General features: G+C 45.1%; 2 protein-coding genes across 2 annotated transcripts; one reads left to right on the forward strand and one right to left on the reverse strand.

The window, feature by feature from the left end:
* Positions 1-3,947: 3,947 nt before the first annotated feature.
* LOC123104991 (protein SPIRRIG) lies at positions 3,948-20,754 on the reverse strand. Its single transcript, XM_044526949.1, has 19 exons — positions 20,219-20,754; positions 18,948-19,017; positions 18,768-18,853; positions 18,510-18,645; positions 18,365-18,421; positions 17,393-17,566; positions 16,857-17,048; positions 16,707-16,772; positions 16,217-16,331; positions 14,950-16,082; positions 14,052-14,754; positions 13,859-13,961; positions 12,679-13,769; positions 10,935-12,585; positions 7,843-10,860; positions 7,053-7,361; positions 6,616-6,922; positions 6,356-6,502; positions 3,948-5,680 (listed from the first exon to the last, which is right to left on the reverse strand). Exons 1-19 carry the CDS (start codon positions 20,416-20,418, stop codon positions 4,514-4,516), a joined length of 10,725 nt encoding a protein of 3,574 aa, XP_044382884.1. The 5' UTR covers positions 20,419-20,754; the 3' UTR covers positions 3,948-4,513.
* A 20,488-nt stretch (positions 20,755-41,242) lies between these two features.
* On the forward strand, positions 41,243-44,578 carry LOC123104992 (cadmium/zinc-transporting ATPase HMA3). The gene is made up of 6 exons (XM_044526950.1): positions 41,243-41,787; positions 41,921-42,276; positions 42,374-42,629; positions 42,705-43,170; positions 43,242-43,447; positions 43,529-44,578. The coding sequence occupies exons 1-6, from the start codon at positions 41,544-41,546 to the stop codon at positions 44,449-44,451; spliced, it is 2,451 nt and encodes an 816-aa protein (XP_044382885.1). The 5' UTR covers positions 41,243-41,543; the 3' UTR covers positions 44,452-44,578.
* Positions 44,579-72,089: the final 27,511 nt, after the last annotated feature.

Raw genomic sequence — 72,089 nt, forward strand, 5'->3', positions numbered from 1 at the left:
TGTCAAACGTTCATAACGTCTGCATATGCTCCTGCAATAGGTCTGTCGCCTAGCGGTGCATCAAGGACATAATTCTTCTATGCAGCAATGGGGATAATCCTCAGATCACGGGACCCAGACCACATCATTGCTACTATCATCTTTCAACTTAGTTTTCTCTAGGAACATATCAAGAACATAGGGGAGCTATAACGCGAGCTATTGATCTACAACATAGATATGCAAAAACTATCACGATTAAGTTCATGATAAATTTAAGTTCAATTAATCATATTACTTAAGAACTCCCACTTAGATAGATATCCCTCTAGTCATCTAAATGATCACGTGATCCATATCAACTAACCATGTCCGATCATCACGTGAGATGGAGTAGTTTTCAATGGTGAACATCTCTATGTTGATCATATCTACTATATGATTCACGTTCGACCTTTCGGTCTTAGTGTTCCAAGGCCATATTTGCATATGCTAGGCTCGTCAAGTTTAACCCGAGTATTCTGCACGTGCAAAACTGGCTTGCACCCGTTGTATGTGAACGTAGAGCTCATCACACTTGATCATCACGTGGTGTCTCGGCACGACGAACTGTAGCAACGGTGCATACTCAGGGAGAACACTTATACCTTGAAATTGAGTGAGGGATCATCTTATAATGCTACCGCCGTACTAAGCAAAATAAGATGCATAAAAGATAAACATCACATGCAATCAAAATATGTGACATGATATGGCCATCATCATCTTGTGCCTTTGATCTCCATCTCCAAAGCACTGTCATGATCTCCATCGTCACCGGCTTGACACCTTGATCTCCATCGTAGCGTCGTTGTTGTCTCGCCAACTATTGCTTCTACGACTATCGCTACCGCATAGTAATAAAGTAAAGCAATTACATGGCGATTGCATTTCATACAATAAAGCATGCAATTTCAAAAAATCCTACGATCATGCAAGATCTATCTAGGAGATGCATAGCAACGAGAGGGGGAGAGTGTGTCCATGTACTCTCGTAGACCGAAAGCGGAAGCGTTAGGTTAACACGGTTGATGTAGTCGAACGTCTTCACGATACAACCGATCTAGTACCAAACGTACGGCACCTCCGAGTTTAGCACACGTTTAGCTCGATGACGTCCCTCGAACTCTTGATCCAACAGAGGGTCGAGGGAGAGTTCCGTCAGCACGACGGCGTGGTGATGATGATGGTTATGTGATCCGCGCAGGGCTTTGCCTAAGCACTATGACGCTATGACCGGAGGAGTAAACTGTGGAGGGAGGCACCGCACACGGCTAAGAGAACAATTAATGTGCTATGGGGTGCCCCCTGCCCTCGTATATAAAGGAGAGGAGGAGGCGCCCGGCCAGGTGGGGCACGCCATGGGGGGGAGTCCTACTAGGACTCCACTCCTAGTAGTAGGGTTCGCCCCCCCCCCCCCCCTTCCTTTCTTCACCGGAGGGGAAAAGCAAGGAGGAGGAGAGGGAGAGGGAAAGGGGGGCACGCGTCCACCCCTTGCGGCCCTCCTCTCTCTCCACTAAGGCCCATCTAGGCCCAATACTTCCCCGGGGGGTTCCGGTAACCCCTCGGTACTCCGGTAAAATAACCGAACCACTCGAAACCATTCCGATGTATGAATACTACCTTCCAATACATGAATCTTTACCTCTCAACCATTTCGAGACTCCTCGTCATGTCCGTGATCTCATCTGGGACTCTGAACAAACTTCGTTCACCAAAAACACATAACTCATAATACAAATCGTCATTGAACGTTAAGCGTGCGGACCCTACGGGTTCGAGAACTATGTAGACATGACCGAGACACATCTCCGATCAATAACCAATAGCGGAACCTGGATGCTCATATTGGTTCCTACATATTCTACGAAGATCTTTATCGGTCAAACCGCAATAACAACATATGTTATTCCCTTTGTCATGGGTATGTTACTTGCCCGAGATTCGATCGTCGGTATCTCCATACCTGGTTCAATCTCATTACCGGCAAGTCTCTTTACTCATTTCGTAATGCATCATCCTGTAACTAACTCATTAGTCACATTGCTTGCAAGGCTTATTATGATGTGCATTACCGAGAGGGCCCAGAGATACCTCTCCGATACTCGAAGTGACAAATCCTAATCTCGATCTATGCCAACCCAAAAAACACCTTCGGAGATACCTGTAGATCATCTTTATAATCACTCAATTACGTTGTGACGTTTGATAGCACATAAGGCATTCCTCCGGTATCCGGGAGTTGCATAATCTCATAGTCAAAGGAATATGTATAAGTCATGAAGAAAGCAATAGCAACAAAAATTAACAATCATTATGCTAAGCTAACGGATGGGTCTTGTCCATCACATCATTCTCCTAATGATGTGATCCCATGCATCAAATGACAACACATGTCCATGGCTAGGAAACTTAACCATCTTTGATTAACGAGCTAGTCTAGTAGAGGCTTACTAGGGACACTGTGTTTTGTCTATGTATCCACACATGTATCAAGTTTCCAGTTAATACAATTCTAGCATGAATAATAAACATTTATCATGATATAAGGAAATAATAACTTTATTATTGCCTCTAGGGCATATTTCCTTTCACTTTGTTGACAATTGGCGTCTGGTCGTCGAGTATGATGTTCAGATCTTGACTCGAGGTCGGAGAACATGGGCCATGCCTTCGTATTGAACCACGACTGACTCGAGGGTTAGGACGGGCACATTAGCACGCTCCTCGATCTGGTCTGACACCCGGCCCGAGAAGGCAAGCTCGTCGAGCGAATCTGTGGCATGCTCCAGGTTACCAAATCTGACAATCTGACCTGGGACAAAGTTTTCGATCTGGCCAAGGTGGCCGGTCGAATCAGCAAAGAGAGTGATGTTGCCAAAGACAAAGATCTGTCCCAGGAAAAAGGTTAATCCATAACCAACCTGATCGTCGATCTAGAGGCAGGATCGAACCGTTTTGACTACTCAGAGGGACCTACATGGGCCATTAATGATGGAGTCAAATCCAGCAGATCTCGGGTAGGGGGTCCCGAGTTGGTAGCCTTGGCACGATGGTAACACAGACGCATGATTTTACCCAAGTTCGGTCTCTCTCAAAGAGATAATGCCCACCTCCTACTAGGATTGTACTAATTTTCAGGGAGTACAAGTTACAGGTTGATCTACCGCGAGATATATGGGTGTGTCAGCGTGTCCTGTACGAGTGCTACTAGATATCGGGGTGTACATAGATCGGTTACATCTAGGTTAATCGTGGCGTGAAGTCTTCGGAAGTTTCCATCTTGGCGCTCCTAGGCCCGGCAAACGAGGCACACTGGTAAATCATCTAGGAGGTCCTCGGCCCGGCTCACCTAACCGGAAGACGACGTGGTAAGCACCCCCTAGTCTAGGATACGATCACTCGAGGAGAGGAACATTGCTATGGAAGCTTCCAAGGAGCAAAAGATGTACGTCGAGGCACACGACTTGGATCCCAATGCGGCGAAGTTTGTTCACTGACTTCCATGCTAGTACTTGCATTTGTTTACAACTATTTGATTGCATGATTACAACGAAGGCAGGACAAGGCTGGACATTTGGTGCCCGTCCCGTCCGGACATTTGATGACTTTGGTTGGATGGCCTCTGCTCGACCGGATGTCTACGGACACATCTAGACGTGTTTGCGACATTTGGATTTCCGTCCTCTTCTAATTAAATCAAAACACAAATTTTAAGGCAGATCGAATGAACGGGTTAGGAGTTTCGGTAACCAATTGTGCAATTGATTCTATGTTGGCGTCCCTCTATAGGTGTATATAGACTGTTGTATGACAAACATGCGACGAGATAGTAGGCTTTTGCCATCAAACGGGACTCGCATAGATAGAGCGAACAAAATCTCACTGCTTGCATGTATGTATGTGCAATGAACTCAACTCTGGCAGAGTGAACAGAAGGGTGCTCAAATTACACCCACTAAATGAATGAACAACACCACTTCTGAGGGGTCAAGTTGAAACAGCAAAAAGGAACCTAACACCCCCTTTCCTTTCCCTTACATCCATCCCCCGAAACAAAACCATAGACAGTACAACATCACACCATCGTTCCACCACAACCACTACCACCACCACCAAAGCATCTATACACACTTTACAAAACACTGGCCTCTCTACCTCACATGAAACTCTTTCTCCTGACCAAAACAAAACCAAGAGCAGGAGGTGGAGCCAGCACATAATGCACAGTATAAGAAGATTCTATTGTCAGCACAACGACGCCTCCATTGTCTCATCCACTTCTTCCCCATTTCAAATGTGTTTCTGTTGTTTGCCTGTCCTCCGATGCCGAATGGCCTGGGCGTCAAGACGGGTCCTCATGCAGCACGTTTCTGCGAGCCAAGGTCAACCATGTGCTCTTGGTTGTCAACACGGGCAGATGCTTGTCAGATTACCAGATATACTTTAAATCAATGTCTTTGATATGTGCAGGTGAATCCTGATTTCTCTATCGCTATGAGCCCTTAAAGCTGTCATCTTTCAGTGACCAAGAAAACAAATGACCATTGGCATCCCCGCTCAGAAGCTGCTTCAGGTCGGGCGGTATACAAAGGGCAGTCACCGGGTGCTTGTGTGATTTGAGAACCTTTTGAAGAATTAGCCTGTATTCCAGCGTCTGGACATCCAGACCCGGCCCTCCATAGGTGGTTGTTGGGGATTTGTTTTTGTTGTTTGCTGCCTCATCAGACGTGCAGTGCACCATCTTCCATACCTTCACAGCACCACTTTGATGGCCTGTCACATACCAGTTTGTATCCTGCCAGTCTGAGTGTGTGGTGCTTGCCACAGATAAGATGAGATCAGAAGGAAGCTGAGAGGTGTTCACCACAGCAAGACAGTCTCCGTTGACGCTCCAAACGGCAAAAAGAACACCAGCACCAGTCAGAATCTCACCATTGAGGTTGTTCACATGTAATGCAGACACTGACGCTGGGAACCTAGGCAGCTGCTTCACAAAGACCAGGCCTGTCAGGTCCCACAATATGACGGAACAATCGTCAGAGCCTGAGACTATTAACGAGTAAGGCTGGCTGACATAGATGCATGTTATTTTGGCAGTGTGAGCACACAGGGCTTTCTCCATCCTCAGGAGACGACGAATGCCATCCTTCACAAATCTCCATACTGCAACTACTCCGTCATCACCACCTGTGGTGAGAATGTTGCCATCATGGCTCACTCCAGTGCACTGAATTTGACTACCACCATGAAGGTTCTCATGTGTTGATTGAAGTCTATCCTGATCATATGTCAATATTCTCAAGCTGCGGTCAGGAAATCCCCATGAGATGTACTCACTGTAAGCAACTGGCTTGAGCAAGCTGTTTGATGCGGCAATTAGGATCTTGTCATTGTAGGTCACGATCTGGGACACTGATGATGCTGTCTTGCGGATCTCTTGGTGTGTGAGATAGGTGCTGTACCGTAGAGGATGAGGAGGAATTTTCCTGTCAGTCCGTCGCTGTGGATGGGCTTTTTGGAATAACTGTTTGGGGGTCTGGCCAAAGTGATTGATCTGTGCCAGTATTGAAGCCTTCATGGTAGGATCTGATACTGCATCTATGTCAACATTGCCTTCATATGTATAGTGATAGAAAACATTGACGGCATCTTCAGCTGCCTGCCATACACAAAAGAAAATAGCCATTACAAATGCAACCAATGAATAAAAGCGGAAGTTACAAAGTGAAATATGGAAGACCGTTAACATTAATACTCCTTTTGCTTCACTATATACTTCACTCTGTTTGATACTACAATACTGTCCACAAATATATACAAATAGTTCTACACAACAGAAATAAATGATCAAAACTACTCCCTCCGTTCTGAATTACTTGTAGCAGGTATGGATGTATCTAGATGTATTTTAGTTCTAGATACATCCATTTCTGCGACGAGTAATTTGGAACGGAGGGAGTACATCTCAGGGAGCATGAAAAACACAAACCTATATCCAAATAATTCCATCGTAAAAACAATATACTTGATTTAATCACAAACATGTATGCGCTATCATAATGACCAAATGGCAGCTCCTTTAATCACAAACATGTACTCCCTCCGTTCCAAATTACTTGTCTTGGATTTGTCTAGATACGGATGTATCTAGACTCATTTTAGTGCTAGATACCTCCGTATCTAGACAAATCTAAGACAAGTAATTTGGAACAGAGGGAGTATGTGCTATCGTAAAAACAATATACTTGATTTAATCACAAACATGTATGGAGTATGTGCTATCACAAGGACTAGGGGAAAGATAAAAGTTACAGGAGCTTGAGATGCTATATACCTTTCCTCTCTGCTTATATCCAAAAATAAGATCAATCCAATGATGCAGATTCTCAGATACATAGTCTGATTCCAGAGCTTCCCGGTGTTTTCTAATAAATTCTCTGGTGCTACCTTTCGCCCAAGGTGGCAAAACAACATCACCGACCTGAGAACATTATTTCACAAAGTTTAGATGCTTGGCTCAAAAAGCTGAGCCTTGGTTAGAGTATCAGCATTACACCCAGCGCAAAGAGTAGTGAACTTCTGTCAAAGTAATACCTTCTCTCCTGATTGTTTCTCCCCCAAGTCCAGATTAAACCGGTTCTCCAAAAACTCGGGCAGATAATAGAACTCAGGAATGAGCTCTTTCACATCTGATGTGTTGCTCTTACCAGCAGCGCTTGTCCATGTATCCTTCACACTATTGAACAACCTGTCTGCATGGTCGAATTGTCCACCCTGCAGTTTCTGGTTTTCCATGCTGAATGGAGGCAGCCTTAGAAGATAGAAAAGAACAATCCCAGCACTTGAATAATGGGAACCATAATGGAACTTTGGTACATCAGGGTCATCCCAGCTATCATATCTGAAAGTAACGGAAGAGGTTAGTCAGTTGATGTTAGATGTTGGGAAGCACTGAAGACAGTAGAGATTTTTCATCAACTGAAAAAGAAAAGAACAAAGAGGTATTCCTGATAAGTGTTAGATGAACAAACCTCTTACGGAATTCCTCTTCTCCTCCCTCTGTTTGACATCCCATTGGCTTATCAAGCTTACGGAAGCTCTGTGGGTTACTCAGATCTAAGTTATCGCTTTCGTAATCTGCAAGAACCCATGGAAATACTGGGTACTGTGTAAGGTCGCTATAGCCCCGACCGGCAAGTGTATTTAGATGCATGAGATACTGGAAGTTGGTAATTTCTCCACTTTGCCATCTTTTGGAAAAAGATTTCGCCATAACTTTGAAAAGGCGGCTCCCCTCGCCACTATCCTGCTTTGAGGAAGCTGATATTGTTGTGTCCAACCTGTGGAAAGCCATGTTTATTATCAAGTTTCTTTACTCGAGCATCCTAACATAAGTAAAGGTGACAAGTGAAAACATTAAAATGCCAAATCCTACAAGCTCAGATCGTTCATAAAAGATGAAGATAAAATCCTTTCACTGCCTCCTGAGCTAGTAATTACAAGAGACCATTCAGGAAGAAACATTGATAGCAAACAGCTCTAGTTAAACACAGGAACCGGGCAAGATCTGCCTAATAAGAACTCAGATTTCATAAATTTACATGTATTTGCAGTTGACTGGCTGGTTTTGACCGACTGCACCCACTTCTCAGAAAACACTAATTTCAGACAATACTGAAACATGAACCTACTATGCTAGCCAATGAAAGACACAAACCAGTTATACTAGTAAGAACTAAGAAATGATAGAATCTTAACATTAAGCAAGTGTGCATAGAATTAACTCAACGTATATAACTGCAAAGGATTAAGAATACAAACATGCTATTCCGTGGGAGGTTCATGGCAATCAGAGTTCTGAAAACTTCCTCCCTCTCTTTTTTGTGGAAAACTAGAAGCTCGTTACACCCATCCATGCTGAAAATCTTGATTGCAACAGGTCGAAGCTGATAGTCACGTTTCAGGAGCTCATGGACACTATCAAGCTTCCACATATGCCATGGATGAGGCAGGGTGCTGCTATTGCAAAGATTTTCCTTACCCCAAGCACCTCCATTGTATGCCCATGCTCTACCACCAAGTGAGTCCTTTGCAGTTGCACCCCATGGTAAAGGTGATTTCTGCTGGGAATCAATGCTTCCCATTATATCCTTTTTCACACCTAAAGCCTGATCAATGACAGAAAGCTCATCTTGATCGGCCTTTTCACAAATGCAGTTGGAATCGTCGATGTAGAAGTTCTCAATAATGTATAAGCAAAGCTCCCCAATAAGAAATATACCATCGTGCTTGTCAAGACCAGCAACACGTTCACAATTGTACTTATGCCTGATCTTTTCAGAAGGTTCCATATAAGGCCTGATAAGATACTCTCCGTTGTCAAGCAACTCCTTATCTGATTTATCCTCTGAGGTTCTCGTATCAGTACCTTTAACTGAAGGTGGTTGTCTTGGTGAATATAACTCAGATTTACCTTGGACACTCTCTGACATGTGATAAGAAAAGGAACTTGATTTTGCTCCGAAATCATTTGCAGAGTGAAGACTCTGTTCATTGATGCTGCTTTTATCATCAGTCCAGCCAATTGGAGGTGACGCTGTGCTTCCTCCTTTGAATATGTCATCATCCTCTTTGAAAGATGCAAAATCAGCAGCATCAAGTTCCCTCTGCTCAGTATCATAGGTCAAAAGATTCAAGCCCGACATTGTATCTGACCCAGATGTCATCATGTCTCCATCCTCTTTCTTGGCTCTAGTAACATCATCAAACCCCAGGCTGCTGGTTAGAACATTCTGAATAGTATCTATCTTAAATTTGGAGTTCTCAAGTTTCTTCCGCATTCTATATGGTCCTTCAACAGCACATAACTGCCATGCAGGTTCTGTGGATACTTGACAAATGGGGAAAATACCTCTTTCATGTACAAGCTGTTGAATTTGGCTCTGCCACTCACTTTCTCCATGCAATATCCATCCATATTTGTCTTGACGAATTGCCCTCAGCTCTGTGGACATCACATCACGAACCAAATCAAGATTATACCTCCGTTCATTTATCTGCTCCCAGTGTCTGGCATCTAGCTTTACAATTTCGCGTGATTTCCGTCCCATCTCCTTCTTGCGCCTGACTTCCATGCCTTTTATTCTCACCCCAGGAAATTTTGCTGAGCCAGTAATGTACTGAACCCACATTATTAGAGCACACTGGTCTAACACTTTACTAATTGTTTGCTGAGAATTCTCGAGCCACTCAAAAAACACGGATGTACTCCCAGTCAGCAATTTGTCAAGCCCTCCATGCAGAATGTCTGTTTGTTGCCCCTGGTTAGGCTTACAAACAAGCAGGTCCTCGAGAGATGGGCGTCGATGCACTACCAGGTACTTAAGTAAATCCACCGCAAAGTCTTGCGCAGTTAATCTCTTGTCACGAAGAAGTGCCATCAGATTGATGCAGAAACAACACATTAGATCATTATCAACATTGCTTGGGCATAGAATCAGTCTCTTGTTGGCAATCAAAAGCTGAAGAATGGTACAAATATCGACAGAATACTCTTCTTGGGGAGGTTTTGAAGCTAAATTTCTCCCTGTTTCTGTTAGGAAAGCCAGATTTGCCAGCAGTTCATCCTCCCCAAGATTCTTAAGGAATGTTGGCAGGAAACAGTACATTATCAGACGGTTTGTGTTCTTCAATATGGCATGGATGTAGGGGTCGAGTTGCCTGGTTCCTCGAGCAATGGATAAAATACCTTTACCTGAAGGTACTGCATCTTCAATACGGCCATCTTGATTGGCAAGCTGCAACATGGACAACAAGAACTCTAGCGTTCGCAGTACACCGACTGGGGTTGGAAAGCAGCCAATGTATACACGGTCAACAATCAGCCAGCAAAGTGGTTCCAAGTTGACAGACCAGCGACTCTTGTCGAGTTTCTTCTCATCTTCTTCATCATCGAGTAAGAGTTTTCTTTCAAGGAAGTTCATCAGTCTGCTTAGACACAAGCCTTGAAAAACCAAAGCAGAATCAACGTCTACAAACAAAGGCACAGACTCGAGAACGCTTTCAATAAATAGTGTTGCTTTGAGCTGCTCTGATATAATATCAGCAAGGATTTGAGCAATGAAATCAAGAACAGCAGTAGCTCCTGCAGAGCAAGGGCCACCCCCATAACCTACATCATCTATGTCAAGCAGAAGCTTCGAACTGATCGGGAAAAATGTATTCACTGCAGGCGATCCCTGAATGCTTGTCTTTAGATCAGGAGATGAATCGAGGTCCATTGCAGATATAGTTGAAGACATGGATGGAGAGGCCGTTAGGTGTCTACCATCAGTATATGATCCTGAGCTACCAGCCCAAGAAGTGAATGGGGCCATGGGAGACGCAGTAGGGGTGTTTGCTGGTTTATGAGTCGATCTCTCAGACAAAACAGGGGATCCAATGTTAATCACAGATACTGAGCTGGGTGAATCAGCTAGTTGGTGAGAATCGGCAATGCCATTTGATCTCACAGCTGATAACGGTCCTTTATCATGAGCATTCTGAAACACTTGGCTTGCTTCTCCATTTAAAAACTTGGTGCTGAGCTCCTCACTGAGAGAAATGTCTGCTTTTACTTCACCATTATCAGAAGAGTTCTGCATGTCGGTACTTCCTGAGCTAGTGCTTTTTTGCTCCTGAGGAAAACTTGCAGCACTCAAAGTTTTGGCAGATTGTTCCTGATTCTGTGGCAAACATGGAAAGGTATCTTTTGAACTTCCATTGTCATCATCATTCATGTTCTTCTCATCTATTGCAGCAGTTGTTAGATCTTTTGCCATCTTCAACGCACAATCAGACCTGCAGAACAAAAGTAAGGGTCAGTTTGAACATCTAGAACACCAGGTAACTTGATATATGCACATCATACAAACCTTGCACAAGAGAAATATAGATCAATACAGCTTTCTAGGAATTCATGTCGCCTGCAAACAGCAGAGAATGGTGGGCACGTTTTTGCCAAATCAACCATGAACCGCAATATTGAAGTAGCAACAGCAGGTGCTGCTGCTTCACCAGCCATTAACCTTGCTGCATATGTCTTATGCATCAGAGCTTCTCCTTGAAGATCTCCTCCCATGTCTGATGTTGCCTCCAGAAGATCAGCAACCAAGGTGCCATTAAGGTGTGAAAGATTGTTATTCTGATGTGCAAGCATAGACTTCATAATAAATGAATCAAATGTAGCTTTCGCCATTGCGATAACAGTATCCAATAGATCCACAAACTTCAGTTCTCCATAGTTTCCATCACTAGGCATGAGAGCATGGAAATCAAGCATGCGGACCTCCGGAACTCGAGGATAAACAGGCTTCCCAAAAATCAAACAGAAGATTATATAATATATTTCAGGAGAATCATAAAAGCTTGGAAGCACATGATTCAACCCTTGGAAACCACCACTTGTACGGAATTTCAGAGCAAATGTAGCAGATGATGTAAGGCAAACTCCTAATAGAGTGGTGATCCATCTCATACTTGTCGGATGCACAGCTTCATCAAGGAAATATGTGACCAATCTAGATGAAACAACTTTATGCCATTGCTCCAGCAACTCTTCAGCGTTTATGGTTACTTGTAGATCAATGAGCATTTCAAGTAACATGTTCCTCACAATAATATGCTTTCCCATAGCCTCCCGGACAATCTGACGGTTTGGGCTAAGTTCTGGAGGATCAAATGTCATGATTATGAATCTTACAACAAGCTCCAACTCGGAAGCTAGAAAACCATCCTCCAAGATGACACCAAGCAGCACAACTAGCTTCTCCAGCACAGGAATTTCAACATCCCCACGCTGTAAAGTAACAAGAAGATGCTGCACAAGATTAATTCGACGCAATATTGTCAGGTTGTGGTTCCTAAACCAATGCATTGATACCATCCTCTCAAGAAACCCAAGAAGAGTTATTTGTACTGATATAGGAGCAGCAACCCATATAGTCCAGTCCAAGAGAACATGTTCAACCATATCAGCATTTGACAAAACTATGAACTCAGAAGTCTCACCAGCTAAGTCAGCATTTTCAAGCTCAGACAGATGGCTGAATGAATCTTTTTGAGCTGAAAAATCATCTAGATCTCCATGTGATCCACCAGAAGACAGATCATCGCCAAACTTAGGTAGGCTGAGATCATCAAGACTGGCATCTGGGGAGATACCAGATGCATAGCTTGATGTTCGGTTTATATTTGATTTCTGTGGCTCAGGAAACGAAGCCTCACAGGCAGCGATGCGGAAGAAGATATCAAGAGATTGCATATCGAATAATGACATTCTCCTGTGCAGAAAAAGTGCGAGAAGATGATAGCCCCTCAAGGCCTGCATGTCTTTCACATTTTGATGGCCCTGCTGAAGAGATAATGCAAGCAATTCCAGTGCCATATGCAGCATATCCTTAGTTTCAGCAGCCTCAACAAGAGCAAGCACAACAGGCATTCCTCCAACAGTTTGAACAGTGTCACCAATTGTGCATTGATTACACACATAAACATCACCACTTAGACGTCCGTATCGTGGTATACCTGTCAATATGAAGAGCTAATTAAATCTTGACATACTCCAACCAATCAAGAAAGACAAAACATAAATCAAATAACTGGAAGAAGTTCACGCACCTCCTATAGGGGATGCAGCAGCAGAAGTTGGATCAACAAGGTTAAGCAAGGAAAGAGTCCCAGATGCTCGAAAAGCATCTGATGATGTTCCATCAAATGCAAATATTAGCTTCCTCCCACACAATTGCATTGAGAGATTTCTTAATCTTTCCATATCCCATACAATTCCACTGCTCTCAAGTCTAGAACTCACTTGTTTCGCTGAACTATCTATCCGCTGGCTGCTTGAAGGTGCAGTTACTTCCACTTCAAGTGAATCAAGAATCGCCATTACCTCCCCACCACAGGCCCGGTTAGGTACAAATCTCAGAAGATCAGTGTCCTGGAACAATCCCCGGTAACCTTGTCCAAGAATATACATGAAACAAATGCTCCCTGGTGTCAAGACTTCCTCGAAAAGGTAACAACAGCGGAGCTGCCATGATAAATCAGAAACTTTGCCATGGGTAGCAGATGTACCAAGTGTTACTTGCAATGATTTACCAAATGGGGATGGCGAGTATCCAAGCTTGCCAGTATGCCTCAGCTTTCCGTCAAGGTAAATGCTTGCCACACTTGCTTGGAAAAGGCCAGCTAATGCATTTGGTTTGCTATGAACAACTGCAAGATGATGCCATTTTCCCTCCACCATTTCAATGCCAGGAAATGACAGTGAACTTGAATTGCTTGTTGCTATAGTAAAAACACCATTGTCATGAAGATAAAGTTCTGCATACAAAGTGTTGGCGTCATCCACTGCACCCACAGAAAAGATGCGCAAAACTTGTGCACTCCTTTTACCAGAAGCCCCTTTTGATGGTTTTTCTGTTTCCTTGGAATGGCTTCTAAATAAGTTTCTAAACTGGAACCAACAAACAAAAGAGTATCCAGAAACAGGTGGCCATGTCCTTTCCCCTAATGAAACCTGAATGGATGCGTGGCCAGCTTTACTCATGTCCATCTCAATGAAAGGGGCTAGAGAAATATCTCCTTGTCTGACATCTTCCATTTGAATTAGCTTCTCCATCATATTAACAAAAAGATGACCTGAACGCTTCACTTTCAGCTGAAGTATATACCTCACAAGAAGTCTTAGTTCGGAAGAAGACAACCTGACCAAAAAATTACATGTAAGACAAAATCAAAGGACAAGAGCTAGTGCGATGAGATCAGCAATGGAATTTCATGGAATATAACTGACCTATAGGCACCTAGCACTTCAACAATCCTCAAAGCATGATTGAGAATAGGAGAGGAACCCTCCAAAAATGGGTTGATTGTCTCGAGTAGAAGACCAACACATCCTGTATAACAAAAAGGGGAACAGAAACATAAGGGACTCTTCTCAACATGATCACAAGAAAAGAAAGGGTAACAAGAACTTTCGTCCATACCAACAGAAGTTAAATTCTCCTGGTTGAAGGGACCAGCATTTGCTAGTTTCTCGATGAATTTCAGCAACTCAAGTTGAACTTTAGGCGTAAACATTAGCAAGGAGCGGATCAATACGACAACTGCACTAGCATTATAAACACGTTCCACATCAAGCTTTGAAAGTCCAAACGAGATTGCAGACAAGAAACATGGCTCGTCCTCTGAGGTTTCAGATGAGATGCTCTCTACCTGCAGGTTGCTGGTAGGAGGAAGAACAATCTCAAGTGCAAGCTCAAGCATAAGTAAGATAACTTGCTTTTCGCAATCCACGCAAAGCAACCCAGAATCAGAGAGAAGATCATAGAAAGTGTGTGACGACAGAACTGTATGCAGCCTTATCCTATTAACAGCATTGTTGCATACAGCAGCTGCCATAGCGCGCATTAGAAAACCAAAGATCTTCATGTGAGTAAACAATGATGGTTCATTCTCCTCATTTTCACCTTCATTCTGGAAACTATGAAGCGTTGTAAGTAGAAGAGAAAATCCAGTGGCTTCTCCAAAAATTCTTTGTGCTGAATTGTTTGCTCCAAGAATGCGCCATAAAGCTCCTAATGTATCACACTTTGCATCATTGTCAAGCTTGTGCTGAGAACCCAGTGAGGTTGATACCATCCCACTCTTCAAGATCTCAATCAGTAATCCTATTTCTTCAGGATGAGCCTGAAAAAGAGCAAGGTTTACATATGTTAAAGAAATCACAGTTCACCTGCCATGCTTATGAAGTTCACTTATTTAGCACAACTACCAACAGGTCATATGGCAAGCATAGGCCCAAAAAAGTTAGGACCGTAAAGTATGATAATTCCAGATGAAAAATGAGTTATTTTCATGGGAGAATAAGGTAAGAACACAAACCTGAAGAGAATCTTCAATTATCAAGCATGACAGTAGTCGTAGCACACCAGACCTGTGGCTTTCTGATACTAAGAAAGGAAGAATGGTGTTGACTCCATTGGAAGATCGGAAAGACTGCTGGTTAGTCTCAGCTCTCTTCAGCAAATAAAAAAGGCAATCCCAGGCAACATTAAGTGTCCCTTCATCATCAAACATGGGAAATTTCGTGGAACCAGAAGCCATCAACTTCGGTGAAAGAATGGAGTCTTCGTTGTCCACAGTTTTCTGAATATCATCTGTGTCAGACCTAATCTCCGGAGAGTAAAAGATCTTGCTCTGCTGCTCATCTCCAGAGAAAAGCTTGTTTTGTTTCAAGTCATCTAACAATGCCCCAAGAACACCCACTTCCCTGAGAACTTTCTTGTACTGCTGATCAAAGGACAGGAGCTTTACGAAGAAAGAAAGCACAGTATGCTTAAGACTGGTAGAAATTGGTTGTTGCAGTAAGCAACAGAGTGATAACAACTCCTGCTCTGGAATACAATTTACAACAGTGACTGCATACTCTAAAATTTTTAAGATGACCTCTTGAAGTGCTGCAGGGAAACCGCCCATGTTTAGGATAAAAAGAGGAACAGTTCGCAGTTGCTGACATAGCTTGTAGTTTTCGAGATGGCTCGAGAAAATCTTGAACATTCTATTGAGAACTTCAGCTTGTACTTCTAAGTTGTCTGCCTTCAGAAAAATGTCCTGTAACATCTGAATGGCTTCAAGATCTTTTACCTTGGGACTGCTCATCTCCAAAATGTCATCTGCAAACTTGTCAGCAGATGGGGTTCGGCTTCTGCTGTGACCTGTTCCCTTCCCATGAGAAGATTGCATACTTTTACCAACAAAATCTTCAGAGGGACCAGTTTGCGACAAATTTACAAGAACATCAAGCAACCTGGACAGCTGAGGTGAAAGGTCACATGAGAATGTATCTTCTTCTAATCTGCGGGAAGCATCCGACCTACTCTCTTCAGATACTATCTTGGGCAAGGATTGGTGAACCTGATTTTTGTGTAAGCTGCATAGTGTGAGTGCAAACTGGACAAGGAACTGGTAACCATGAGCATTGTGTATGTCTTCCCTGAGCCTAATGGATCCAGCCTCTGCAAGTTAGACGGAACATCATAATATTAGCGTTCAAGACTGAACATTTAATACATAAGCAATGAAAATTTTGAACCAAACCATCTCTTCTTGGAAGAAATGCATATGAATGGCAAAAGATCTAGTGATTTACCAGGCCTATAAGAGAGTTCAACACATTCCAGTAACAAATCCACAATGCCGATGGTATAAGCAGCATCACCACTTTGAGATTTGAAATCTTTCACGGCCATAAGGAGTACTTTAATCTAAAAGGCAAAATTAACAATGGGTCAATAAAATTAATTAGCAATATTTGTAAAAGAACAAAATGTTACAGTCACACACACACCCCAAAAAGTAATTGTCTAAATGTGCTCTTCAGACTTATATCATTTGCCATGAAATATCAGCAAAAACAGCAGGTTACAGCCAGTGATATATACTAATGAACTAAAACCACGACAAGTATTATAGGACGGAGGGAGTAGTTTAAATCAAGACTAGATGACTGAGGATGCATTTTTACATGGTGTTTGGTGCCAAGGAGACATTTTACCTACCAAATAAAACAACCACCAACAAGAGAACAACAAAACTGAAATACTTTTCCATCCACAGTAAAGAGATAAAAAAATAAGTACCAACTGATGCTTCCTTATGTACTTCGCAGAAGTCCCATTGTCATTTGCAAGAAGAAGACTGAGAACCTGTTTGGTTATTAACTTAAATATTTAGTAACTTGTGATCTGACAGGAATATCCATAGATAAACGCTGTATCATATCAACCTACCTGCATCGCATGCCGATGAAGCTGAATTGTGTGAAGAGGAATGAGACCCTCCTTGAACTGAGAAAACACAGATACAGAACCATTTGCAACCATGTGGAAAAGAAGCTGTAGAGCGTCATCTTCAATTAAACTTGGTGCAGCAGATGAATGGCTCGCTAGTGCCTTCATTATATGCACTACACTTGCCTCGATCTGCATAGAAAAAAAACAAGAAATAAGGTCAAAACCAAAATTGGCCATGACAAAGTAAAGAATAGGATAAACATATAACGTATTTGAACATAAGGCAGAAGACTTGTACTCCCTTTTAGAGATTCACTCATTTTGCTCCGTATGTAGTCAGTATTGGAATCTCTAAAAGGCTTATATTTAGGAACGGAGGGAGTAGTTAATAAGATGGACATTGAAGAGGACAATATACAAAGTGCAACCAGAAATAGGTTAATAAGCTAAAATTTTGCCTCAATGTATGTCAACAACTATCGAATCTTGCAAAGGAAGTCCTCTTTCTATGAGAAACAGAAGAGCAGTGTTACCTCGAGCCGCCGAGATTGCAAAGGACCCCAATCTTTATTCTTCCCACTTGCTGATCCTTCTCCACCAACAGGTGAGGTTTTTTTGCAGGATTCATCAGAACTCAATAGGGAATTGAGGATATATATAAGGCAGCACAGAATACCAGAATCCAACAAAGGCTGCTTATCAATAGTCTGTAACCAAGAAATTAAACATGAAATGCATGTTACTCTGAAAAGTTGGTGAATGTTGTTTCATCTTGGATTTCAAATATCAGAAATCAGTTGTGCAAGACCCTATCCTTGCTAAGTTTACTTTAATCAGAAAGTGCACGCCTCTTCCTTCTTCATACTATGCACTACAGAAGTTGAAAGTGGAAGCATAGAAAACAAAAAATGATGTATGCCACACTAATCTACCCGATTGCACATCGCAACACAATATAACACCAAACATTAGCAATATTAGTTACCTATATGATCCCTTCAAAACATCCACTGGCAAATACTAGAAGAAAAACCCATTGGCAAAATAAAGAAGCGGCTATACAGTACAATAATAACTAGAACTGTTTTGATAAGGTTTGCAATAACAAAGAAATGCTCTCTTTACTAGGATGTTTAGAATTACTTTAAACCTCCAGATAGCGTGGACGTGCATTGACAGAGCAGGCAAAGTAACAATAGATTATACTAGTGAAAACAGCATTGCAAATGGAAATAAACACACTATTAGCAACTACCTACTTAGCAATATAAAGTTAAAATGACTTGATGTAACATGTTGGGTTATAATCTTGTGGCTTATATATCAACGAACAAGCATTTATTGCAATGAAATTTGGACCACCTAACATTACTATTAAAACCTTACACAGAATGTTTTACCATGACTGTGAAAACTAAACATCAGATGAACACACGATGGCAGAAAAAATAAAACATAAATGGAAATTAGTATCGCAAGATGTTAAGAAGGGCAACTGGACAAACCTCTGTCACAAGAACTTCAACTGCATATAACAAGTTTGAACCCGGACATATGCCAAGCTGGATCATGGAAAGAAGTTATCAGACAGTGTATGGTTAGCTGAAGTTTGGAAATTGCGCCATACAAATAGACACAATAAGGACAAACCTCTGTGATCTCAGAAAAGAAGCCGATAACATCATCAACATGCAAGGATCTTCCTTTGCTGTGGATTCTTAGTTTCTCCACATCTGTGACAAAAGCCCTTCCAATAACAAAAGCAAAAACATGTGCTTCTACTAACCTGTATCAATTATGAGACAAGCTATTAACAAAAAGATATGCGGGAAGATGTTTCACATAGAGAATAACGACAAAGCAATGCAATAACAGTATCTGAGAGAGTGAAAGTACGGGGAGTCATACTTTGTAACTAATTGAGCTACACTAAACTGCTGCTTCACTAGCCTACAGAAGACATCTACTGCCAAATTTAAGGCCCTTTCTTTCTCCTGCACAGGAAAAATCATAAGACAATTGTTAGACTAAGAACCAAATAGAAAAAGGTTATTGGCTTACAGTGACAAAATGAAAGCATCAAGATACCTTTTCAGAGCTGGAAGAGCGGAATTCTTCCCAGAACCTCCTGAAGTCTGACACCAGTTCATTTTTTCCCCTGCAAGTGCAAGAGGAAGAATATTAAGAACGACAGTGTAAAGGGTAAACCATGTAACCTCTGGAGAAGAATTTCATCATTCACTTCAAATAGCAGAATCAAATGCCTCAGCCCTCAACAATATTTGAAATGAAGGACTGCAATGTTTCTTTCATTGTTTTAAGGTAGAATTCATGCATCAGAATCATACAATGTGTGAGTGTGGGCTGTGTGGCAGTATGCATCCACACGCCTGTTACCTGCAAAGGTTTAAAGTAAATCTAACGGGTAAAAGAGAGAACTACTGTATAAGGTCTACGCTTTGCACATAGTAAATGATCAGACTATTCATCCCATGACAATAGATGATCTAGTGGTGATTCAGATAAGGAATAAGACTGGCAGGAACTCATTAGTACTGAAAGTGCGAAAATAATTCTTCTTTCTTGGTAGCTTACGGGTGTTGAACAGATAATAGAACAATGGCAAAGGGAACAACTACAGCAAAAGTCCGTTTGCAGACCAAGAAATTGCGCATATAGAAAGAGCACATAACCGTAACAAGACAATCCTAGCAATGAACACTCAAACCTAACAGGTAACTTCACGCAGTAACACGGGTTGTAGCAAAAAGTTGAATCGCATGTTAAGAGTGATACACACCATCTTAATCCCACAGCATCAGAAATGTGAACATCCCAGTTCATCAAGCTGGCCTCGATAATAACAACTAAACATTACAGTTTCTGTCCTACAAGGAATGTGTAAAACCACGGCTCTGTAATTCTAAGAAACGCATGCAGAACACATAAGAAAATGAGAAGCAGGGGGGCAGGCTACAGGGGCGTTGGAATCCATGAATTGACCATGGAGCTAACGCCTCGTCCAACCACCCAACATCATTTCACCCCACAGCACGTGAGCAAGACAAAATCAAAGGGGGGAAAACTGCAGCTATATCGTAAGCTTGAGCTAGAAACGTGATCTGATTAGGTGAATCAAACCGTCATCAGTAAAAAAACGTCAATCTAACGCCGAATCCCGCATCTACCAAACAAAATCTCCAGGGAGGAAACGCATAGGGGAAGCCGCCGTCGACGATCGAGAGCTCGCGGAACCCGAATCCGATGGCCATTGCTCGGCCCGGAGACGCAAGCAGGCGCGGCGGGATCGCGCCGGGGCGTCAACGGAATCAGGCGGGAGGGGAGGGGGGCGCACGCACCTGGCGGCCGAGGGCGAGTTCCCGGAGGCGGCGCTGGCGCGGCCGTCGTCGCTGGCGGAGGCGGAGGCGGAGCTGAGGCGCGGGGTGGCGGGGTCGGCCTCCTGGTCGTGGAGCGGGGACGCCGGGGGCGGCGGCGGCGGAGGCGGCTGCTGCTGCGGGGCGGCGAAGACGACCTTACTGAGCAATGTCGACCATTTCATGGTGCCAGCCCCTCATCCGCCGCGCAGATCCCGGCCGGATCCCGCCGATTCGCCGGAATTCCGACGCGATCCCCCTCCTCGCCTCCCCTTATTCCCCCTAGCAAAAAATGATTTCCCCGGCGTGCGCGCGTGCGCGTGCGTGCCTGCTCCCTCCGCCTCCTCTCTCGTCGCCTCCGGCCCCTATTTTTGTTGCTGTTTCTCTCTTGCTTGTTTGTGTGCCCTCTCTCTCTCTCTCTCTCTCTCTCTCTCGCTTATTTCCTTCCCTTTTTACTCTTTTCTTTCCTTCCTTATTTTCTCTCTTCACGCGCTTCCCCCTCTCTCTCCCTTCTTCCTCCTCCTCGGCCTCTTTGTTTCGTTGGGTGTGTTGGTTTTTTGTATTGCGACTGTGTCTTCTCTGTTTGGTTCGGTCGCTGCCTGCTCGCTTCCTCCCTCCTCCCTTCCGTGACGATAAATATCGGTTTACCAGTTCAAAATATATATATAAAGAATAAACATGGAAAAAAATTCTGCAGGTAACATCGTTAGCAACTGCTACTAACCCCTCTCTGACTTTGTGGCCGATTAACTTTAATCTTTGCGACTTGTGTCTGACGTACCGTGTGATGAGGGTGACAAAGCCCTGTGTTTGGTGAGTGTCAAAATTGTACTATGAGGCTGCTAGTGGTGCACTGAAAAGGGGAGAAATTGCTAAGCAACAGCGTGCCTTCTCTAAATAAGGAGTATGATTTTTCAGGATTATGCACATATAATTTGATGCCAGATGTTTGGTGCACACAAAATAAATTTACTAGTATATCGTTGATGCACTGTATGTAAAATATAAAGATGAAGAAAACATACCTTTCAAAATTACAAGACGGCGATGACAGATAGCTGATGAAGTGAAGGTGCGGATTTGATGCATTTCTGGCCTTTGTCGTTGACAAGGTTTTGAGTTATGGATCCCTCGATGAGCCACGGGTTGGTTTTGCGACTCCTCGCAAACATCCATGAAGATGTTAAAAAGGGATAATATCAGGGGTGCGCATCCTAATAAACAGATAGAAGCGCAAACTTGATATTATACATTTTTAACATATCCGTCGATGGTAGTGCATCCAAAGATTCTGAACCAACGATGATGAAAGATGCGCAGACCAACTTCTTGCAGATCTATTACCTCCCTTAGCTAATGGCAGATCCTTAAACTCAAAACATACGCACACGGGAACCATAGTACTTCAGATGCCTTTTTTGCGCAGGTCCTTATGAATTCCCTCCCTCCCCCTTTCCCTACAACATCGAATCGCCGGAAAAACTCGATGGTTGCCAGATCTGGGAAGGATGAGTGGGTCGCCTGCCGACTCAAACTCTTTGGATCTAGGTAGGGATTTGCGCTAGCCACATACACCTCTGACATATCCCGGAACCCTAGATCTACACGGGAGGTGGACTAACCTTTTCGCATGCTCGTGACCTCGCCGAAACTTAGATATGTGCGTGAGGACGGCAGATGATGAATGACGACATATCAAAGCCGTGGAGCTATCTTGTCTATGAGAAAACAAGGTAGAGAGGACATGGCGAGATGGTGAGGGGGAAGGCATCAATTATGCGGTGGTAACTGCTATAAGCGGAACATTGGGTGGATGAGCTGGTAGGAAAGGGGCTTCTGCGGGAGAAGGACGGGTGGATCTAGCCTCAATGACGCCTCTAGGGGCTTTTGCGGGAGAAGGAAGAGAATTATGTGGTTCGTCGCCGTCGTAAGTGGATGAATATCGACTAAGAATAAGTGATAGTTTTATGAAACAGGTTATACTCGATGGCTACACAAGTACTGCGCATATGTATACAGTTAACGAGAGCCGTCGTGATATCGCTCGATTAAGATAAGCAATGAGTTCCAATCCAATGGCTCTAATCACAGTTTCACAAAAACGGCATGGACTACTGATCATATCAAGAAAAAACAAAATCGACGATCCAAGTGGTTCTTTAAGCTAAGGAGTGTTTCATCCCCAACCCATGGAGACCAATTGTACAAGGGCGCGTGGGTGGTAGGTTGAAGCTTAACCTTTGCCTAGTAATCACCTCGAGTGAGGTCATTTTGTTATCTAAGGGAATCTTCAAAGCGGATCCTCGAACCATCTGCGTCCATCTCGACCGCGTGGTTCCGACGTGTTTTGACATCCAATTGGTCTTGTATCGGTTTGTGGACCGGTTCGGACGCACTTTTTTCGCAAATTGAAAGCAAACCAGGGTGGCTTTGCATGTGCCCCGACAGCAGACACGTAGGACTCCAACACCCCTGGCTCACTCACATCCCCCTTTCCGGGTCCCATTATCTTCCACTTTGCCCTTTACCCCCTTACTTTGCATCCGCACCCTTCTTCGATGTCGTCGTTGTACCTCTCCGGTCGTCACTCAGGCATTGTCGGATGTTCGCAACCACCACCGACGCTCCCGCTCGCCTTGTACCACGGCGTGGTCCACCTAGGACCCGTCCGCCGCCAGGTGCCCTTTGCCCCCTATCAACGATGTCCATGGCGGACACCATGCTCGTTAAGTGTTCGGTCAAATGCCATTGAGCTTTATTTTTTAACTTGATGTCATTTTTTTAGAGTACAAAGGATGGTGAGGTACTCAAGCATGGAGGGGCGGTATGTGTGGGATGACATGATCCATTCATGAAAAACTTGTTGAACTTTCGCTTAATCTCGTTGATTTGAACTATTTCTCATTGAACTTGAACTATTGTTGAACTAGACTTGTTTGCATGATATGCATGGATGATTTCTACTATTTTTTATCCGAACTTTGATGAACTTCATTGTGTTTGATGAATTTTGTCCGGTTAGTTGAAATGCGGTTTTGAAATACATGCGAATAGCATTGGATGGCCGGCTCCCGCATCCGTGCCCGCGGATGGGATGCGCTATCCGGCTTATGGGTCAGCGCTGGAGATGCCCTAAGATAAGACAATGAATTTTGACCTTGTTTTAAAATTATGGTAAAATAACCAGACACAAAGTCACAAACTAGTCAGCTGGCGGCCCGACCCGTGAAAACCTGAACCAACCACGTCATTGTTCCAGTCATCAGTCCACTTTTTAAATTATGGCTCTAACATCGCACGCCAAAAAGGAAATAAATGTTTGGCAATGATACGATATCAAGAGATAATCAGATGCTAAATTTTCATCAACGACTCTTGTCCAATGTAGGAAGAAGAATATGGAAGGGCAAGACATTAATTCACAATATTTAGAAAGAAAAACACCATTAATACACAATATCTTACTGCATCATATAAATAAAATTGCCTATAATAAGGGCTCCTTTGATTCAAAGGAATTGCATAGGATTCTTGGAGGATTTGAATCCTTAGAAATTTTTCCTGTGATGCTCGTTTGATTCGTAGGATTGGCATCCTTAGGAATTTTTCCATAGGATCCATTTGTACTACATTTTGGAGGAAAATTTCCATCCACTCAAACCTCTTTGTAGGATTCCTTTGTTTTTCCTGCGCTATCAAACATTCTTTGAGATCCTGTAGGATACTATGGGACATGTCATCCTATTCCTGCATTTTTCCTATTCCTTCATCTTGACAATCCTGCGAATCAAAGAGGCCCTAAATGGGGGTCGAGCATATCAGATTAGAAAAATATATAGAAAAGGATCTAAGCATCCGCCCGTCTTAGCGTAAAACTAGATAATACACGCTCCTATGGCAACAAACCATTCACTAAACGGGTTAAAGACACCTCATAAAAACAACCGATCAATATTATAAAATAGATTTTTCTAGGGGTTATTATAAAACAGATAAGTTGTGTTTTTATTATTTTTGGTGGATCGGGTTAGACTCGAGCCTTGGATTTTGGGGTCGGGCTTTTTAAAGCATCACCCTATAAAAATGCCTAGGTTTACTCATGAATATAAAAAATTGTGCATCTGTATGTAAATAGAACAAGAACATCGCACGTCGGTATGATCGCTTGATTAAGGGTTGGGTTTCAATCCAGTGGCTCTAATATCAGAATGTTCAACAATGATACAATATTAGAAGATCATCGAGCCTAAATTTTCATTTAATGATTCTTGTCCAATGTACAGAGAAGGATATGCAAGGGCGGGCCATTAATTCATAATATTTAGAAAGAAAAGCACCATTGATGCACAATATCTTTTGATCAAATCTGGCAAACACGGTTCATTAGAAGACAGAGGAGCATTAAAGGGCATGGCATTAATAAACGACATTTAGAAATCAAAATAGCATTAGTGTACAATATCTTCCTGCTAGTATCAATTCTACCAGCAAAAATACACACTAAAACATTCTGGCAAAATATGGTTCATTAGAAATATATAAATAGAAAAGGCTTAAATACCCACAACGCCATGGCGTAAGGCTGGTCATAGTGGGGAGTAACTTAGACTAGTGTCATGTATATGACACTAGTCTAAGTTACTACCTTCATAATGCAAAGTAACATAATAGTAGTATCTTAGATAACTTTATTTATTAGCTTGTAAACTTATCTTGTATTGGAAAACGCTATGTTACAGTAACATATTATGTTATCACCTCTTATTAATTACTTGCCACATAAGCAATAATTCTTAAAATGCGCTATGTTACTAGCTAAGTTATTCTCACTATGACTAGCCTAAAACCAGATAGATACACACGCACAACGTATGGTGACGGCTGATGCATCGGACCGAGTTAAAAACAATTCGGGATATTTCTTTGCATAAGGCTCTACGTCACAGACCAGCTCCCATTTCTAACTTCAAACGCCACTCAATCCTTTCTTTCCTTGCCATTTTTTCCAGCAATAAAAATGCCGTTTCCTTTCAACCATCGGCTTTCAAGCAATTTCCACAAAACAGTCGCAAAGAAGAAGAAAAAACAATTTCCACACGATTTTCCACAAAACCATCATTAGGAAGAGGCTTTCCGGCAACAGCAAACGGCCGCCCCGTCCGGGGCCGCGCCGGACGACCCGCTCCACGTGGCGGCTCGATGGCAGACGTGCGGGCCTCTCTCTAGGCGGGCCCGGCACCGCACCGTCTCGGCCCCCACCGAATCTTATCCGCCGCGACGCTCCTCGCGCGAATCGCGAGGCACACGCGGCGAGCACCGCGCTGGTCGGCGACGCTGTTCTGTCCGGAGCAGCGGATGGACGGAGCGGAGCGGAGCCCGGCAGGTGACGTCGCAGGCGTGGAGACAAAGGCTACTTGCCCAGCGGTCGCTGCCGTGGCCTGACGGCGTGGCTGATCGGTGGTAGTAATTCAAATTAGGCTAGGAGACTAGTAGTGTTGCGGCTTAGCTTGGCTTGTTAAGTACTCCTAGACGGCGGTGGTCTCCGGCGGCAGGGTCGCCGAGAGGCTGGATTGGATCACTGGAGCTCGTCTACCTCGGCCAGTGGTGATTATTGTAATGCCGTTCACATGCTCGCTGTTACGTGCGCTTTTCTTCAGTTGACCAAATTATCTCACCATTTTTCAGAATATTTAAGCATACGAGTATAAGTCTGAATTTCTGAATTCCAGCACAGTTTAACTATTTCCCTACGTTAATTAACGCGCCTTCTTTCCAGGCAAATCTGGATCTCCTAAACGCCATGATTAACGTGTGTGCGCCGCCGGCGACCGATCGATCTACTGGACGGTCATGGGCGTCCAAGACCTAAAGTGGGGGACGTACGACGTACTACTAGTCGGTAGTATCAGTGCGTCGCCTCGGCGCGCACGTAGCGGCAATAATTTGCAGTGGCGGAGAAGCTACTGCACCACCGTCTGGGAGAAAGTTCCGACTAAACATACCCAAAAGAATAAGACCACACTGGCAAACTCCCATTTACCCTTTCAACTTCTGTTGGGCAAACGTGGCGCTGACGAGTTACGGACCGTGCGCTCGCTCCGTTTTGATCGGCTCCTAGTGCTCGCTTTTGAGCTGTGGTTTGGAACCGTGTGAACCCACGGTGATCACCTGGTCGATCGGCGCAGGTTCGTCCGTGCGGTGGAACGTCCAGGAACATCGTGGACGCACGCTAGACCGATCGCGACGGCGAGCCAATGGATAGTAATAGTATTATAGTGGTGGAAACGTTGATGTCCACGCTGTGCTTTGCTTTGTTTTGACACGGTCCGGGACCGGGTCCAGGTCGTCCGCGCATGCGCATGCGTGCACCGGGTCACGCCGTGACTTGGCCAGAGAGACGTCTCTTGAACTCATCCGTCGTCGCCTGAGGCCATCGTGCCTACGTGACCCGGCCATGCTTGGCAATTATATACTGTACATACAATATGGATATATTATACTTCCTTCGTCCGAAAATACTTATCATTAAAATGGATAAAAATGATGTATCTACAACTACAATACATCTAGATCGTTCTCTTTTATTCATTTTGATGACAAGTATTTTCGTACGAAGGAAGTATATCGAAAAATACTTTTGGTTCCTTTTTCGAAGACAACGAAGGATGAAGGAATGTGCCTCTCGTTCATAATCGATTTAACAAAGAATCCAGTAGCTAGTACCTCTCGTTCTCCGGTGCATATGTGATAGTATGTGCGTGCACGCACGCCCCGTGCCTGTCCGGCTCCCCCGACCGCGGCGCGGCGCGGCGCTCGTGCCATGCTCGGCCGCTCCCGGCAAGAAGTTACGCCGGTCGGCGGCGCGAACGGTCGGAAGATCCTTATAATTGTGTATCGGTGGCCACGAGACGGAACAAGCCGGTGCATCATGCGTGTTCATGCACCTGTACGTATTTGGTTCAAACTGCAAGCGAGCGGTCGGTAGTTTATTGGCCGGCGGCGCATGATACGGTCGATGGATGGATAGGCCGTCGACGTCAGGAAAAGAAAAGGCGGGCAGCTCCAGGAGAGCTCTGGCCAGTTGCATGCCTACGTATGTATATATGCATTTCGTACGTCGCACGCCTCGTATAATTCGTTCGCGCCGCGGCAAAGTCAAGCCTCTCATAGGCTTGGTCGGTTCGCCTCGCGTCAAGGTATACGGAACTACGGATAGGGAACGATGCATCGCGTCAAGGTATACGGAACCACGGATAGAGGATGATGCAGCGACCGAAGCGGGCTGCAGGTGGCGTAGTACGCGCCTGCTGCGCGGCCACGACCAATCGAGCGAGCCAGGGAGCATGTGCGCCACCACCCGCTCGAGCTGGACCGGTTCGCGTGACGGCGCTAGGGCTGGATTAACGAGCTGCTCGGTTCGTTCGGCTCATTATCATTAAGCTCGTTATCGTTAAGCTCGTTATCAATAAGCTCGTTAATATTAACGAGCTGAAACCTCTGTTCAGCTCGGTTAGTTATGAGCTCGTTATGCTCGCGAGCTTTCACGAGTACTCGTTAAGGTACAGACAACACAGTACACAGAAGAATCTTGTGATCCCATCAGAAATTCACAATGGCATAAATTTGACAATTACATTCTAGTTGTAACAACTAACAACACTAGTACGCAACAGCAACAACACACAAGTCTGTTGGCTGGTGCACCTTTGCATCATTTGAATTTAAAAAATAATAGCAACACGCTACAGCCTAATTGCCAAACCCCCAAACACAGAAGGTTTCCATCACAAATTCACACTAGCATAAATTAATGAAAGGACGTTGGAGTCAAATAGTAGCATAGCAAGACTACTATGCATCAGCAACACCACTCGAGTCTGGTCCATCACAAAAGCATAAAGTAGCAACACTAGCAGTCTAGTACGCAGCAGCAAACACCAACAAGTCTGGTGCACCTTTCAGTTTGCATAATTTAATAAATTTTAAAGATAGTAGCAACACGCTACAGCAGTAGTGAATGAACATTCCAGGAGCCCTTCCACCTTGCTGCGTATGATGCCTTCATGAACTTGCAGAGTTTTCCTACATGCAAATTTTGAAACAAAGAAAGTAAACTTTCAGGTTTCTCTTACAGTAGTGTAGTAGACCTTAAATAGGAGAAGGTTTAATAGACAAAATGGGCATTGCAATATAAATAGTACAAGAGAAAGAAAACAAAGTTGCAAAATTAAAATTACAAGTCTCGGCCAGTAGCCAAGCACCAACCTGCTAGTTGCTTTCCACAATAGATTCGGGAAATGGAATGAACTCAACATCATCATCAATGTCATCTTCCTACAAAGGGAAATGTAGTTTCAGTTAGGCAGTCCATTTAGAAATAGTATGTCAAAGCTTATAAGTAGTAGACAACAAAGAGCAACTAATATTACAACTATGGTTGTAGGCCTAATGTGGTTTTCTTTTGATCCTTTGATGAAGCTAGAAGCACAAACAAGTGCCTCAACCATGCTTGGGAGTAGAGAACTACGGTAGTCATCGAGAACTCTACCTCCTGTAGAGAATGTTGACTCTGATGAAACACTAGTAGCTGGTATAGTCAAGAACTTCTTTGCCATTTTTGCCACAATAGGATATCTATGAGCATTCAACCTCCACCAGTCAAGTAATGTGAAACTTGGATCATTAATGGGATGAGTCTTGTCTTCAAGATAAGTAGTCAATTCAGATTTGCATGGCTCCGAATTTGTCTCCTCGAGAAAGGATTGAAACCCACTCGACAATGTGGTCATAGATGTAGATGCTTGCCTACTTGAAATTGAACTCTGCTCATTGGTGTTAGAAGCCTCATGCTGACGATTTTCCATCTCATATGTGGCATACAGATCAAAGAACTCTGTTTTGATATCTTCCATCTCACTACTACCCCCCTCTTTACCATACATTTTCTTAAAACAATAGTCCACAAGTTTCATCTTAAATCTCGGATCAAGAATGGTGGCAATCACCATAACATTGTTCTTTACCTTTTTTTTATCTTTCCGATTTTTGTTTTCTGGCACAACAGTGCTATCCCAATATTTATCAAACTTATTAAGCATGGCTTCCCCCATCATTTTCAAATTGTCATCTCCGGACATAGCATGCTCTACTATAGCAATCTTAACATTCATGATGTATGGATAAAAAATGTTGGTAGTGGGGTAAGTAGATCCTGATAGTATAGTAGTTACCTCAGCAAATGATTTCAAGATGGGTTGAATTCTGCCATATAGTACCCAATCTTCATCATCGGGCTGCCATTCATAATTAGGATCTGATTGTGCATACTCATGGAAAGCTTCCTTATACAAAGTGCAAGCATCTATCATTCTGTATGTAGAACTCCATCTAGTTGCTACATCTAGGCATAATCCTTTTCCAACTTTAATATTAAGAGACTTGCAATCTGACAAGAAGTTCGACATGCGTGATGGAGATTTTTTCAAGTACTTGACAGTTTCTCTGAGGTTGCCTATCAAAGGCTGCAATGGTTCCATGCCATCATTGACTATCAAATTCACTATGTGTGCGCAGCATCGAACATGGAAGTACTTAGATATGAATTTTGCTGATTTCCTAGCAGTGAACTTGTCCATCAATTTCTTAGCAGCAGAATCATTCGAGGCAGCATTATCCATGGTCATTGTCATGATCTTATCTTCTATTTTCCATTCTTGGCAGCATTCAAAAACAGCTTGAGCTATGACAAAGCCTGTGTGAGGTGGGTCTAACTCTATCAAGTTTAAAACACGACATTGCATAACCCAATCCTCATCTATGTAGTGAGCAACAACAGCTAGGTAGGAAAGATTCTGGTTGGAAGTCCATATATCACTTGTCAAACTAATGCTCTCAACAGACCTTAGTTGCTTCTTAAGGATTTCTTTCTCAGAAAGATACACCTTCATGCATTCGGCTCTAATTTTCTTCCTACCAATGAACTTGTATGATGCATTCATATATCTCATGAGGATATTAAACCAAGCATGCTCTACCATCCTAAAAGGATATTCATGCACAATTATCATCTTTGCTATGATTTTAACGACTTGTGCATGATCATATTCATGATTCACTATAAGAGATGCACCTGGCTTTTCAGGATCCAAATTGATTGTACCTTGTCGTTGTTGTCTTCCCTTCTTGTTTAGATAGTCCGCACAAACATCTACATGCCGATTGAGACTAGTAGTTGCTCCCCCTGGAGTATAAGCAAACAAGTTACAACAATGCAAGCATTTTGCCTTTGTGACGACCGCCCCTGGTTTCTTCTTGCATACAGCTTTGACCTCCTTGAAATGCTGCCACCATGGTGCACGCTTAACTCTAGTTTTCCTCACCTTAACCTTATTACCAACATCAACTATTGCCTTTTTCCTTATCCCTCTCTTTGTTTTCTCATTGTCATTGACCTCAGCTTGTACATCATTTCCTTTGTCACCCAATCCTTGAGAAGGATCTGACATATCATCATACATGCCATACGCATCTACCTCATCAACCTCTTCGTATCCTTCGTTAACCTCAACCCATTTCTCTATCACCATCCTATCCAGAAAGAAATAGAATGATTTAGATAATCAAATTTAACAAGTCATCACTCCATGATTGGTTAGGAATATGAATGATGAAGTTCTATTAATCTACATTGTAACTAGAGTTCTATAAAAGTATAGCAAAAATGGCAATGTACGAAACTGAAATTAGGGTTCTATACCAAAATTGCAATCAACAAAATAGTTGCATTGCTCTTGATCTGGCATTATAAACATCAGACATCAATAAACAAAATTGCAATGGGAACAGACAAATAAAATTTAGTAGTCTATACTGCATTTAAATAGTAACAACACTACTGGAGTACACATTCATATGAACTGAATTGTTGAGATTTAACCATCTAACACATGAGCACAATAGGAAATTACTGCTGCTGATCTGGCATCATCAACATCAGACATTGTTGGATCCACCCTTGCCCTTTTCTGCGCTTGTGAAAGAAGAGGAGGATCAGGTTGTGCTGCGGTGGATGGAGAGTCCCGTGACGCACAATCAGAGGCAGCTCGTTTCTTCCGCGACTCCATGCTTGCAGCTGTGGCAGAAGGTGCTGGCCGTCGGCGTTCATCCATTCTTGCACTGGGCTCGCAGATGGAGATGGGGATTGCCAGAGTTAGAGACGATCGATGCAAGAGGTCGGGACTGGGGGAATGGAGATGTTCGAGGTGAGAGGCGAACGGGGGCGGGGATACCGGAGATTTGGACGCCGGAAGGTCACCGGCCGCCGACCGCCGATGTACTGCCCTGTGCCCTCGTCACTTCCTCTGGTTCCTGGCGCTGGCGGCTGACTCGTGGAGACTGGAGACGAGTCGTGGACTCTAGGTCTCCTAGGTCTGGGTCTCTGCGAGAGGTGTGGGCCGTGTGGCCCGAAGTGGGCTGGGGCGCTCGGCCTTTAGGCAGGCCAAACTATTAGTGGGCTCTGGAAATTCTCAAAAAAAAAACTACTAGAAATTTAACGAGCTAAACGAGTTAGCTCGTGAAACTCGTTTGCTCGATCATTAAGCTCGTTAATCTTAACGAGCAAAAAACACTGTTTAGCTTGGTTCATTAACTAACAAGAACGAGCCGAAACGAGCCAAATAATCGAGCGTTTATTATGCTCACGAGCTTCGAGCTTTTCGTCCAGCCCTAGACGGCGCTCCGGCGCCAACTGACTGGTGCGAGCCGTGTCGAATTAAGCTTTGCGCGCGCTTACGCGCCTCATGACGTGGATCGTTTTATACGCTAGTTTTTTCTTCTTCTTTGCGGTGGAAATGTATACCGACTTTTTAATCCTCGCCTATCGTCTGGCATTTCTGCTCCGACACGCATGTTGGACAATCAAACTTTTGAGTTAGAGCAGGACGCCTTAAAAAAATGCATTTTACATTTGAATACCTCAAATTAGAAATGTCAAATTCATATTATTACATGCAACGTGAAACATAATCTAAACGGGGCGCCGGTGCCACTCCCCGCTCGCCCGGCTCCGCCCTGGCCATCTCCGGTGGACGGCTGCGCTCCTCAAAATGTTGGTCCGATCGCCGACGAGGTAGAGTAGTGCATAGGACACGAGACAGCTCACGAGACTCAATGTGCCACTGTCTCCCATGCCTCACTCTTCCTCGTCGGAGCCTGGAACCCGTTGGGTGCCGGTGGATGTCAGATCGATGCAGGATCCGTCAGGAGACGGCCGTCGACGTCCACCACGATGCGGTTGCATCACCCGGACTGATGCCCCATACGGGGCGCCGGAAAATGCGACTCCACCTTACCGACGTCGGCCGTTGCGAGCGCTGCCGCCGCCTCCCGTGCCCGGTACCTTGCACGGCGGGCACACCATGCCATGGCCTCGTGGGACGATGGTGCGTCTTGAATATCGGCGCACCAACGGAGGGGTTGCGCATCCGCCAACGCGTTCGGACGCCAGACGGACCGCACGGCCTCCGACACGGCAGCTACAGCTGGCCTAGCGCCGGTTCCATGCGCCATTTGGGCCGACGCAATGGATTCCCGACTGATGGAGTTCGAGCGAGCCGTGCACAGGGGTTCTCCCGGGCGCGACAGAGCGCAAGCCGGGCGGCCATCTTCTCCTCGGAGCCGCGTGGGATGAGTTTGGGGTGACGAATCTAGAGATGAGGAACTCAGATCCGCTGCCTGCCATGCCGGAGACGGCCGGAAGGAGCCGGAGACGAGCTTGGGTGAGGGGGGAGGGGGGGAGTGAAGTGATTAGGGTTTGGTCCGGCGAGCGGATGCGGAGGAGTTTATGTGGGGTAGGGTGGGCCAGCATGAGCCGGGTCCGGCATGATGGATGTGCCCAGGCGCCTCATATCCGCCCTATTTTTAGGCTGGATATGCGAGGTGTCGGTCAATCCGAGCGTTTGACGGCTGTTTAAGGGATCCGTCTATATAAAAAAATCATAAATCATGACCCAACCAACAATAACTGGGCGGATCGTCCAGACATATGGCCGGTTGTAGATGCTCTTACCTTGCAAGTTGCAACAACAAAGGTCCATGGCATTCGACATGCATGCATGGCAGACTAGAAGGTCGGCTAGTGGTTGGTTCCGGGTATCCATTTTCCAACATGATTTGTCTGAATGGACTGCCTGCATGCAGTTTGCGCCCTTCCCGTTCAGAACTCGTCAAAAGCATGTAGTATGCGAGCAAAAGTTAAGCACCACTACAACTATTTTAGACCACCAGTTCCCAGTTTGGCTTGTCACTCTGAAAACATGTGGAGAAATCCACAACTCCTGCTAATATTAGAAGGGGCTTTGTACACCTACGTAAATATTTTATGTAACTTACGTACTAGCTGACTTGGCCTAATTTGGTTGGAAGAAAATTTAAACCCAGGCCCACACCGTGGAAATCAGGGGGGCTGATTTAGTTTAGAAAGGAAAAAACACAAGTTTACCTAGGAAGATTTAGTTTAGAAGAGCATCGTGCGATTTAGTTCCTTTGCCGCGAAACATATATTTTCATTTCCTGCAAAGTTCTTGAAAAGAATATTTACCCCGAAGCATACTACTACTAGTAGTATATCACTCTGCTGAAACTTAGCAAAGTCCAATCATTTTGAAGCGAATGTGAGTCGCCTTCTTGCTGAAACACGGCCGGAAAGAGAGGTACGAGGCTGGTGGCATGGTCAATAGAATCAGTCGTTGTGCTGTGTCCCTTCGCATCCGCATGTCAGAACCCATTCGCTTATTATTTGATTGAGCCTTTGTCTTAACAACCGCCGGTAATGACGGTGATATACTTAGGTTGGTCACAATGGGCAAGAACATAGTCTAGTAACTTACACACTTCCCTAGACTATGTTACTACCTTCACAGTGAATAGGAACATCTATGTAGTGTCATGCAACAATGTATTTATTAGGTTATAGACTCATTGTTTCTTGGAGTGTGTGATGTTCCGGTAACTTAGAGGATGCTTGGATCCAAGGGACTATTTTTAGTCTGACTAAAAATAGTCTTTTTTAGAGGCTAAAGTTCCAAGCACCCCTGACTAAAGAGAGGCTAGGACTAGTTTTGAGGCTAAAATTTTTTAGTCATAAGAAACCTACTAAAATATGTATTAGCCCTCTCTCTTCTCATTTAATGCCTCTCCTTTAACACATGCAAGTTCTGGATTGGAGGGTTTGGAGGATAATAAATGCTCAATAACTTGATTTTAGTCTCTTTAGTATTTGGATCCAAGCATGGGTGATGCTAGCAAGTTTTAGTCCCACTACTTTTAGTCATGGGACTAAAACGTATCCAAGCACCCTCTTAGCTAGTTACCACAAGCACCTCTCTTTTTATTAAATATGTGACACATAAGCAAAGTTGTATTGGAGTGTGTGATGTTACTCCTAAGTTCCTCCCCATTGTGACCAGCCTTACTCTGAGTGTGTGTGAAGAGAGATTCTATAGGCTGCTCCACTTGACATAAGCACGCGTCTAATTGTCAGCCATGGTGCATCACAAAGATGAGTCACTGGTGGACTATTCCATTCCTTCACATTGTGTAGAGCTTTTTTTTTCTTTGACAGAAAAAATGTGTAGAGCTCTATCCCGTTTATAAAAGTGGATGCGTGTTTCAAGGTACAAATTTGAAACGCGAGTTAAGAGCATTTCCGGTGAGGGTTTCTCTTTCTCTCCCCTATCCCTTAACGGCTAGGGTACTCTCTCCTCCAGACTTTGCCGACGAGTCAATAGATTTGCCTCTCCTCTGCCCGCCGCTTAGACGGGCGGTGACGGGGAGGAGAACCCCGGTGTCTCTACTCCTCCTTCAGACTTCACTGACAAGATCAAGCCGACTCCTGTAGGGGAGTGGCTTGTTTGACGGTGGTAGTGATTGTTCGGCGGTCTCGAAATCTCGATGTAATTTTTATTATGTTTGAGGTGATTTGTAGTTTCAGTGAACTTTAATAATAGATCTGAATCATTTTCGTAAGAAAAAGTTTTTCCGGTCAGACCCCTATTCTGCTCGAACCAAAAAAGTGCCGCCCAACCGGATCCCAAAACCCAGTTCATGTGTTCGTCATGTTCGGTACCCAAACCTAGCCCATGCAGTGGCGTATTTAGGATTGTCCGGATGCATCAGCCACCTCGGTTCAAATCGACGGGGACCGCTGGTTGGTCTGTTTATTTCACTGTTTAGTTTTTTTGTTTGAACATAGTACGGACGCATACACTCATACACAGGCATATACATTCATCCCTATGAACGCATGCACGCACACCCTATCCTTATGAGCACCTCCGAGAGACCGGGTTGACACATCATCTTGAGATTGATAAAGTCGCCACACACGTCTTCGTAGTTGACGGAAACGCCTCCTCTTGCTGAACGCACATTGCAATAAGGCATGAAAGAAATTCAGAAAAATGCGAACACAAATGTCAAGTCTGGGAACACAACTAAGTCCAAGTAAATTTGGCAAAATATTCAAATGGCTCAGAAGTAACACAATTAAGTCCAACTAAATAATTTTCTTTGCTCTTGGGAAAGTCATATTATCCCCTCTCTTTTGAAAAGTAATTTAGTTGCTAAAAACCAAAGTTTGAACTTGAAAAAAAAATCTTCCTATCATGGAATTCGTAATTTGGATAGTCATGTTTATCGCTTCCTTAGTAAGTTTCAACTAAATTGGGATAAAGCTTCAACAAGTCCACAAAAAGTTTTTAAAACTTTGAGAAAAAATTAACTTGCTACTCCCGTCATCCCATTTTTTACACTCTTATATTATGGAATGGAGGGAGTAATAATTAGAACATTCCAAAATTTGGAAAATTTTGGGATGTTACAAGGAGTTGCCAGAGCTAGGGATTTGGCCGGATTTGAGGCTCTTGTCCAGAGCTCCTCCTTCCGAGGATGTGGTCACATGGAGGGTGGTGTTGTGTCCCTGATCTAGGACCCCCTCTTCTTTTTCCTCTTCCTTGTCCAACCGTCGTGGTGTGCTCAAGGTGGGACCAGATAGACTACTGGATGTCGCCGATTAGGTTTGAGCTCATCCTCACCGGAGTTGTGCCGCTAGCTGAAGCTTGTCTTCGACGATCATTGGATGGTCTTCGCCGCTTGGGTGAATTTTCTGGCCGAAGGGCGACCACTCTCTTTACTCATGGCCAAGATGCCCAAAGGGAGGCAGTGATGCGTCTTCCCGACGGTTGTGGTTTCTTGCTACGACAACTTCGTCGCCCCAAGTGGTTCTATCCCCGAGGACGGGGAGGTGGAATCCGAGAAGGTGCTGAGGACATTGCAATTCAGTATCTTTGTTTAGGGTCCTTCTTGCAAAGTCCAGTACTTATGTTTAATTTCCTATTTCTATTTGTTCTTAGCTGTAACTATTGCTATAATCTTTCTTACCCCCTCCAATCTGTACTAAAATTGCGACAATTAATATGAATCGGATGAAGTATTAAATAAAGTTTGGGGATCCCTCTCCCGTTAACAAAAACAAACAAGCGCAATACATAAACAGTTAACTTTTACGAGGATGAAAAAAAGTTATGAGTGTTCCCTGCAAAAAAAATGAGAGAAAAAGTTTCGAGTGTTCGTCGTGGTTTACAGTGCAAGCACGGTGGCGCCACTAGCCAGATCTGGCACCGCTGCTGCACGTTGGTCCCTGATTGTTTTTGGTTAGACACGTTAAGGGCCGTTGAACGCACCACCATGTCGATCGATCGATCGATCGTGCTCGCCGGGTCCCGCCCACGGCGCAAGTGGAGCCATGCCCCCAGCATGACAGCATCCCCGTTCTCACCAGTGGAGAAAGGATCACGCGAAAAGTGGGCGCGGAGCCTAGGACGGAAGCGGGAGTCGCGGCACGTAAAGCGAGACAGCCCAATGACAAGCCGGTCAGGATCAGCCTGGCCGACCCAAGCCAGGAGCCACCGACTCGTGTCGTGACCCACTCGTCGAAGCCTAGTGAAAGAGGCACGCATAGACGTAGCTTTGCCGGTTGCTCTGATCAGACCCGTTGGATTGGAACTTGCAAGGATGGGCAGTGTACAGTAATGTCCGTGGTTGATTGTTATTACTGGCAAAGAGCATGGCAGAAGCACCATCGGATCAGAGCGAGATGGCTGCTTGTCATGCAAGCTTGAAGGCTGAAGCTTGTGACTAAAGCCTTGCTCCTCCTGTTGATCCAGTGAAACATTTCCTAGTCTAGGCCAAACATGGCTATCTAGTCCAAAAAGAACTCATCGAGTGTGCTTACTTAGTAAGCAAGTAGGAGTACTTGTCAGCATGGATGGATGGACGGATGGATCGGTCTCCACTCCAAGCAACATCGATCACACTATCGGAACGGAAGGATGGTTAGTGATCTGGTGTCGTGTCGATCCAGGACGCACGGCACGTGAAGCTTGGCTAGCGCCGGTTGGTCGTGGGTGCGTACGAGGGGGGGAGGGAGGCGCTCCCTAGGCTGACACGTTCGCCGTCCAACATAGGTAGGTATTGCTTTCAGGCGTTGCAACGTTGCTGTTGTTTGTGGCGCGCCTCGTGATTACAGGCCTCACTGTCCTACCAAGACCTCTCATCTACTACATGCCTCTCTTAATCTAAACAATTAATTAGTTCCACGACCAACATGCACAATTCCTCCATCAACAATTTGTTTTCATTTACTAATTACTACCGTGCGGTATGATGCTAGCTTGTCCCATGAAGATTTTCGGAGAGGGGCCATTAATGCGTGTATGCATGCACGGCCTGAAGCACAAATCCACGGTCCAATGATGGCACGGAGGATCGGCATCTCACCGGTAGTGGAGGGGCTGTAAGATACTCCCTCCGTTTATTTTTACTCCGCGTATAAGTTTTGGTCAAAGTCAAACTACACAAAGTTTGACCAAATTTTTATTAAAAAATATGAACATCTACAATAATTAAATTACATAATATAAAAATACATTTCACGGTGCATCTGAAAATGTTGATTTCATATTGTGAATGTTGATATTTTTTAATATAAAGTTAGTCAAACTATGCAAAGCTTGACTTTGATCAAACCTTATATGCAGACTAAAAAGAAACGGAGGGAGTACATCACCGGGACGTCGGGCAAATGGAGCAATAAGACAGCCTTGTCACAGAGCGTTTGTTTGTTTGCTCGGGTCGAAATCTATCTAGGTTACTTAATTTAAGCGACGGCGCTCCATGCATCGCGCAGCACCTAGCTCGATCGCCACGTTCGCGAGTGTTTGACCCGATCGGTGCCCGCTGCGTGCGGTGGAGCGAGCATTATTGCACATGCAAGCGGGCGTCGGTCAAAAAGGGGCCGCGTGGATAAACTGGATCGTGGCCACCGCGGTTTACGTGCGGCAACCTCGGTGTTTCGCCGTGGTTCGTTTCAGTTTCTAATTTTGAAATCCTCTCTTCCAATCCCTCGTGTCTCTTTCTTTCATGTAAAAAGAAAGTCACTTTCTCTGTTTTTTTTCTAAAGAGGACTTACTCTGTTTTTTTTCTTTTTGAGGGAAGCTTACTGTGTCTTTTTAGGCAATTCTTACTCCGTGTTTTTGTGCAATTTTTCAGCTAAAGTATGGTGGGCCTGGACCGCCACGGCCTGAACGCAAGACACGGGTGTGCTTGGGTCGGCGACTACTACAGGATTAATACCCAGAGGATCGATCTCCACTGCCTGCCTTCCCAAGGATGCTATACTAGGCAGTAGTTTCCTATTTACCGCACAATTCGGCAAATTGCAAGTGATTCGCACTACCATTTCTTTTTTCAAAAAGTGTTCAGAAACTTCGCCAAATGTTTCTAAATTCAATTTTTTTCAACCGTTCAAAAAATAATTTTCAGGAATTTAAAAAAATCACATTCTTAAACAAATGTTTCGAATTAAAAAAAAATCAGAAAATCATGTTTTAAAAAAATCTTGGAATTGCAAAAAATATTAGCATTTTGTCAAAATATCTTTTTTAATTTTATATATTTTTCTTGTTTTCAGAACAAAGTTCAGATTTTTTTTAAATCTTCACAATTTTAAAAAGTTCAATTTATTTTCTAAAATTCTTCACGTTTTTCAAAAGTACACTCTTTCAAAAAGGGTCTAGAAATTTATAGAAGTGTATGCCACAACATGGTTCATTACAGTGTGTTCTGCAGCACTTCAGTTCGCTAATCACTAGAGTGGTTCTCCCCATCACTACAAGCGCACGCTTGCGTCGCCAATGGGCCAGCCCTGCGAAGGAGGTGCATGCTTGCCGCAAAGAGCGGCGTATAAGAGCTCCCCGATTGCTATACTATATCTCACTTATTGCGAGATCAGCGTCCGCTCGTCTCAGTTAGACAAGGGATTGGCCAGCATCTTACAGAAAAAAAACATCATGTATTAAAAAATCATTTTCATGGAAAAACTTGATCGTGATTGCAAAAATGTACTTAGCATGTAGTTTTAAAAAATTCAACATGTATCACAAAATGTTTGCCGTGTATTTTAAAATTGATTGTCGTCTATTAAAAATGTTAGCCGTCTATTAAAAAGTTATTCATCCTATATCTAGAAACTTTTCATCAACAAAAGTGTTCATCGTGTATTTTTAAATACACGTTGAACTTTTCTGTATAGTAGATGACCTTTTTGAACACAATGGATATTTTTAGATGTGGTGAACAATTAAAAAAATATGTGATAGTTTTTTTAAACACAATGAACATTTGTAAATAAACATGACGAATATTTATTAAATGTATGGTTACCATTTTTTGATTTCTCAACAGTTTTCCTGAAAAATAAACAATGGACATTTTTAATACATAATGATTTTTTTAAATGCGATGAACTTTTTTAGTAGATGATGATTTTTATAAAAAATATATGATTTTTTAAAGATGAATGATGAACCTTTTCACAAAATGTGTTTAATATTTTTTTCAAAAAAAAATAAATACGCACTAGATTTTTATTTTTTATTTTTTGTGAAATACTTTTATATATAAGAGAAAGAGAGAGAGAGAGAGAGAGAGAGAGAGAGAGAGAGAGAGAGAGAGAGAGAGAGAGAGAGAGAGAGAGAGAGAGAGAGAGAGAGGGAGTTATGGAGAAAATAAAAAGGTAAAAGAAAAACCAGAAACCGACAAAATCATTCTACTCTGCATGAACTAGGGATCTATCTAGGACAGCCCACGCCACAGGTATATGGATGAAAACCCAATAGGGCTCACAAAAAACATGGTATATACTCCCTCCGTCCCAAAATTTTTGTCTTGGATTTGTCTAAATACGGATGTACCAAGTCATATTTTAGTATTAGATACATCCGTATCTAGACAAATGTAAGACACGAATTTTGAGACGAAGAGAGTAGTATACTCAAACCGTTGCCTGCCCTGTCCAACTGGGCAGAGGGGCAATACGAGGGAGCTATGCCTCCGAGGAATAATAAGGGCCACCATGGGTTGACGCGCGCGGGTGGTGATGGTTGTTAAATTTGTTAAGAAACTATAAACAGGAAATTCTAAATCATCAATAAATTCGTTCTTCTTCTTCTTATTATTATTTCTAACAATTAGTTATGTATCGTTACAATCCGCTGATAGCTCGAAACATGACATTCAGCCCATCGATAGCCCTAGCCATAGAAACAAACAATATGTGAACCAATGTTTAGAAAAGCATAAATGGTCCAAAATTATGTAAAGTTTCATGACCAATCGGGGAGAACTAGTACTAATCAACTAATGATAGATAGCTTCGTAAATTTCAAGATGATATGTCGGCTCAGTCTTTTAGAGGTGCTCATAGGAGTAGGATGTGCGTGTGTGCGTTTATAGAAATGAGTGTATGCACACATATATGAGCGCTTGCGTCTGTACTGTGTTAAAAAAAAACTAATGATAGTAGGTAGAGAATTTCAAGGGCACACATTTGAGGCCGTCCATTTGATTCGTCTTGCCGTTAGTAGCTTACAAGATATGCGGGCTCCGGTGCATTTTATGTTGGGTGTGCGGTGTTGGCCGGTGCGCTTGGTGCATTGTGGAGCTTGTCCTCTCACCCTGAACTCGTGGAACAATCGATGCTTTGCCGGATTTGAGTTCACCAAATTCCAAGACTTGTTTCTGTCAGTGCCCGCCGTCGCTTTCACTGACGCAGGATTGCGTGCATTTTGTAGCTCAACCTCTGCTCCTCTTCCAAACCATCGATCCCTGGCTCTGTCGTTGACTTATTTGCAATCTCTCCTTTGGCTTCGTTTCTTGCTGTTCATCTTCATCCGCCCGCGTCTCTGGATCATCGATGATGGGCGGCGGCGAGTCGTACCCGGCGCTCGAGGCGAGCCTGCTGGCAGAGGAAGCGGCGGCGAGGAGGCAGTGGGAGAAGACGTACCTGGACGTGCTGGGCGTGTGCTGCTCCGCGGAGGTCGCGCTCGTCGAGCGGCTGCTGGCGCCGCTCGACGGCGTGAGGGCGGTGGCCGTCGTCGTCCCCTCCCGCACCGTCGTCGTCGAGCACGACCCCGCCGCCGTCTCGCAGTCCCGTATTGGTAACCAATCAATCCGTCCCCTCTCCTGACCTTACTTACCCTGATCTGAACCCAAAATCTCCATGAAATAAAGCTTAATTACAAGTCGATCTCAACGTGTTTGTTGCCTTGTCCGGACTCCGAAACGCACCAGTGAAGGTCCTCAACGGGGCGGGCCTGGAAGCCTCGGTGCGAGCGTACGGCAGCAGCGGGTTCATCGGCCGACGGCCCAGCCCGTACATCGTCGCCTGCGGCGCCCTCCTCCTCGCGTCCTCCTTCAGGTGGCTCCTGCTTCCCCTGCAGTGGCTGGCCCTGGGGGCGGCCTGCGCCGGCGCTCCCCCGATGGTCCTCCGAGGGCTCGCCGCCGCCAGCAGGCTCGCGCTGGACATCAACATCCTCATGCTTATCGCCGTCGCCGGTGCCGTCGCCCTCAAGGACTACACGGAGGCAGGCGTCATCGTCTTCCTCTTCACCACCGCAGAGTGGCTCGAGACCCTGGCCTGCACCAAGGTAATACAATTACAGTGTGGATCCTAAATTACTTTCCATGATCGAATCGAAGGAATCAATATGAATTTTCCTAACACAAAGTGTGATGTGGTGTCAGGCCAGCGCCGGGATGTCGTCGTTGATGAGCATGATCCCGCCGAAGGCAGTCCTCGCCGAGACGGGCGAGGTCGTCAACGTTCGCGACATCGGTGTGGGCGTCGTCATCGCGGTCAGAGCAGGGGAGATGGTGCCGGTGGACGGCGTGGTGGTCGACGGGCAGAGTGAGGTCGACGAGAGGAGCCTCACCGGCGAGTCGTACCCGGTGCCCAAGCAACCGCAGTCCGAGGTCTGGGCCGGCACGCTCAACTTGGACGGTACCAAAACTGGATTGTTTCTTCTCCTTGAAGGCAGCGACGTTCTTGCGGTGATCTGAGCCTACTGTCATGCAGGTTACATCGCCGTGAGAACAATGGCTCTCGCCGAGAACTCCACGGTGGCCAAGATGGAGAGGCTGGTGGAGGAGGCCCAGCAGAGCAAGTCCAAGACGCAGCGGCTGATCGACTCCTGCGCCAAGTACTACACGCCGGCCGTGGTGGTTCTCGGAGCAGGGGTGGCGCTGCTGCCGCCGCTGCTGGGGGCGCGCGACGCGGAGCGGTGGTTCAGGCTGGCGCTGGTGCTGCTGGTGAGCGCGTGCCCGTGCGCGCTGGTGCTGTCGACGCCCGTCGCGACGTTCTGCGCGCTCCTGACGGCGGCGCGGATGGGGGTCCTCGTCAAGGGAGGGGACGTCCTCGAGTCGCTGGGCGAGATCAGGGCCGTGGCGTTCGACAAGACCGGCACCATCACCAGAGGGGAGTTCACCGTCGACATGTTCGATGTGGTCGAACAGAAGGTTCAGATGAGCCATCTTCTTTACTGGTATGTTCACCTCTGAGCATTGAAATTTTCACCGATGAAAACTCGTGTTGAAATGGGAGCTTCTTTGGCAGGATCTCAAGCATCGAGAGCAAATCCAGCCACCCAATGGCGGCTGCGCTCGTGGAGCACGCGCAGTCGAAATCCATCCAGCCGAAACCGGAATGCGTCGCCGAGTTCCGCATCCTTCCCGGCGAGGGCGTCTACGGAGAGATCGACGGGAAGCGCATCTACGTCGGGAACAAGAGGGTCTTGGCGAGGGGATCCTCCTGTCAGACAGGTGAGCTGAGAGCAGAGCAAACATACATTTGGTGCTTTGCTTGGTCAATGAAGTTTGAGAAGAAAATTTTCTTGCTTGCAGTTCCAGAAAGAATGAATGGTCTGAAGGGCGTCTCGATCGGCTACGTGATCTGCGACGGGGACCTCGTCGGGGTGTTCTCGCTCTCCGACGACTGCCGGACCGGCGCGGCCGAAGCGATTCGAGAGCTGGCGTCCATGGGCATCAGCTCAGTACTGCTCACGGGGGACAGCGCGGAGGCGGCGGTGCACGCGCAGGAGCGGCTGGGCGGCGCCCTCGAGGAGCTCCACTCGGAGCTCTTCCCGGAGGACAAGGTCCGGCTGGTGGGCGCGCTGAAGGCGAGGGCTGGGCCGACGATGATGGTCGGCGACGGCATGAACGACGCCCCGGCGCTGGCGACGGCGGACGTGGGCGTCTCCATGGGCATCTCCGGCTCGGCCGCGGCCATGGAGACCAGCCACGCGACGCTCATGTCCAGCGACATCCTCAGGGTCCCCGAGGCCGTGAGGCTCGGCAGGCGCGCCCGCCGGACCATCGCCGTCAACATGGTGTCCTCGGTCGCCGCCAAGGCCGCCGTCCTCGCGCTCGCGGTCGCCTGGCGCCCGGTGCTGTGGGCGGCGGTCCTCGCCGACGTGGGGACGTGCCTGCTCGTCGTGCTCAACAGCATGCTGCTGCTGGGGGAGGGGCGCAGACGCCGCGGGAAGGAGGAGGCGTGCCGCGCCACCGCCAGGTCGCTGGAGATGAGAAGGTCTCAGCTCGCCGCCGTTTCACCGGACGCTGCCACTAAAAGCGTTGGAAAGACGGGCGGCGACGCACCGAAAGGCTGCCATTGCTGCCACAAGCCAAGCAGGTCTCCTGAGCACTCGGTTGCCATCGACGTACGAGTCGACGAGCAGCGTGAAGGGCCGACGGCCGCGACGTGTGCGCCGGCAAAAAAGGTCGAATATTCATCGAGCTGCGTGTCGGCAGGATGCTGCTCCCCGTGAAACAGGTAGCAAGGGAAGCTTGCAAGAAAATGGCTCCCGTGGTGAATATCACGATAGTTGACTGAATTTGTAATTTGGGTAAATTAAATTTATGGAAAGAGAAATGTAGAAGGAAGAAAAAGAAGAATGGCTGTTGGATCTTAATTTTTTTCCGAGGTCAGTTAGATCTTAGTCTAACGGTTAAGAACATCAACTTACCCATAAATTTTGGATGCGTCTAGGTTTAAGTGGACCGAGACTTAAGTCTCAATCAAATGATATAACATATAATAATAATAATAAACTAAAAAAATTGCACGGATCTTAATGTAAGATCTCACAAGTACTGAAACTTAACCAAGTATCAGTTAACTGCGACTTCACAAGACTATTAAATTTTCAGGCGACGTCGATGAATATATGAAAGTGGAATCGTGCGGGGGCACGTGTAAAAAGAGCGTAACCATCCTAGTTTTTAGAACTCCTCCTCCGTCGTGGTAGATATTGCTTTTCTTGTAAAGGAGGACATTGGAAAGCAAAGGTTGGTCGTGGCCATGCTGCCCATCATGTAGTTTATAGAAGTAGCTACTCTCATGTAAATAACCTTTGTACTTGATTTCTTTTCTATCTTAATTAACGAAATTGATAGAGCTCCTGCTTTACATTGTCGAAAAACAAATGTGCATTGCGTATTTAAGTATGGAAATAACATACGATCGGTTTGAGTTAAATTTAGTCGCCTTTTCGCATAATTTTATCATGAAACATATGTCCGCTCATTACAAGTACATACATCCTTGCAATCTCTATGATGCTTAGAATCATTAATCTTGTTATCGTAGCGACTAGAAGGTAGTGTGCGCCGTTGTCACGTCACTTTCTTTATTTTAGGTTATGAGATAGAAAATAATTGTTATTTTCTTCTCCCAAGTAACATATGCAATGCCCGATATAGCTTTACTGTCGGTGATCCCATGGGGCTTACATGAGGCCCCTCTCCCTGTATCTATGTGAAGAAACATGCGGTGCCCCCATGTTTGATTTTGATAATTAATGACAATCTCTATAGACTAATAGTTGCCTTGAGTTATATTTGAAGGATTTGTTCATAGGTTTTTCTTGGAGTCCATTTGTTGGTTTCAAGGAGAGTTTGCAATGACCAAGGTGCTATTTAAGGAATTACCTAAAGATTGGTCATGCGAGAGGTTGATCAAGACTAAGTCAAAGAGTGAATCAAGTTGATCAACACACAAAGCATAGAAGATGTACCAAGAGGGATCAAGTGATGTGACGTCCGGATAATCAAGCTACAATAAACCTCTATTAATGATGTCACGTCACCTCAATTACTGTTGCTAATCTTGCGTTAGTTCGAAACTGGTTCGAATTCAAAACACAATCAAGCAAAACGATAAAAGTTTTTCAAATGAAAAATCTAAAATGTTCAGGGTGAGCCAAATAATGCATAGGTAATTATGGCATAGAAAACACATTTTCATAAAATATATAAATGCACTAAAGTGATTTAAACAACAGCAAAAACAATTATTTAAATGTCTTTGTTATTTTGTCAAATACTAAAGTAATTTATTTGGGGGTTAAACATTTTGTGGCAGTGTTATAATTAGTATTACTGATTTAGGTGCAATTATTTTAATTTACATAACTAAAAATAAAATAAAACTATAAAGAAAAATAAGTAAAAAGTAAAAACAAAATAAAAAAAGAACGAAGAGAGAGACACCCCCTCCCCTGGGCCTTTCGGCCCAAAAGGGCTACCAGGCCACCCACAGGCCGGCCATCCCCACTCCCCATATCCCTCACCCCCCGTGACCTAACCATCCCCACGCACCCATGCCCCCCACTCTCTCTCGTTCACCTCCCCCTTCTCTCGCTGGATTGGATCGGGGAGGGGCCCGATCTAGCCCCTGCCGCCGCCGCTCCCCAGAGGCTGCCACCGGCCGGCGCCGAGCACCGCCACCCCCGGCCTCCTCCTCGCGGCTCCCAACCTCCTGCACCGCATCCCCGCCGTCCTCCCCACCGGACTGCGCCCGCCTCCCCGACGCCGCGACGCCGCCCCGTCGTCCCCGTCTCCTCCACGCCGGACCTCCTCGACCTCCTCCCCGGTGGCCTACACCGAGCCATGCCGACCCTCTCCCCGTCAACGCCCGTGAGGCCTCCCCTCCTTCCCCATCTCCCTCTTTCCTCTCTTGCGTCGCGGCCACCGCGCCCCCGACCGGGTCCGGCCACGCCCGCGGTCACCACGCCCCTCCCCGCCGCCCTCGCGCTCAGGCCGCACCCCCCCGTCGTGCTCTTCGTCCCGCGGCCGCACCGCCCGCTTGCGCCGCCCTTTGCCGCTACCTCGGACCGCCCTCTGTTGCTCCCTGCGCAGACCACGCTCGCCCGCACAGCCTGTGCTCGCCGCCCCTGTCCCGCGCTGCTCGCAGGCATGTGCCCCTACCTACCCGCTGCACTCGCTGCAGCGCTGCTGCTGCTGCTTCTGCGCTGCTGCCCTTGCTGCTAGCCGCCGCTGTTGTGCCGCCGCTAATCTGCACCGACAGGTCGTCCACTGCCTAGCCCCGCACCATCGTGGCCCCACCTGCTGGCCGCGCTTGGTGCCGCCCCGCTCTGCTGTCCGGTGACCACGCGTCGTCGGTGCCCCGCACGCGCCCAACGGCGCCCTGCAACAGGCGCTATGGCCTCACCCGGCGCCCGGACGCCCGATAGCGCCCGTTTGGACGCTAGGGCCAATGACACGCGGGGCCCAGCCCCCTGGAACGATTTATAAAATATTAAAAAAGATTCTAAATAAAAACAAAAATAAAATATTAATTGATTAATTAATTAAATTAAATTAATTACATTTAATTAACCTAATTAACCAGTGTTAATTAATTAAACAGTAATTAGATTAGCTAAACCCTAATTAGATTAAACAGTTAATAACATGCGGGACCCACATGTCAGCTTGACTAGTCAACACCTCTATTGACTGATGGCATCATGCTGACGTCATGCTGATGCAATAATACTAATTTCGAATTTAATTAATAAATTAATAAATTAGAAAATGATTTAAAACTTTAAACATTAATATAAAATAATCCGTAATTCGATGAAAAAACTTTGTACATGAAAGTTGCTTAGAATGACGAGACGAATCCGGATACGCAGCCCGTTCATCTGCCACACATCCCTAACCTATCGAACTCGCAACTTTCCCCCTCCGGTTCATCTGTCCGAAAACACGAAACACCGGGAATCCTTTCCCGGATGTTTCCCCCTTTTCCCGGTATCACTTAGTACTACGTTAGGGCACACCTAGCACCGCGTATTGCTATGTTATGCCTTGTGTTGCTTTGATTGCTTTGTTATTTATTGTGTTCCCCTCCGTTATTTCTTTCCGGTAGACCCCGAGACTGCCGGGGACCCCCAGTACGACTACGGCGTTGATGACCCCTCCTTCTTGCCAGAGCAACCAGGCAAGCCCCCCCTTTGATCACCAGATATCGCCTATTCTTCTCTCTACTGCTTGCATTAGAGTAGTGTAGCATGTTACTGCTTTCCGTTATCCTATCCTGATGCATAGCCTGTCCTTGCTACTACTGTTGTTACCTTTACCTGCAATCCTAAATGCTTAGTATAGGATGTTAGTGTTCCATCAGTGGCCCTACACTCTTGTCCGTCTGCCATGCTATACTACTGGGACGTGATCACTTCGGGAGGTGATCACGGGCATATGATATATACTTATACTGTTACATTACTTATGATACTGTTCGGAGATGGGGGCTGAAGGGGCAGGTGGCTCCATCCCGGTAGAGGTGGGCCTGGGTTCCCGACGGCCCCCGACTGTTACTTTGAGGTGGAGCAACAGGGCAGGTTGAGGCCACCTAGGAGAGAGGTGGGCCTGGCCCTGGTCGGCGTTCGCGGATACTTAACACACTTAACGAGATCTTGGTATTTGATCTGAGTCTGGCCATTGGCCTATACACACTAACCATCTACGCGGGGACAGTTATGGGCACTCGACGTCGTGGTATCAGCCGAAGCCTTCATGACATCGGCGATTAAGCGGCGCGCGCCGGATTGGAACGTAAGCCTGCTCTTGTATTAAGGGGGCTAGTTCTGCTGCTGGCCGCCCACGCAACATGCAGGTGTGCAATGGGCGATGGGCCCAGACCCCTGCGCCATAGGATCTAGACCGGCGTGCTGACCTCTCTGTTGTGCCTAGGTAGGGCTGCGCCGTGTTGATCTTCCGAGGCCGGGCATGACCCAGGAAAGTGTGTCCGGCCAAATGGGATCGAGCGTGTTGGGAAATGTGGTGCACCCCTGCAGGGAAGTTAATCTATTCAAATAGTCGTGATCTTCGGTAACAGGACGATTTGGAGTTGTACCTTGACCTTACGACAACTAGAAACGAATACTTAATAAAACACACCCTTCCAAGTGCCAGATACAACCGGTGATCGCTCTCTCACAGGGCGACGAGGGGAGGACCATCGGTTAGGATTATGCTACATGATGCTACTTGGTGGATTTACCTTCTGCTCTCTTCTACATGCTACAAGATGGAGGTTACCAGAAGCGTAGTCTTCGATAGGACTAGCTATCCCCCTCTTATTCCAGCATTCTGCACTTCAGTCCACATATGATGCCTTTTCCATTTGATACCAATGCATACATATGTAGTGTAGCTCCTTGCTTGCGAGTACTTTGGATGAGTACTCATGGTTGCTTTGCTCCCTCTTTCCCCCTTTCTATACCCGTTTGCTGCGACCAGACGATGGAGTCCAGGAGCCAGATGCCACCGTCGACGACTACTACTACTACTCGGGAGGTGCCTACTACTACGTGCAGCCCGCTGACGGCGACCAGGAGTAGTTTAGGAGGATCCCAGGCAGGAGGCCTGCGCCTCTTTCGATTTGTATCCCAGTTTGTGCTAGCCTTCTTAAGGCAAACTTGTTTAACTTATGTCTGTACTCAGATATTGTTGCTTCCGCTGACTCGTCTATGATCGAGCTCTTGTATTCGAGCCCTCGAGGCCCCTGGCTTGTAATATGATGTTTGTATGACTTATTTTTTTGTAGGGTTGTGTTGTGATATCTTCCCGTGAGTCCCTGATCTTGATCGTACATGTTTGCGTGTATGATTAGTGTACGATCGAATCGGGGGCGTCACAAGTGATCTCATGGTATCGTAAGCATTGTCAATTACTCTTTGTGTACTAACCCATGGTGTTCGTGAGAGTTCTTTGTGGGGTTAGGTTGCGGCATGCACGTTCAAGTGATGCATCACGAAGAGATCAAGTGCTTAAAGATTGTCATTCATTGTGGTGACAATGGACTTGTGAACATGTGCCGAAGAGTGGCTCACCCATAGTGGAGTATGGGGGAGCCATCTACTAGTCTTCACCGAGCCAACACAATCAAGAAAGGTGGTTCTACTTGAGGAAGTCAAGATCATTTACATCTAGCTCAAGTGGACTTTGTGCAAGGCAAAGGTTTGGCCTTGATAGGTTCTCTATTTTACCGGTCTCATGGTGGTAGTTTGGAGATCGGGTTATAGGATCGATTGCCGTACTATCAAGGGGTGCTCTCAAGTGAGTAGCTTGATCGTATCGTTCGTAGAGAGCTCAAACCATTGCATGCTTGCATCATATTTCTTGGTTCTTGTTTGGTTTTCTCCTTGTGAGATTTGGAGCTTATGGTCATCTTCTTGACAAGCTCGAGTTCATCGAAAACGGAGTTCACATGCTTCTTCTATTGCATTTTCGGTGTTGGAGGTTTTACTGGTCTTATTCGAGGAAGGGTTCTCACCATTTTCTTATGGGCCTTTTCTAATTTCCTTCTTATTGTTATTCCTATCAAGATTGTGCTAGCCCTTGTCGCTAGCTTTCCAGCAAACTTGGTTTCGTTGAATTCGGAGTCCGTTTGAAGAAGTTGTGTCAGTTTTGATGTCCTTAAAAAGGTCGCAGCGGTACTACCGCTCATGGGAGCGGTACTACCGCTTGGAGGGGATGTAATTTTTTACTACCGCTCTTGGGAGAGGTACTACCACTCCAGAGCGGTACTACTGCGGCTACTTCTGTGGCTACTTTCGCTCCGAACCAAAAACTCGTCTTAAGTCCAGCGGTGGTAGGCACGGATGTATTTTTTAGTACCGCTCGCAAGCAACAGTACCGCTACCCTTAGCGGTAGTACCGCTACCCCTAGTGGAAGTACCATGAGGACGAGCGGTAGTACCGCTCCGGCGGTTCTACCGGCCTTTTGCCTCCTCGTTGTTGTTTTTCGAAGGGCTTCCACCGCCCTAGCGGTAGTACCGCTCCCATGAGTGGTAATACCACTCTGTGCAGGCTGTGAGCATAACTGTTGGATTTTTCCCCACCTATAAAAGGGAGTCTTCTTCCCCAATGATCCCAATCTCTTAAGCTCGTGTTCTTCCCCCATTGTTGAACTTCTTCAAGCTTGCTATCTCTCAATCCCTCCATGGATTCTTGCTAGTTTTGGGGGGAAAAGAGAGAGGAGATCTAGATCTACGTTTCCACCAATCGCTTTCTCCTCTATGTGAGGGGAACCCCTTGGATCTAGATCTTGGCGTTCTTCGTGTTCTATTCTTCGTTCTTCCTCTCATTTTCCTCCCTAGCATTAGTTGCTTTGGTGGGCTTTGGGAGAGAAGGACTTGGGCACTCCGTGTGCCCTTGCCATTGCATTTGGTGCATCGGTTTGAGTTCTTCACGGTGATACGTGGAAGTTACAAGTTGAGAAGCTTATTACTCTTGGGTGCTTGGTACCCTTAAGCTTGTTCATCTTGGGTGCCCTAGACGGTTGGTGGTGTTCGGAGCTCAGTCATTGTTGTGTAAAGCTCCGGGCAAGCATGGGGGTCTCTAATTAGGTTGTGGAGATCGCCACGAGCAATTTGACGGGTTTCGATGACCGCCCCAAGGGTTGCCAAAGTTTACGGGTTCGGTGACCGCCCCAAGGGTTGCCATTTGTACGGGTTCGGTGACCGCCCTCAAGGGTCCTTAGTGGAATCATGTCATCTTGCATTGTGGGAGGCCGTGAGGAGATTACGGTGGCCCTAGTGGCTTCTTGGGGAGCATTGTGCCTCCACACCACTCCAAACGGAGATTAGCATCCGCAAGGGTGTGAACTTCGGAATATATCATCGTCTCAGTGTGCCTCAGTTATCTCTTACCCGAGCCCTTTACTTATGCACTTTACTTTGTGATAGCCATATTGTTTCTTGTCATATATCTTGCCATCACCTAGTTGTTTATCTTGATTAGCATAAGTTGTTGGTGCACATAGGTGAGCCTACCTGGTGTAGGTTTTGTGCTTGACAAATTAACTGCTAGATTTATTCCGCATTTGTTCAAGCCTAAATCGTAATTATTTTAAAGCGCCTATTCACCCCCTCTAGGCGACATCCATGGTCTTTCAATTGGTATCAGAGCATCGTCTCTCTTTATAAGGCTTAACCGCCTAGAGAGTAAGGATGTTGACTAGGGGTTTAGGATTCTCTGACAATCTTAGTTTTGATGGCACAAATTTTGATGTTTGGGTAATTCACATGCTTAATCTCTTTCGGGTCATGGACCCAAATTTAGAGCGAATTGTAGATGTGGGTTTCTCTCCTCCAAAGGATCCCCAAAGATTATCTTTAGAGGATGAGAAAAACTCTTATCTCAATGCTCAAACTTCTAATGTTCTTTTTGATGCTTTGAGAAATGTAGTTATATTTCAACTCATGCCGTTCCGGGATGCTCATGAGTTGTGGACAAAGCTTCAAGATAAATATAGGGTGTCCAAGTTTGGAGGGGATGATTGTCCTCCCTCCACCTCCAGTCGTATAGTATTCTCAATTTCTTCTACTTCACCTACATGTGGTTTGCCACAAGGTAACGATATGGTGAGTAGTGGTGTTCATTGCAATAATGATAGTGGACTTATTGTTGATGATCCTTCATCCCTATCTTATTGCAATGCGCCATCTTTGGACCTTAACACTTCGATCACTATAGATGTTTCACATGCTTGCGTTGATAGTCCTTGCATATCATGTAGAAATTGCTTGACTACATCTCATGATGATATGCTCGCTATATCTTGTTGCCATGATAAAAATGCATCTATTTCCTCGAATTGTTGTGCTAACAATGTAGAGGAGACCCAACACCCCACGGAACAAGACGTGGCCTTGAATGGTGCTTCAAGGGACCCGCTACCTCTTGAGCATGCGTTGGTTTTCCCTTGAGAACCAAGGCATCAATCCAGTAGGAGACCATGCGCGAGTCACCTCGTACCTACACAAACAAATAAGAACCTCGCAACCAACGCGATAAAGGGGTTGTCAATCCCTTCACGGCCACTTGCAAGAGTGAGATCTGATAGAGATAATAATAATAAGATAAATATTTTTGGTATTTTTATGATATAAATTGAAAGTAAAGATTGCAAAATAAAATAGATCGGAAACTTGTATGATGGAAAATAGACCTGGGGGCCATAGGTTTCACTAGTGGCTTCTCTCAAGATAGCATAAGTATTACATTGGGTGAACAAATTACTGTCGAGCAATTGATAGAATTGAGCATAGTTATGATAATATCTAGGTATGATCATGTATATAGGCATCACGTTCGTGACAAGTAGACCGACTCCTGCCTGCATCTACTACTATTACTCCACACATCGACCACTATCCAGCATGCATCTAGAGTATTAAGTTCATAAGAACGGAGTAACACTTTAAGCAAGATGACATGATGTAGAGGGATGAACTCATGCAATATGATATAAACCCTGTCTTTTTATCCTCGATGGCAACAATACAATACGTGTCATTTCCCCTACTGTCACTGGGATCGAGCACCGCAAGATTGAACCCAAAGTTAAGCACTTCTCCCATTGCAAGAAAGATCAATCTAGTAGGCCAAACCAAACTGATAATTCAAAGAGACTTGCAAAGATAACCAATCATACATAAAAGAATTCAGAGAAGATTCAAATATTGTTCATAGATAATCTTGATCATAAACCCACAATTCATTGGATCTTGACAAACACACCGCAAAAGAAGATTACATCGAATAGATCTCCAAGAGAATTGAGGAGAACTTAGTATTGAGATCCAAAGAGAGAGAAGAAGCCATCTAGCTAATAACTATGGACCCAAAGGTCTGAGGTCAACTACTCACACATCATCGGAGAGGTTATGGTGTTGATGTAGAAGCCATCTAGCTAATAACTATGGACCCAAAGGTCTAAGGTAAACTACTCACACATCATCGGAGAGGTTATGGTGTTGATGTAGAAGCCCTCCGTGATCAATGCCCCCTCCGGCGGAGCGCCGGAAAAGGCCCCAAGATGGGATCTCACGGGTACAGAAGGTTGCGGCGGTGGAATTAGGTTTTTGTGGTGCTCTCTGATATTTTCAGGGTACGTAGGTATATATAGGAGGAAGAAGTAGGTCGGTGGAGCCACGAGGGGCCCATGAGGGTGGAGGGCGCGCACAGGGGGGTAGGCGCGCCCCCTGCCTCATGGATTCCTCATTGGTTGCTTGATGTCCACTCCAAGTCCTCTGGATCACGTTTGTTCCAAAAATCACGCTCCCGAAGGTTTCATTCCGGTTGGACTCGGTTTGATATTCTTTTTCTGTGAAACACTAAAATAGGCAAAAAACAGCAATTTGGGCTGGGCCTCCGGTTAATAGGTTAGTCTAAAAAATAATATAAAAGTGTATAAATAAGCCCATCAAACATCCAAAACAGTATATAATAGCATGGAACAATCAAAAATTATAGATACGTTGGAGATGTTTCAAGCATCCCCAAGCTTAATTCCTGCTCGTCCTCGAGTAGGTAAATGATAAAAATAGAATTTTTGATGTGGAATGCTTCCTAACATATTTCTCATTGTAATTTTCTTTATTGTGGCATGAATGTTCAGATCCGAAAGATTCAAGATAAAAGTTTAATATTGACATAAAAATAATAATACTTTAAGCATACTAACTAAGCAATCATGTCTTCTCAAAATAACATGGCCAAAGAAAGTTATCCCTACAAAATCATATACTCTGGCTATGCTCTATCTTCATCACACAAAATATTAAATCATGCACAACCCCGATGACAAGCCAAACAATTATTTCATACTTTTGATGTTCACAAACATTTTCAATTTTCACGCAATACATGAGTGTGAGCCATGGACATAGCACTATAGGTGGAATAGAATGGTGGTTGTGGAGAAGACAAAAAAAGGAGAAGATAGTCTCACATCAACTAGGCGTATCAACGGGCTATGGATATGCCCATCAATAGATATCAATGTGAGTGAGTAGGGATTGCCATGCAACGGATGCACTAGAGCTATAAGTGTATGAAATCTCAACAAAAGAAACTAAGTGGGTGTGCATCCAACTTGCTTGCTCACGAAGACCTAGGGCAATTTGAGGAAGCCCATCATTGGAATGTACAAGCCAAGTTCTATAATGTAAAATTCCCACTAGTTTATGAAAGTGACAACATAGGAGACTCTCTATCATGAAGATCATGGTGCTACTTTGAAGCACAAGTGTGGAAAAAGAATAGTAACATTGTCCCTTCTCTCTTTTTCTCTCATTTTTTATTTGTTTTATTTGGGCCTTCTTTCTTTTTTTGGCCTCTTTTTCTTTTTTTTTATTTGTCCGGAGTCTCATCCCTACTTGTGGGGGAATCACAGTCTCCATCATCCTTTCCTCACTGGGACAATGCTCTAATAATGATGATCATCACACTTCTTTTTACTTACAACTCAATACTTAGAACAAAATATGACTCTATGTGTATGCCTCCGGCGGTGTACCGGGATATGCAATGAATCAAGAGTGACATGTATGAAAAAATTATGAACGGTGGCTTTGCCACAAATACAATGTCAACTACATGATCATGCATGGCAATATGACAATGATGAAGCGTGTCATAACAAAAGGAATGGTGGAAAGTTGCATGGTAATATATCTCAGAATTTCTATGGAAATGCCATAATAGGTAGGTATGGTGGCTGTTTTGAGGAAGGTATATGGTGGGTGTATGATACCGGCGAAAAGTGAAGGAAATATGCCCTAGAGGCAATAATAAAGTTATTATTTATTTCCTTATATCATGATAAATGTTTATTATTCATGCTAGAATTGTATTAACCGGAAACATAATACGTGTGTGAATACATAGACAAATAGAGTGTCACTAGTATGCCTCTACTTGACTAGCTCGTTGATCGAAGATGGTTATGTTTCCTAGCCATAGACATGAGTTGTCATTTGATTAACGGGATCACATCATTAGGAGAATGATGTGATTGACTTGACCCATTCCGTAAGCTTAGCACTTGATCGTTTAGTTTGTTGCTATTGCTTTCTTCATAACTTATACATGTTCCTATGACTATGAGATTATGCAACTCCCGTTTACCGGAGGAACACTTTGTGTGCTACCAAACGTCACAACATAACTGGGTGATTATAAAGGTGCTCTACAGGTGTCTTCGAAGGTACTTGTTGGGTTGGCGTATTTCAAGATTAGGATTTGTCACTCCGACTGTCGGAGAGGTATCTCTGGGCCCTCTCGGTAATGCACATCACTTAAGCCTTGCAAGCATTGCAACTAATGAGTTAGTTGCAGGATGATGTATTACGGAACGAGTAAAGAGACTTGCCGGTAACGAGATTGAACTAGGTATTGAGATACCGACGATCGAATCTCGTGCAAGTAACATACCGAAGACAAAGGGAACAACATATGTTGTTATGCGGTTTGACCGATAAAGATCTTCGTAGACAATGTAGGAGCCAATATGAGCATCCAGGTTCTGCTATTGGTTATTGACCAAAGACATGTCTCGGTCATGTCTACACTGTTCTCGAACCCGCAGGGTCCGCACTCTTAACGTTATGATGACAGTTTCATTATGAGTTTATATATTTTGATGTACCGAAGGTTGTTCGGAGTCCCGGATATGATCACGGACATGACGAGGAGTCTCGAAATGGTCGAGACATGAATATTGATATATTGGAAGCCTATGTTTGGACATCAAAAGTGTTCCGGGTGAAATCGGCATTTTACCGGAGTAGCGGGAGGTTACCGGAACCCCCCGGTAACCTAATGGGCCTTAATGGTCCTAGTGGAGGAAGTGGAGAGGAGGCCAAGGGGCAGCCGCGTGCCCCTTCCGCCCAGTCCGAATTGGACAAGGAGGGGGGTCGGCGCCCCCCCATTTCCTCTTCCCTCTCCCTCCTTCCCCCCCAAGTCCTAGTCCAACATGGAAAGGGGGGAGTCCTACTCCCAGGAGGAGTAGGACTCCTCCTGGCGTGCCCCTTGCGTGGCCGCACCTCCTCCCCCTTGCTCCTTTATATACAGGGGCAGGGGGCACCCCAGACACAACAACTGATCATTGATCTCTTAGCCGTGTGCGGTGCCCCCCTCCACCATAGTCCTCGATAATATTTTAGTGGTGCTTAGGCGAAGCTCTGCGACAGTAGAACATCAAGGTCGTCACCACACCGTCGTGCTGACGGAACTCTTCCCCGACATTCTGCTGGATCGGAGTCGGGGGATCGTCATCGAGCTGAACGTGTGCTAGAACTCGGAGGTGCCGTAGTTTCGGTGCTTGATCGGTCGGGCTGTGATGACGTACAACTACATCAACCACGTTGTGCTAACGCTTCCGCTTTCGGTCTACGAGGGTACGTGGACAACACTCTCCCCTCTCATTGCTATGCATCACCATGATCTTGCGTGTGCGTAGGAATTTTTTTGAAATTACTACGTTCCCCAACAAAAAGTGCGCGGTAATAGAGAGGCTAGCAAATGTGGAAGGGTGAGAGTGCGTATAATCCATGGACTCAACATTAGTCATAAAGAACTCACATACTTATTACAAAAATCTATTAGTTATCGAAACAAAGTACTACGCGCATGCTCCTAGGGGGATAGATTGGTAGGAAAAGACCATCGCTCGTCCCCGACCGCCACTCATAAGGAAGACAATCAATAAATAAATCATGCTCCGAGTTCATCACATAACGGTTCACCATACGTGCATGCTACGGGAATCACAAACTTCAACACAAGTATTTCTCAAATTCACAACTACTCAACTAGCATGACTCTAATATCACCATCTCCATATCTCAAAATAATTATCAAGTATCAAACTTCTCATAGCATTCAATGCACTTATATGGAAGTTTTTATTATGCCTAAAAGCAAATTACCATGCTATTCTAAAGGACTCTCGAAATAATATAAGTGAGGCATGAGAGATCAATTATTTCTATAAAATAAAACCACCACTGTGCTCTAAAAGATATAAGTGAAGCACTAGAGCAAAAACTATATAGCTCAAAAGATATAAGTGAAGCACATAGAGTATTCTAATAAATTCCGATTCATGTGTGTCTCTCTCAAAAGGTGTGTACATCAAGGATGATTGTGGTAAACTAAAAATCAATGACTCAAATCATACAAGACGCTCCAAGAAAAACACATATCATGTGGTGAATAAAAATATATCTCCAAGTAAAGTTACCGATGAACGAAGACAAAAGAGCGGATGCCTTCCGGGGCATCCCCAAGCTTAGGCTTTTTGGTGTCCTTGGGTTTTACCTTGGGGTGCCTTGGGCATCCCCAAGCTTAGGCTCTTGCCACTCCTTGTTCCATAATCCATAAAATCTTTACCCAAAACTTGAAAACTTCACAACACAAAACTTAACAGAAAATCTCGTGAGCTCCGTTAGCGAAAGAAAACAAAACACCACTTCTAGGCATTGTAATGAATTCATTATTTATTTATATTGGTGTTAAACCTACTATATTCCAACTTTTATATGGTTTATAAACTCCATTACTGGCCATAGATTCATCAAAATAAGCAAACAACACACGAAAAACAGAATCTGTCAAAAACAAAATAGTCTGTAGTAATCTGTATCAAACGCATACTTATGGAACCCAAAAATTCTAAAATAAATTGCTGGACGTGAGGAATTTATCTATTAATCATATACAAAAAGAATTAACCAAATAGCACTCTCCAGTAAAAGTTGTAGCTAATCTCGTGAGCGCTAAAGTTTCCGTTTTTTACAATAAGATCAAAAAGACTTTCCCCAAGTCTTCCCAACGGTTCTACTTGGCACAAACACTAATTAAACACCAAAAACACAACGAAAAAATAGGCTAGATAAATTATTTATTGAATAACAACAAGGAAAATTGGGTTGTCTCCCAACAAGCGCTTTTCTTTAAAGCCTTTTAGCTAGGCAAAAGATTTCAATGATGCTCACATGAAAGACAAGAATTGAAGCACAAAGAGAGCATCATAAAACACGTGACAAACACATCTAAGTCTAACATACTTACTATGCATAAGCATCTTATAGGCAAACAAATTATCAAGGCAAGCAAAAACTAGCATATGCAAGGAAGCGGAAAGAAACAATAGCAATCTCAACATAAGGAGAGGTAATTTAGTAACATGAAAATTTCTACAACCATATTTTCCTCTCTCATAATAATTACATGTAGGATCATAAGCAAATTCAACAATATAGCTATCACAAAACATATTCTTAACACGATCCACATGTATGCAAAGTTGACACTCTTCCAAAATAGTGGGATTAACATTAACTAAAGTCATGACCTCTCCAAAACCACTTTTATCAAAAACTTCATAAGATTGAACATTCTCCAAATATGTGGGATCTAAAGTTGACACTCTTCCAAGCCCACTTTCAACATTATTGCAAAAATTATAATCAATCTCATATTCATCATGGGGCTTAAATAAATTTTCAAGATCATAAGAAGAATCACCCCAATCATGATCATTGCAACAAGTAGTAGACATAGCAAAACTAGCATCCCCAAGCTTAGGGTTTTGCATATTATAAGCACAATTGACATTAATAGAATTTATACTATCATCATTGCAATCATGCTTTCTATTCAAAGATCCATCATGAATCACTCCATAAAGTACTTCATCACAATTTTCAGATTCATGAATTTCAAGCAAAACTTCATAAAGATAATCTAGTGCACAAAACTCACTAGCAATTGGTTCATCATAATTGGATCTCTTAAAAATATTAGCAAGCGGATGAGGATCCATAGATCTTAGGTTCCCTGTTTAGCAATAAATAAACAACTATTCCAACCAAACGAGCAAACGAGCCAAGTAAGACATCAAAGCAAATGGAAAGACGAACATAAGAAGGGCGAATAAAATGGCAAGGGTGAAGTGGGGGAGAGGAAAACGAGAGGCAAATGGCAAATAATGTAATGCGAGGGATGAGAGTTTGTGATGGGTACTTGGTATGTCTTGACTTGTGGTAGATCTCCCCGGCAACGGCGCCAGAAATCCTTCTTGCTACCTCTTGAGCATGCGTTGGTTTTCCCTTGAAGAGGAAAGGGTGATGCAGCAAAGCAGCGTAAGTATTTATGTCAGTTTTTGAGAACCAAGGTATCAATCCAGTAGGAGACCACGCGCGAGTCACCTCGTACCTACACAAACAAATAAGAACCTCGCAACCAACGCGATAAAGGGGTTGTCAATCCCTTCACGGCCACTTGCGAGAGTGAGATCTGATAGAGATAATAATAATAAGATAAATATTTTTGGTATTTTCATGATATAAATTTAAAGTAAAGATTTCAAAATAAAATAGATCAGAAACTTGTATGATGGAAAATAGACCCGGGGGCCATAGGTTTCACTAGTGGCTTCTCTCAAGATAGCATAAGTATTACGGTGGGTGAACAAATTACTGTCAAGCAATTGATAGAATTGAGCATAGTTATGATAATATCTAGGTATGATCATGTATATAGGCATCACATCCGTGACAAGTAGACCGACTCCTGCCTGCATCTACTACTATTACTCCACACATCGACCGCTATCCAGCATGCATCTAGAGTATTAAGTTCATAAGAACGGAGTAACGCTTTAAGCAAGATGACATGATGTAGAGGGATGAACTCATGCAATATGATATAAACCCTGTCTTTTTATCCTCGATGGCAACAATACAATACATGTCATTTCCCCTACTGTCACTGGGATCGAGCACCGCAAGATTGAACCCAAAGTTAAGCACTTCTCCCATTGCAAGAAAGATCAATCTAGTAGGCCAAACCAAACTGATAATTCAAAGAGACTTGCAAAGATAACCAATCATACATAAAAGAATTCAGAGAAGATTCAAATATTGTTCATAGATAATCTTGATCATAAACCCACAATTCATCGGATCTCGACAAACACACCACATCGAATAGATCTCCAAGAGAATCGAGGAGAACTTTGTATTGAGACCCAAAGAGAGAGAAGAAGCCATCTAGCTAATAACCATGGACTGGAAGGTCTGAGGTAAACTACTCACACATCATCGGAGAGGCTATGGTGTTGATGTAGAAGCCCTCCATGATCAATGCCCCCTCCGGCGGAGCACCGGAAAAGGCCCCAAGATGGGATCTCACGGGTACAGAAGGTTGCGGCGGTGGAATTAGGTTTTCATGGTGCTCTCTGATGTTTTCAGGGTACGTAGGTATATATAGGAGGACGAAGTAGGTCGGGGGAGCCATGAGGGGCCCACGAGGGTGGAGGGCGCGCCCCCTGCCTCGTGGCTTCCTTGTTGGTTGCTTGATGTCCACTCCAAGTCCTCTGGATCACGTTTGTTCCAAAAATCATGCTCCCGAAGGTTTCATTCCGGTTGGACTCGGTTTGATATTCTTTTTGTGCGAAACACCGAAATAGGCAAAAAAACAGCAATTTGGGCTGGGCCTCCGGTTAATAGGTTAGTCCCGAAAATAATATAAAAGTGTATAAATAAGCCCATTAAACATCCAAAACAGAATATGTAATACCATGGAACAATAAAAATATATAGATACATTGGAGACGTATCAGGATCCTACATCATCATCTATTGTGTTTTGCCTTATGGCTAAGGCTTCAAAGGTATCTCCCACTTTGAATCTCAATATATATTGTGATGATATTGATGATGATAAGAATGATGATGATGTTGATAATGATGAAGAGAATGATAATGTTGGCTCCTTAAAAATTAAGGGGGAAATGATTTTTAAATTTCTTCGTAAGAATAAAATTGCTTGTTCCAACTTCATGGAAATCATGTCTATTGCCATTAAGGGAAAGAAATACATCGAGGAGTTGGAATCTCATCTAGAGGAGCATGAGGTCACCATTGAGAAAATGGAAGGTCATGAGCGTGATTACACTAATGAGATCGCGGACCTCTCTCAAGCTATTGAACTTGAACAAACCACCAAGGAATCTCTTGAGGAGACTTTTGCTCTAGAATTATCTAGAGTGAGGGAACCTCATGATAGAGCTCTTGAGGTGGCCAATTATTTTGAAACTAAAAATGAGAAGCTTGAATTTGCGCATGCTAAACTCCTTGAGGACTTTTAGCACCTCAAAAATGGCTCAAGGGTCATTAAGAGTGAGCTCATCAAACTCACTGAGTCTCATGCTCAACTTAAAGCTTCATATTCGAAAGAGCTTGCCAAGTTGTCTTCTCCTCTTGTTGTTAATGATGATGCTTATTCTACTAACTCTACATCTTGTGAAGCATCCATTTTGAAGGAGAACATTGAGCTAAGGGCTCAACTTGAGTTGTTATCTAGAAATTATAGGAAATTGGAAGAAAGTCATGAAAATCTCACAAGCTCTCAGGATGATCTTCTAGTATCCCATAATGTGCTAAAGATAGCTCATGAGGCTATGATTATCAAGGTAACATCTAGTGAGTCTCATGTGGATACTAGCACTAATTCAAGTCAAAATGCTACCTTGCCATGTGCTAGTCATTGTAATTCATCTATGCATAATATTGGCACATCTTGTGATGAATTGCTTTCCTTGCCTTGTTGCTCTAACGATGAAGCATATACTTCCTCTAGCAGTTGTGTTGATAATAACCATGTAGAGGAAATCAAAGAGCTCAAGGACCAAGTCACTTCTTTGAAGAAAGACTTGGAAAAGTGTCATGAAGGGAAGTCCACACTCAACAATATCTTGAGTGTGCAAAAATCTCCCAATGACAAAGGTGGACTTAGATTCAACTCCAGTAAGAAGAAGAAGTCCAAGATAAACAAGAAGAAGGGCCAAGAACAACTCAATAATTCGGCCAAGATTATTTGCTTCAAGTGCAAAATTGAAGGGCATCATGTTAGATCTTGTCCAGTGAAGAAGAAGGCCATTAGTGACAAGCAACAAGGGAAGAGGCCACAAGTTCAATCTCATGCTCAATCTCAAGTTGAAGAAAGGTCACTTCCTAAGAAGACTCAAGTTAATGCTTCTGTTGTTGAGAAATCAAGTGAGAAGAAAATGAAGAGTATATGTTGCTACTTATGTCATGAGAAAGGTCACGTCGCTTCTTCATGCACTAGTGGTAACTTATCCAACCCAATTATTATCGATAATATCTATTCTCTTGGGAAGGATGAGGTTGGCAATGTGTTTGCCAAGTTTGTTGGTACTCAAAGTGGTGTCAAGAAAAGAACCATTTGGGTTGCCAACCCTATTGTGACTAACCTCTTAGGACCCAACTTGGTTGGGGACCAACAAGCTCAAACTTGACCAATAGGTGTTGTTGGAGGGCATTGGAGATTTGGCTACATTGTGAAGAATTAAGGGGTCTTCATCATTCATATTGTCTCAAGCCAAGTAATTCGGATTACCAAGTTTCTATCTTATATCCAATGTTCCTCCTTGTGGCAACTCGTGCTTAAATTGTTTACATTGAAAGTTACTTGCTCCTTTGCATGTTTTGGTTTTGTTCCTTGCATGTATTTGTATATGGTGTGCTTCCAATTTTCTTAACTTGAGTAATCAAGTTTGTGCATGATGGTTTGCACATCATGTACATGTGAGTGTTGTGTTGAGCCTTTTTCCATCTTGTTTGTATCTTAGTTGGCTCTTGTGAGAGATTAATGGAACATCCCATTTGGGGGGAGTGGTGTGCTTTGTGCACCTCACAATCCTATAAATGTGTGTGCATGATGAATACCATCTAGTATTGATATTACAAGATTATCTAGTCTCTATGTGGTATGTCTTCTCATGAGAAATTCAAATTCTATTTGGTTAATTATCTCTTATTGGTCCTCTTTTGCATCTTGTTAAGTTTTTCATTGGTATCACATTATGGGGGAGTAATATTTTATGTGCATATTACAAGCCTAGAAAATGTGTATATTTGAGATATTTTCACTTAGAATTGATATTGTAAATTATCTTGTTCCTAGGTGGAATGTTAGCTCTACAAGTTGCAAATTTGCTTGTGTGTTGGGGTGTGAAGATGATGTTGGATATCTTTGCATTCTACCACCAGGAATTATTTCCAGATACTTCTTGTCTCTTGACAATTGGTAATCATATATGTGGTCGATATTGTTGGTCATATTTACATTGTCTTTTGTTTTTATTTGTCTTATTTCTTGCCAAGATTGTGTCAACTCCCATTGACTTTCGTGTCACTTGTGGATCTTGTTGTTTTCTTGATCTTGTCTAGTGTTTTCTAGATATAGTGAAAGTGGTGATCCCACCTTGTGCATTTTGTATTCAAATGCAAATCCTATGTAATGCACAACTCTTGGGGAGCTATCCTATTTTATATAGAACACTCATCTTGTGATCCTTATCAAGTGTGTGTTTGTGGAAGGCAAGTCGTTTCTTTCTGGTACTTTGTGCCATCATGAAACTTTGTAGAGGGCTTGGTTTGTTTGGAACCATCCTCTCTTTTGGGGGTTTGACTTCTTTCATTTTGAGTGTGCCAATGGATATCTCATTCCTTGATGTAACGTTTAATGATGTCTTCCAAGTGATGATTTCTCCATTTGGTAATCTATTTTCTCTTGCTATTTCTTTCTCATTTGGTATCACTTCTTGAAAGTCTTGAGCATGCATAGTCACTTCGTGTATTTTATTTGGCATGTTTTCTTTCTTTGATCCAATATATAGGGGAAACTCCACCAAGTCTCAATTTGGATGAGATGTGCATGAAATTCATTTCCATTTCTATATACACATATGTTTGTGGAGTTTGTCCTATGTATTGGTATTTCTAACTCTTTGGTCCCAATGAGTTTGGATACCATTTAGTCTGTGTTGTTGTTCTAGGAATAATTGGAGATGCATTGGATGTTCGGCTCACTCACAAGGAAGGTGTTGTCACCATGTGCTTATTGGAGTCAAGCTAGGATGATCAATGAACTACTATCTACCTTCAATTGGTATCTACTACATGTTGGGGAACGCAGTAATTTCAAAAAAATCCTACGCACACGCAAGATCCATCTAGGTGATGCATAACAACGATGGGGAAATAGTGTTGTCCATGTACCCTCATAGACCGTAAGCGGAAGCGTTATGACAACGCAATTGATGTAGTCGAACGTCTTCACGATTCGACCGATCCTAGCACCGAAGGTACGGCACCTCTGCGATCTGCACACGTTCAGCTCGGTGACGTCCCACGAACTCTAGATCCAACTGAGTGTCGAGGGAGAGTGTCGGTGTCAAAACCGGCGGATCTCGGGTAGGGGGTCCCGAACTGTGCGTGTAAGGCGGATGGTAACAGGAGGCAGGGAACACGATGTTTTACCCAGGTTCGGGCCCTCTTGATGGAGGTAAAACCCTACGTCCTGCTTGATTAATATTGATGATATGGGTAGTACAAGAGTAGACCTACCACGAGATCAGAGAGGCTAAACCCTAGAAGCTAGCCTATGGTATGATTGTATGTTATAGTTGTTCTGTCCTACGGACTAAAACCCTCGGTTTATATAGACACCGGAGAGGGTTAGGGTTACACAAGGTCGGTTAAAAAGGAGGAGATATCCATATCCGTACTGCCTAGCTTGCCTTCCACGCCAAGTAGAGTCCCATCCGGACATGAGACGAAGTCTTCAATCTTGTATCTTCAAAGTCCAACAGTCCGGCCAAAGGATATGGTCCGGCTGTCCGGAGACCCCCAAATCCAGGACTCCCTCAATAGCCCCTGAACCAGGCTTTCAATGACGATGAGTCCGGCGCGCAGTATTGTCTTCGGCATTGCAAGGCGGGTTCCTCCTCCGAATACATCATGGAAGAATTTGAATACAAGGATAGTGTCCGACCCTGCAAAATAAGCTCCACATACCACCATAGAGAGAATAATATTTCCACAGATCTAATTTGCTGACTTGTTTTGGCAACACGACATTATGTCATGGCCCGGTGATTATTTGAACCGTTTCCTTTAACTAGTTCGGCACATAACGCGAGGCAGTTTTTTGACACGTCTTGTCAAAGCAGAGATCGTGTCCCCTTATCACGGGATTCTCATCAATAGGGCGTGGGTAACCCAACCGCGCCATCGATTACGACGCTTGGGGGATAAGCGAGTTTTACCAGGCTAGTGGGGACGCATAGTTTCGTCCGCCCATATAAAGGGATAAGGATTCACCTCTTCATCCATGCCTTCTTCCTCCTTTGCTCATCCATTTTCGCGCACTCGAGGTCCAACACCCAAGTCCACATCCTTTCCCTCAACCTTCTCCAAACATGTCCGGAGCGGGAGGAAAATGGATGGCTTCCTCCGTTACGGAGGGACATATCAAGAAGCTGCACGGAGCCGGATACTTAGCCGCGAATATCGCGCATCGGCTGCCCGCTGCGGGGCAGATCGTCCCTACCCCGGAACCTCACGAGAGGGTAGTTTTCCTCCACCACTTCCTCCGCGGACTGGGGTTTCCCCTCCATCCATTCGTCTGTGGTCTCATGTTTTCTACTACGGGATGGACTTTCATGATCTGGCCCCGAACTTCGTCCTCAACATTTCGGCGTTCATCGTCGTGTGTGAGGCTTTCCTCCGCATCCGGCCCCACTTCGGCCTGTGGTTAAAGACCTTCAATATCAAGCCGAAGGTGGTGGGAGGCCAACAAGCAGAATGCGGCGGAGCCATGGTGGGCAAGATGCCCAATGTTATATGGCTTGAAGGCTCCTTTGTGGAGACCATAAAGGGGTGGCAATCGGCGTGGTTCTACATCACCGAGCCGCGCGACGCCAAATGGGCGGCAGCCCCCAAGTTTCGATCCGGATTCCCTACACGGCTCACTTCCTGGAAAGAGAAGGGCTTGTCGTGGGGTTCATCGGTGGAGCTGGATGGACTCCAGAAATGTATCCGGAGTATGGCAAGCAAGAAGCTCAAGCTTGTCAACATAGTCCAGGTCATGCTCATCCGCCGGATCCTCCCGTGTCAACAACGGGATTTTAACTTGTGGGAGTTCGACCCGGCCCAGCACCAGACTCTGAGCGGGCTCTTCGATACGATGCACCAGGATGTCTGGAAGCCGCTGTTCAAGGGCGCCGAGGTCCCTCCTCCTCTCGCCGAGGACCGCGGGCTAAGCGCAAAGCGCCTAGCGCGTTCGGTGAGTTCAATACATCCCGCAGGATATTTATTTCACCTAGCTTAATCATGTGCGGGGTCTGATCTCCATGCCTTTGACAGGACTGGGTGGAGACATCGGAGCAGATTAACTGTCCGACCCCTTTGCCTGAAGACACTACGGGCGCTCTCCTGACGGAGATGCTGACTCCGGCTCCTTACAAGGTGCTGGAGAAGACCAAGAAGGCCAAGGGAACCCGAAAGAGTTCCCGGCGCCAGGCGTCATCGGACTCACCGTCCGATGACTCTGCGGCACACTCCTCCCCCGAAGACGAGGAGGAAGGAGAAGATGCTCCCCCTTCAGTTGGGGGAGATAAGAAAAGGAAGGCCGCCCCAACTGGGGAGGCCGGAGGGTCCAAGAAGGGAAGGACTCTCCTTCCAGACAGTTCCACCGCCGCCGTCGAAGGCGAAGACGAGTGGTTACCCAGGGCCAAGCCCCTGGGGAGGTCGTAAGTATTCGGACACCAGAGTAACTCATAGTATCCTTTTGCGCACTGCTTCCCCTAACGCCGAATATGATTATGCAGGCCGCCACGAGCCCGCATCGATGTATCATCGGACGGCTCCCTGGGCTCGTCGGATATGGATAGCGATCCCCTTCCGACCGCCACCTCCCCTTGCCTTGCGGACAACGCCGAGGTATTGTCTCAAGAGGCACCGGGTCGAGGGGAGTCAGTCCCGGAGGCGCCTCAAGGCGACCTTCCGGACTCCAGGGGCAGAGGGGACGAGGCCCCTGAGGGTTCCGAGTTCGGCCCTCAGCCGAAGACCGCGCCGGAACGTCCAGTGGTTCCGGACTCGGGCAGGCGGCCTCCTTCCAAGAGGGGCAAGACGCCTGTGCCGGTGACCTCTGTCCATCCAGAGGCACCGGACAATCTGTTGGAAGCGCTTCACAGTGCTTCCATCGACGAGGAGCATCGTACTATTATGAGTGCAGTGGTCCAGAAGGTTCAGTCTGCCAAGAGCGGATTGACTGAAGCCTGTGCCAGCCTTCTAACAGGCTTTGAGGTAAGTGTTAAAATATAGGAAAAATATTACCGCATAGACAGTAGCCCCTGATGCTCTGTTCGGTGTTCACAAAGAAAAGCCGAACATAGGATCAAACAACATCTCAGGAGTCTAATATAAGTATGTCAATATGCGTATGCAGGCTTCGCTGCTGGCATCTACTGCACTGACTGCGGAGGTCGCCGTACTGAAGCAGGACCTTAAAGGGTCCAAGGACGAGCTCGGCCTTGCCAAGAGGCAGCTCGAGGAGAACAAAGGTAAGTAATACCCTGTCTATAGATATGTATATATAAAAGAAGACGCGATTGCAAAATGACAGGATCATCGTATGTTTGCCAGGGGCCACGACCGAGGTGGCGACCCTGAAGCAAGCGCTATCCCAGGCCGAAGACAAAGTGGCTAAGGAGCGCACCGAGCTGAAAGGCAAGAGGCTCGGGTGGGCGAGGTGCAGCAAGAGCTCCAGGCTCTCATGGCGAAGCACGAGGCGTTGGAGCTTGACTCGAAGACACGAGAGTCTGAGCTTGCCGCGGCCCTTGAGAGCGCAAAGAGTGCCAAGGCCGAAGCCCAAAAGGCCCTCCAGGAGATTGACGCGATGAGGAAAATAGTGGCGGGTAAGGCATTCTATATGCAAAGCAAGCATGTGAAAGTAAATTACCTATTACTTACCCGAATCCGGAGCTCTCCAGGAGCATTCGCAGATTTGCCCCGCAGCATGTCGGATGCCGTAAAGTTTTACCAGGCCGAGGAGGGGAGCTCAACAGAGAAGCTGTTCTGGTCTCAGTATACTGGGACCGAACACCCGGTGCCTATGAGCGACCAGCTGAAGCAGCTGGTCGAGCTACACAAGGCGGCCGAACAGGCCATGAAGGGCTTTATAGTCCGGCTGTGGCCTGGCGACGCCCTTCCGAACAGCTACTTCGGCCTGGTGAGGCGGCTTGTGGATGCCTGCCCACGGCTGGAAGTCGTCAAGCGGTCTGTCTGCATCGAAGGTGCACGCCGGGCTTTCGCCCGCGTGAAGGTGCAATGGGCCAAGCTAGACGCCGTGAAGCTGATCAAGGAAGGACCGCCGCAGGGCAAGGAGCATCGCACCCCCGAAATTTATTATGAGGGTGTCCTGAAGGGTGCCCGTCTTGTAGCGGACGAATGTTCAAAGGATGTAATATTTGAGTAAACTTGCTCGTGTGATCCTGTATGATGAAAACTTGTTTCATATGCGCTATGCAACGCTTGTTTGAATTTAAAATATTACCTTATGTTTGGCTATTTATCCAATCTAAGAGATGGCTAGTCCTCGGCTTCTGCCCCCATGCCGCGAGTGCTGGGGTGTTCGGGATAAACCTGAGCACTCTTGTTCCCATTTTTGGGTCCTTCGAGGGAGGTGCTCAGCACAGCGAACAAGGCAACCGGACTAATAATGCTTTATCACTCTCACTTAGCCATAGAATTCTATAATTTTAAATTTCGGCGAAGCCCCTGGTATTCGGAAGGCCGAATTCGGGGCGCGATACACGCCTTTAAGCCGGACAGGACCGGCTCCTCGCTCTAAGCGGCATAAGTCTTTAGGGACTCGAAACCTCGCCGAACAGCGACCAGTCTCTCGCCTTATCATGACAGTCAGTTTTAGCTTTCTCTACTGAGGTGCTTAGCCCAGCAGAACCGGGGCACAATCGCAGTAGTTCTCCTAGCGCTACCTTAGCCGATAGAGCAGAACATAAGGTACCAAAACATAGGAGCCGGGCAAACCCAACATTTGACCAAAGATATGATTCGGAGCTGATCCATATAATGCTATAAGTTCGGGGTGCCGCACTTGTGAAAGTGTTCGGACTTCTCACACCATATTGTGGGGTACTTAAGCCCCTGGTGTATGGCCGTACCAAAGTGTACGGTTGCAAGGTGTCATTAATGAACACATATATATAAACAAGAATGCAATAATAGTCGTAATGTTATGCGTTGTTTATTCAAAGAGGTGCATTAAAGCAGAATGATATAGATAGTGCGATAAGCAAAAAGTAGGACTATGTCCCTTCCAAGGGCAAGCTGAGGAATAGTATTAAAGCAAATATTTCACTCATTATCGTAATCCACCTAGGAGTTCCATGGTGTGACATAGCTTTCTGCCTCTCTTGGTTGCTGCATCATGTGTTTGGCAATCATGCTGCCGGACAAGGTTTCCACAGATTAAAGTCATGAAAAAGAAAAATAACAAAGCGGGAAGCCCCTAGTGCGGTTTAGGCCGCGTCTTGGAGCATGCCATAGTTGTGCCCCCTCCCCACCTGTGCCCATGGTATTTTTAATGCGTAATTATATACACGTGGCACAAATTTCGCCGTTTGGCTTGGGCCAGGGTGGGTGCCGCATTGCTACGCGAGCTCAGATCATGCCAGGTGGTCTAGTTGCCGATTACTCCGAGCGCGCTTGAAGGTGTCCGGGTCTTGAAAAGCCGAATTGGTGGATTGCCTTGAGAGGCTGCTTTGCGCTTCTGCTGCGAGGGCCGCAGTGTGCTCCTCCATTCGGAGAGAGCGCTCCGTGTTTCCATTAACTGTAATAACCCCACGAGGTCCTGGCATCTTGAGATTGAGGTATGCATAATGCGGTACCGCATTGAATCTCGCAAATGCGGTTCGCCCGAGCAGTGCATGATAACCACTGCAGAACAGGACTATATCGAAGATTAATTCTTCGCTTCGGAAGTTATCCGGGGATCCGAAGACCACTTCCAGTGTAATTGAGCTTGTGCAATGGGCCTCTACACCTGGAATGACGCCTTTAAAGGTCGTTTTTGTGGGTTTGATCCTTGAGGGGTCTATACCCATTTTGCGCACTGTGTCCTGATAAAGCAGGTTCAGGCTGCTGCCGCCATCCATAAGGACTCGAGTGAGGTGAAATCCGTCAATGATTGGGTCTAGGACCAGTGCGGCGAATCCGCCATGACGGATACTAGTGGGGTGGTCCCTGCGATCGAAGGTGATCGGACAGGAGGACCATGGGTTGAACTTTGGGGCGACTGGCTCCAACGCATATACGTCCCTGAGCGCACGCTTCCGCTCCCTCTTGGGGATGTGGGTTGCGTATATCATGTTCACCGTCCGCACTTGTGGGGGGAACCTCTTCTGTCCTCCGGTGTTCGGCTGCCGGGGCTCTTCCTCGTCATCGCTATGTGGCCCCTTATCTTTGTCTTCGGCAATTAACTTGCCGGCCTGCTTGAACACCCAACAATCCCTGTTGGTGTGGTTGGCTGGCTTGTCGGGGGTGCCGTGTATTTGACACGAGCGATCGAGTATACGGTCCAAACTGGACGGGCCCGGAGTGCTTCTTTTGAATGGCTTTTTCCGCTGACCGGGTTTAGAGCCTTTGAATCCGGCATTGACTGCCGTATCTTCAGTATTATCGCTGTTAATGCGGCGCTTATGTTTGTTGCGACGTGACCTGCTATTGCCGTCCTTGGTATCCGAAGTACCATGGTTCTTTGACATATTGTTACTGCGAGCCAGCCAGCTGTCTTCTCCCGCACAAAAGCGGGTCATGAGTGTCGTGAGGGCTGCCATAGATTTCGGCTTTTCCTGACCAAGGTGCCGGGCTAGCCACTCATCGCGAATGTTGTGTTTGAAAGCTGCTAAGGCCTCTGCATCCGGATAATCGACGATTTGATTTTTCTTTGTTAGGAACCGAGTCCAGAATTGCCTGCCGATTCTTCTGGTTGCTGAATTATGTGGCTCAAGTCATCGGCATCTGGTGGTCGCACATAAGTGCCCTGAAAGTTGTCGAGGAATGCGGCTTCCAGATCTTCCCAACAGCTAATGGACTCTGCTGGCAGGCTGTTAAGCCAATGCCGCGCTGGTCCTTTGAGCTTTAGTGGGAGGTATTTGATGGCGTGTAAGTCATCACCGCGGGCCATGTGGATGTGGAGGAGGAATCCTCGATCCATACCGCAGGATCTGTTGTGCCGTCGTATGATTCAATATTTACAGGTTTGAAACCTTCTGGGATTTGATGATCCATTACTTCGTCTGTGAAGCATAAGGGGTGTGCGGCGCCTCTGTATTGGGCGATATTGCAACGCAGCTCAAATGGGTCTTGCCCACTGTGTTCGGCCCGGCAGGATTTACTTTTACTGTATCCGGCGTGACGTTTATCGTCTC

This window comes from Triticum aestivum, chromosome 5A (genome assembly GCF_018294505.1).
Source record: "Triticum aestivum cultivar Chinese Spring chromosome 5A, IWGSC CS RefSeq v2.1, whole genome shotgun sequence".
In the NCBI taxonomy this organism is placed as follows: domain Eukaryota; kingdom Viridiplantae; phylum Streptophyta; class Magnoliopsida; order Poales; family Poaceae; genus Triticum; species Triticum aestivum.

What these genes read in the sequence shown, in the direction of transcription:
- LOC123104992 (XM_044526950.1), top strand. Translation starts at nt 41,544, where the DNA reads ATGATGGGCGGCGGCGAGTCGTACCCGGCGCTCGAGGCGAGCCTGCTG. An exon ending in CGTCTCGCAGTCCCGTATTG is followed by an intron (nt 41,788 to 41,920) that starts GTAACCAATCAA and finishes GAAACGCACCAG; the next exon opens with TGAAGGTCCTCAACGGGGCG. An exon ending in AGACCCTGGCCTGCACCAAG is followed by an intron (nt 42,277 to 42,373) that starts GTAATACAATTA and finishes ATGTGGTGTCAG; the next exon opens with GCCAGCGCCGGGATGTCGTC.
- LOC123104991 (XM_044526949.1), bottom strand. Translation starts at nt 20,418, where the DNA reads ATGAAATGGTCGACATTGCTCAGTAAGGTCGTCTTCGCCGCCCCGCAG. An exon ending in TTCATCGGCATGCGATGCAG is followed by an intron (nt 16,773 to 16,856) that starts GTAGGTTGATAT and finishes ATAACCAAACAG; the next exon opens with GTTCTCAGTCTTCTTCTTGC. An exon ending in AACCTCCCACGGAATAGCAT is followed by an intron (nt 7,362 to 7,842) that starts GTTTGTATTCTT and finishes GGCTTTCCACAG; the next exon opens with GTTGGACACAACAATATCAG.